The sequence below is a fragment of the Lolium perenne genome, chromosome 1, assembly GCF_019359855.2.
Source record: "Lolium perenne isolate Kyuss_39 chromosome 1, Kyuss_2.0, whole genome shotgun sequence".
Classification (NCBI taxonomy): Eukaryota; Viridiplantae; Streptophyta; class Magnoliopsida; order Poales; family Poaceae; genus Lolium; species Lolium perenne.
The window spans coordinates 119,883,497-119,955,585 of NC_067244.2; the positions used below are offsets into that span (position 1 = coordinate 119,883,497).

The following is a 72,089-nucleotide window of genomic DNA, read 5'->3' on the forward strand; positions in this document are numbered from 1 at the left end:
TGGCTCTCCTCCGACTCTTCTTCGGTGTTCTGGATGCTTCCGGGAAAAATAGGATGTTTGGCGTTGATTTCGTCCAATTCCGAGAATATTGCCCGAACAGCCTTTCTGGAACCAAAAACAGCAAAAAACAGGAACTGGCACTGTGGCATCTTGTTAATAGGTTAGTTCCGGAAAACGCATAAAAACATTATAAAGTGCAAGCAAAACATGTAAGTATTGTCATAAAACAAGCATGGAACATCAGAAATTATGGATACGTTGGAGACGTATCAGGGTCCACAGTTCACTAGAGGTGTCTCTCTATAAAGATAAATAACATGTTGGGTGAACAAATTACAGCTGGGCAATTGACAGAATAAAGATCATACATGACAAGATGATTACTATGATATTCGTTTGAGCATTACAACATAATACATAGGCCGTAATCCAACATCGTCTATGACTAATAATCCACCTTTCGGTTATCATCCAAACCCCTTTCAGTATTAAGTTGCAAGCAATAGATTATCACATTAAGCAATGTGTGTAAAGTAAACAATAGAATTACCCTTAGATAAAGCATTATTGTTTTCTCCCTAGTAGCAACATCACATCTACAATCTTAAAAGTTATTGTCACTCTTCCAGATTACTAGAGGCACGAACCCACTATCGAGCATAAATACTCCCTCTTAGAGTTACAAGCATATACTTGGCCAAAACATCTACTAGCAACGGAGAGCATGCAAAATCAAAAATAACATAGGACAAGTATATAATCGATCTCAACCATAGTATTCAATATTCATCGGATCCCAGCAAACACAACATGTAGCATTACATAAAGATGATGTTGATCATGATAGGCAGCTCACAAGATCAATAGGTTTGTTCCAAAAAATGTATAAAAGTGCAACGAAGTGTAAACAAAACATATAGAAATTGGTGTAAAATAAGCATGGAGCATCAAGATCCCCTAGCTTAACTCATGCTCGTCCTCGAGTAGGTAAGTGATAAAAAAATAATTTTTTATCGAGGTGACATGCAGCTAACAAAATCTTGATCAAGTTATTGTAAAGCATTGGGAGCTGGGATCAAAGTACTCTAAACATAAGCATGACAGATATAATTCTAACAATAGAACATAGCAATTATGTTACAACATGAAAAGTAACTCAAACAAAGGATCATGAATAATTGTGCATTGAAAGAAAATGTTTGTTTTTGAGTATAGAGAAAACATAGCATAGTGGTACTCAGCTTGATCTTTATGAAATAGCAAAACATAAATGCTAGGACACCTTTAAAGTTCAAATGGTGACTAGATACAAGTAATTTGAGAACAAGCAATATCATAATCATGAATCAATCAGTAATAAATTTTGGGACTATGCACATAATACTCAGAATGAAAACTATGCTCTCTTAATTTTTGCATAAAGCAAGAAGATGAATACTCAACATAAAAAGTAAAAGAAAGGCCCTGCAGAGAGGGAAGCAAGATTACTCATGTGCTAGAGCTTTTTATTTTTTGAATGTAATAGAGGTGTTGAAAATATATTTCGAGAGGTATGGATGTCTATGTCAACGAATGGCATCAAATGATCTATCATCCTTTCATGTTTAGTGGCTTCAAGAGTGACTCCCATAGGGAGAACAATAAAGTTGCTCTTCTCCTTTGTTTGAACAAGCAAGTTTCATGATTTCTCAACTACATAGTGTTAGGAGATTTAGATTATTGGTTCAATTTATATTTTGTGGGTGGGCACCCGTGCCTGCGCTTTTGCAAAATCAAGAACTAGCACATGATGCATGCTAGTAAAAGTTTGAAGCCATAATAAACATGAAAAATATGATAAAACATTCAACACTTACTCATGAGATAAAAAAATAAAAAAATGTAATAATCTTTGAAGGTTTAAAGGTAGCACTCAAGCAATTCACTTTGAAGTGGCAGTAAAATACCACATCTAGGTAGATATGGTGGACACAATTGACAAACTTTGGTTTTTGGTGGTTGGATGCATGACTAGAGCTCATACTCAGTACATGCGAAGGCTAACAAAAGAATAGGAGCGAACAACTAAGAGAACAATAATGGCCATAATCATGCATAGCGAATAAACATTATTAATCAAAGCATAAAGTGATATTACAGGTCAAAAAATAAATGATCATAGAGGTTTTAGGTGACTCGTTTGTAGTCATAACATGATGTAAACATGTGCCAAGTCAACCCAATAAAGCATGAAAGGAGAATACCACAATATTATGCTTTTTATGATGGAAACAACACATGATTCTTTCAATGACACATTAAGCACTCTCATCTATTTGAAGCAAGTCATGATATGACAATAACTACTAAGAATATGATAAAAATAACATCCAACATGACATGCCAAAGTCTATGCCACAGTTTAGACATGCTTCCTTTTGCACCACTATAGGCATGAAATATTTTACTCGTCTCCAACACCAATCAACTTATTTGAAACAACTCTCATAGCTAATAATTAATAATTACCAGAGAGCTAATGATACCTTACTAAATAAAACTAACAAGCTCTGAACAAAATTCGAGTGGAAAACCCAGAGCTAAATGCATTACTAGCAAAAGAGAACACTCGTAGAACAATAGGAGTGAAAACTAGAGTGTTCTATGCAGTTAAAATGGAGTGTGTCAATATCCAAAACAAATATGCTGGGATCCAACCATATGCTACAGAAAACAAAATAAAATAAAACTAAAAACAAAAATAAAGACGCTCCAAGAACAACACAAATCATATGAAGCAATAAAAATATATTGTCTAGAAAGATGACATGCTGCTTTGTTGATGAAGAGGGGATGTCTTGGGCATCCCCAAGCTTTCACGCTTGTACCTCTTGGATATTGTTGACGCGTAAAGCACACGCCCGTTGGGAACCCCAAGTGGAAGGTGTGATGCGTACAGCAGCAAGTTTCCCTCAGTAAGAAACCAAGGTTTATCAAACCAGTAGGAGATGAAGGCCACGTGAAGGTTGTTGGCGGAGGAGTGTAGTGTGGCGCAACACCAGGGATTCCAGCCCCAACGTGGAACCTGCACAACACAATCAAAATACTTTGCCCCAACTTAACAGTGAGGTTTTCAATCTCACCGGCTTGCTGTAAACAAAGGATTAAATGTATGGTGTGGAAAATGATGTTTGTTTGCGAGAACAGCAGAGAACAATGATTGCAGTAGATTGTATTCATATGTAAAAGAATGGACCGGGGTCCACAGTTCACTAGTGGTGTCTCTCCAATAAGAAATAGCATGTTGGGTGAACAAATTACAGTTGGGCAATTGACAAATAGAGAGGGCATAACAATGCACATACATATCATGATGACTAATATGAGATTTACTTAGGGCATTACGACAAATTACATAGACCGCTATCCAGCATGCATCTATGCCTAAAAAGTCCACCTTCGGGTTAGCATCCACACCCCTTCCAGTATTAAGTTACAAACAACAGACAATTGCATTAAGTATGGTGCGTAATGTAATCAACACAAATATCCTTAGACAAAGCATTGATGTTTTATCCCTAGTGGCAACAGCACATCCACAACCTTAGAACTTTCTCACATCGTCCCAGATTCAATGGAGGCATGAACCCACTATCGAGCATAAATACTCCCTCTTGGAGTCACAAGTATCAACTTGGCCAGAGCCTCTACTAGCAACGGAGAGCATGCAAGATCATAAACAACACATATATGATAGATCAATAATCAACTTGACATAGTATTCCATATTCATCGGATCCCAACAAACACAACATGTAGCATTACAAATAGATGATCTTGATCATGATAGGCAGCTCACAAGATCTAAACATGATAGCACAATGAGGAGAAGACAACCATCTAGCTACTGCTATGGACCCATAGTCCAGGGATGAACTACTCACACATCAGTCCGGAGGCGATCATGGTGATGTAGAGTCCTCCGGGAGATGATTCCCCTCTCCGGCAGGGTGCCGGAGGCGATCTCCTGAATCCCCCGAGATGGGATTGGCGGCAGCGGCGTCTCTGGAACTTTTTCCGTATCGTGGCTCTCGGTAATAGGGTTTTCGCGACGGAGAGTATAAGTAGGCGGAAGGGCAGAGTCGGAGGAGGCACGGGGGCCCCACACCATAGGCCGGCACGGGCCCCTCCTTGGCCGCGCCGCCCTATGGTCTGGGCGCCTCGTGGCCCCACTTCGTATCCTCTTCGGTCTTCTGGAAGCTCCGTGGAAAAATAAGACCTTGGGCGTTTGTTTCGTCCGATTCCGAGAATATTTCCTGTGTAGGATTTCTGAAACCAAAAACAGCACAAAACAGGAACTGGTGCTTCGGCATCTCGTTAATAGGTTAGTGCCGGAAAATGCATATAAATGATGTGAAGTGTATATAAAACATGTGAGTATTGTCATAAAACTAGTATGGAACATAAGAAATTATAGATACGTTTGAGACGTATCAAGCATCCCCAAGCTTAGTTCCTACTCGCCCTCGAGTAGCTAAACGATAACAAGGATAATTTCTGAAGTGACATGCTACCATAATCTTGATCAATACTATTGTAAAGCATATGAGGTGAATGAAGTGATTCGAAGCAATGGTAAAGACAATGATTAAACAACTGAATCATATAGCAAATACTTTTCATGAATAGTACTTTCAAGACAAGCATCAATAAGACTTGCATAGGAGTTAACTCATAAAGCAATAAATTCTTAGTAGAAAGTTTTGAAGCAACACAAAGGAAGATATAAGTTTCAGCAGTTGCTTTCAACTTCAACATGTATATCTCATGGATAATTGTCAACACAAAGTAATATGATGAATGCAAATAAGAAAGTATGTAGGAATCAATGCACATAGTTGACACAAGTGTTTGCTTCTAAGATAGAAAGAAGTAGGTAAACTGACTCAACATAAAATAAAAGAAAGGCCCTTCGCAGAGGGAAGCATGGATTGCTATATTTGTGCTAGAGCTTTTATTTTGAAAACATAGAAACAATTTTGTCAACGGTAGTAATAATTCATATGTGTTATGCATAAAACATCCTATAAGTTGCAAGCCTCATGCATAGAATACCAATAGTGCTCGCACCTTGTCCTAATTAGCTTGGATTTCCATGGATTATCATTGCATAACATATGTTTCAACCAAGTGTCACAAAGGGGTACCTCTATGCCGCCTGTACAAAGGTTCAAGGAGATAGATTGCATTTGATTTCATTTTTGATAGATCTCAACTAAGGACATCCATACCGGGACAACATAGAAAATACATAATGGACTCCTCTTTAATGCATAAGCATTCAACAACAGATAATATTCTCATAAGAGATTGAGGATTGATGTCCAAACTGAAACTTCCACCATGATTCATGGCTTTAGTTGGCGGCCCAATGTTCTTCTCTAACAATATGCATACTCAAACCATTTGATCATGATAAATCACCCTTACTTCAGACAAGACGAACATGCATAGCAACTCACATGATATTCAACAAAGGTGTAATAGTTGATGGCGTCCCCAGAAACATGGTTACCGCTCAACAAGTAACTTATAAGAAATAAGATACATAAGCTACATATTCTTTACCACAATAGTTTTTAAGGCTATTTTCCCATGAGCTATATATTGCAAAGACAAAGAATGGAATTTTAAAGGTAGCACTCAAGCAATTTACTTTGTAATGGCAGAGAAATACCACATAGTAGGTAGGTATGGTGGACACAAATGGCATAGGTTTTGGCTCAAGGTTTTGGATGCACGAGAAGAATTCCCTCTCAGTACAAGGCTTTGGCTAGCAAGGTTGTTTGAAGAAAACACAAGTATGAACCGGTACAGCAAAACTTACATAAGAACATATTGCAAGCATTATAAGACTCTACACTGTCTTCCTTGTTGTTCAAACACTTCACCAGAAAATATCTAGACTTTAGAGAGACCAATCATGCAAACCAAATTTCAACAAGCTCTATGGTAGTTCTTCATTAATAGGTGCAAAGTACATGATGCAAGAGCTTAAACATGATCTATTTGAGCAAAACAATTGCCAAGTATCAAATTATTCAAGACAATATACAAATTACCACATGAAGCATTTTCTGTTTCCAACCAAATAACAATGAACGAAGCAGTTTCAACCTTCGCCATGAACATTAAAAGTAAAGCTAAGAACACCAGTGTTCATATGCAACAGCGGAGCGTGTCTCTCTCCCACACAAAGAATGCTAGGATCCGATTTTATTCAAACAAAAACAAAAACTAAAACGTACAGACGCTCCAAGTAAAGCACATAAGATGTGACGGAATAAAAATATAGTTTCACTAGAGGTGACCTGATAAGTTGTCGATGAAGAAGGGGATGCCTTGGGCATCCCCAAGCTTAGATGCTTGAGTCTTCTTGAAATATGCAGGGATGAACCACGGGGGCATCCCCAAGCTTAGACTTTTCACTCTTCTTGATCATATCGTATCATCCTCCTCTCTTGACCCTTGAAAACTTCCTCCACACCAAACTCAAAACAAACTCATTAGAGGGTTAGTGCATAATCAAAAAATCACATATTCAGAGGTGACACAATCATTCTTAACACTTCTGGACATTGCACAAAGCTACTGAAAGTTAATGGAACAAAGAAATCCATCCAACATAGCAAAAGAGGCAATGCGAAATAAAAGGCAAAATCTGTCAAAACAGAACAGTCCGTAAAGACGATTTTTTTAGAGGCACTTAACTTGCTCAGATGAAAATGCTCAAATTGAATGAAAGTTGCGTACATATCTGAGGATCACTCACGTAAATTTGCAGATTTTTCTGAGTTACCTACAGAGAGGCCTACTCAAATTCGTGACAGCAAGAAATCTGTTTCTGCGCAGTAATCCAAATCCAGTATCAACCTTACTATCAAAGACTTTACTTGGCATAACAATGCAATAAAATAAAGATAAGGAGAGGTTGCTACAGTAGTAACAACTTCCAAGACTCAAATATAAAACAAAAGTGCAGAATTAAAATAATGGGTTGTCTCCCATAAGCGCTTTTCTTTAACGCCTTTCAGCTAGGCGCAGAAAGTGTGTATCAAGTATTATCAAGAGATGAAGCATTAACATTCTTACCAGGGGCTTTGCGCCTACCCTTCTTACTCTTATTCTTACTCTTTGGTTTAGGGAATATATGACCGCATCCAGGTGTAGAGGTAAAATTTAGAGTGCCTTTCCCCACATCTATGAGTGCTCCCACGAGTTTCAGCAGGGATCTTCCAAGTGTGATTTGTCCTGTCCCTACACATTCAACAACGAGATAATCAGTGGATACCGTTCTTCCAAGAAAGGTTGTGAACATGCCTTCAGCTATTCCCTTAGGAATTATAACAGAGTTATCGGTAAGAGTTATTCCTTCTCCTCCTTCAATAAGTTCCCAAAATGTCAAAGATTCATAAATACTTTTAGGCATAAGGCAGAACTCAGACATAATATCACAACGGGCATAAGAAATTTCACCACAAATAGCAACTTTAATAGTAGGCACCCACATTGAAGGTTCAAAGCTTACTGGAACATAATCATAATATTCGCGAATCTGGTTGTACCCTTCTTTTAAACAAGATATGTTTGTTTCGAGAGTGTTTAATCTATTATGAATGCTAGCAAGAGATGAATCAAAATTATTAGCGGAGCTAGATGATGTAACCAATTTTTTTATGGCACTAAAAGCTTGATCCCATCACAGTGAAGGAAATCTTCTCCCACTACAGCATCTAAGGCATATCTATAGCGAAGAATAAGCCCAAAATAAAAGTTACTAAGAAGCAAACTTAGAGTCATTTTAGGTCCAGTTTTACTATAAGAATCAAAAATTCTAGACCAAGCTTCTTTAAAACTCTCCTCACCCCCTTGTTTAAAAGTAAAGATCGATTCCTCAGGTGATAGAGTAGCAGCTACGGGACTAGTCATGATAATAAAATAAAGTAAATGCAAGTAACTAATTTTTTATGTTTTTAATATAGAGGACGCAAACAAGACAGTAAATAAAATAAATCAAGTAACTAATTTTTTTGTATTTTTGATATAGAGAAAGCAAACAAAACAGAAAATAAAGTAAAGTAAAGCAAGACAATAACAAAGTAAAGAGATTGGATGTGAGAGACTCCCCTTGCAGCGTGTCTTGATCTCCCCGGCAACGGCGCCAGAAATTTAGCTTGTTGACGCGTAAAGCACACGCCCGTTGGGAATCCCAAGTGGAAGGTGTGATGCGTACAGCAGCAAGTTTTCCATAGTAAGAAACCAAGGTTTATCGAACCAGTAGGAGATGAAGGCCACGTGAAGGTTGTTGGCGGAGGAGTGTAGTGCGGCGCAACACCAGGGATTCTGGCGCCAACGTGGAACCTGCACAACACAATCAAAACACTTTGTCCCAACTTAACAGTGAGGTTGTCAATCTCACCGGCTTGCTGTAAACAAATGATTAAATGTATGGTGTGGAAATTGATGTTTGTTTGCGAGAACAGCAGAGAACAAGGATTGTAGTAGATTGTATTCAGATGTAAAAGAATGGACCGGGGTCCACAGTTCACTAGTGGTGTCTCTCCAATAAGAAATAGCATGTTGGGTGAACAAATTACAGTTGGGAAATTGACAAATAGAGAGGGCATAACAATGCACATACATATCATGATGACTAATATGAGATTTACTTAGGGCATTACGACAAATTACATAGACCGCTATCCAGCATGCATCTATGCCTAAAAAGTCCACCTTCGGGTTAGCATCCGCACCACTTCCAGTATTAAGTTGCAAACAACAGACAATTGCATTAAGTATGGTGCATAATGTAATCAACACAAATATCCTTAGACAATGCATTGATGTTTTATCCCTAGTGGCAACAACACATCCACAACCTTAGAACTTTCTGTGAGTGTCCCAGATTCAATGGAGGCATGAACCCACTACGAGCATAAATACTCCCTCTTGGTGTCACAAGTATCAACTTGGCCAGAGCCTCTACTAGCAACGGAGAGCATGCAAGATCATAAACAACACATATATGATAGATCAATAATCAACTTGACATAGTATTCCATATTCATCGGATCCCAACAAACACAACATGTAGCATTACAAATAGATGATCTTGATCATGATAGGCAGCTCACAAGATCTAAACATGATAGCACAATGAGGAGAAGACAACCATCTAGCTACTGCTATGGACCCATAGTCCAGGGATGAACTACTCACACATCAGTCCGGAGGCGATCATGGTGATGTAGATTCCTCCGGGAGATGATTCCCCTCTCCGGCAGGGTGCCGGAGGCGATCTCCTGAATCCCCCGAGATGGGATTGGCGGCGGCGGCGTCTCTGGAACTTTTTCCGTATCGTGGCTCTCAGTAATAGGGTTTTCGCGACGGAGAGTATAAGTAGGCGGAAGGGCAGAGTCGGAGGAGGCACGGGGGCCCCACACCATAGGCCGGCGCGGGCCCCTCCTTGGCCGCGCCGCCCTATGGTCTGGGCGCCTCGTGGCCCCACTTCGTATCCTCTTCGGTCTTCTGGAAGCTCCGTGGAAAAATAAGACCCTGGGTGTTTGTTTCGTCCAATTCCGAGAATATTTCCTGTGTAGGATTTCTGAAACCAAAAACAGCACAAAACAGGAACTGGCGCTTCGGCATCTCGTTAATAGGTTAGTGCCGGAAAATGCATATAAACGATGTGAAGTGTATATAAAACATGTGAGTATTGTCATAAAACTAGCATGGAACATAAGAAATTATAGATTCGTTTGAGACGTATCAGATATTTCTTGGGGTGACATGGGCATCCCCAAGCTTGAGCTTTTGCCCATACTTCATCTCATTACATTACTCTTCTCTCCCTACACTTGAAAACTTCCATCAAACAAAACTTCACACAATTCTCATTAGCAGCATTAGTGCAATTAAAATAAAAAAATACACTTGGATTCAGTTCCAACATATATCAAACATCCATTAAAACATTAGCTACTGTAGTAACTTCTTCAAAAATCCCGTCCCTCAAAAGAACTAAAAAAGAAAGAAATTAAGAGGCAAATGCAAATAGTGGTAGAAATCTGTCAAAACAGAAGAGCAAGTAAAGATCGTTTTTTTCGAAAATCTTCTGTTGCTCAGATCAAAAAGTGCTCAACCAACGAAAGTTAGATAATAACCTGGGTCATATGCACAAAAACTGGCAGCTCAAAATTACGTTCTAGCTGGGAATACGAATTGTTTTGGTGACAACACGGAATCTGTTTCAGGACAACAATTTCTCCAAATCTTTCTTTCTTCTTATTAAAGGCTATTAATGGCACACAAAAAATGATAAGAAGAGGTTATTACAGAGTTAATAACTTCCAAGATTCAACAAAATAAAAAATTACAGAAATAAAACATGGTTTATCTTCCAAGAGTGCTTTTCTTTAGCGCCTTTCAGCTAGGAGCTGAAAAAGAGCTAGCATCAAGTATTTTCAAGTAGAGAAAAATCAAGATCAATACCAGACGTCTTTTCAACAAGGAATTGTATTTTATCCATATAAGTTTTAGAGGACCCTCTCTCAACACTCTTAGGTTCACTACTTTCATCAAATGGGTTTTCAGGGACAATCCAATCAAAATTATTTTCCAAAGCTTCATGCATTCCTATGAGTTTAACATGTATTGGTATTTTGATTTCCTCCCTATTTTTAGATTTTGTTTTGTCTATCTTTTTAAGTGTACCAATAACATCTACGCATGAGCCTAGCATCTTAAACTGAACAAAGACTTCCCTAGCTTCTATAACAACTTCCCTAAATTCTTTAAGCAAAGTTTCTAGGATAAAATCTCTCTTTCATCATCCTCAACTTCATGAAGTTCAAGAATATTTGCTTCATTATGGGGTTAAGGTTAACAAACCTAGCCTCTAACATTTGAACTAAATTAGCTGCATCAGTTTCATAATTAGGAGCAAGTTCTACTAAGGATCTATCCTCAACATCTTTATGCTTACTAAAATGATTAAATAATTTTTTAATGTTATCTCTCCCAATTATAGAACCACTACCTATTGATAGGTCTTTCAAAACGTACTTCAGGATTAACATGATGAGCTAAAAATAAGGCAACAGAAATAAAAGCTATAATAGAAACTACTTTTTTGTGTTTTTGATATAATGAAGCAAACAAGAAAAAGTAAAATAAACTAAGCAAAACAATAACAAAGTAAAGAGATTGGAGATGAGAGCCCTTGCAGAAATCCTCTTTCTCCCCGGGCTTGATGACGCAGATTGCGCACCATTGGGGAACCTCAAGAGGAAGGTATGATGAGCACAGTAGCAAGTTTTCCCTCAGTAAGAAACCAAGGTTTAATTGACTAGTAGGAGAAAGGAGACACTTCTGAAGCTGCTGTTAGCTGACTTGTGGAAGGGCTCACTACCGGCGTCAGCAATAACGTGGAATCTGCGCACAACACAACCAAAATACTTTGCCCCAACTTACAGTGAGGTTGTCAATCTCACCGATTTTGCTGAAAACAAAGGATTAACTGTATAGTGTGTAAAAAGATGTTTGTTTTAAGTGGAATTAAAGAGACCATTTGATGTCTACGTTCCCCCTCCTTTCCTGTAGACAGTGTTGGGCCTCCAAGAGCAGAGGTTTGTAGAACAGCAGCAAGTTTTCCCTTAAGTGGATCACCCAAGGTTTATCGAACTCAGGGAGGAAGAGGTCAAAGATATCCCTCTCATGCAACCCTGCAACCACAAAGCAAGAAGTCTCTTGTGTCCCCAACACACCAAATAGGTGCACTAGTTCGGCGAAGAGATAGTGAAATACAGGTGGTATGAATAAGTATGAGCAGTAGTAACGGTGCCAGAAAATAGCTTGCTGGCGTGTAGTTGATGGTGGTAGTATTGCAGCAGTAGTAACGCAAGAAACAAGAAACAAGCAGCGATAGCAGTATTTAGGAGCAAGGCCTAGGGATTACACTTTCACTAGTGGACACTCTCAACATTGATCACATAACAGAATAGATAAATGCATACTCTACACTTTTGTTGGATGATGAACACATTGCGTAGGATTACACGAACCCTCAATGCCGGAGTTAACAAGCTCCACAATAATGCTCATGTTTAAGTAACCTTTAGTGTAAGATAGATCAACGCTACTAAACCAAGTACTAGCATAGCATGCACACTGTCACCTTCATGCATATGTAGGAGGAATAGATCACATCAATATTATCATAGCAATAGTTAACTCCATAATCTACAAGAGATCATGATCATAGCACAAACCAAGTACTAACACGGTGCACACACTGTCACCATTACACACGTGCAGGAGGAATAGAACTACTTTAATAACACATCACTAGAGTAGCACATAGATGAATTGTGATACAAAACTCAGATGAATCTCAATCATGTAAAGCAGCTCATGAGATCATTGTATTGAAGTACATAGTAGAGAGATTAACCACATAGCTACCGGTACAGCCCCGAGCCTCGATGGAGAACTACTCCTCCTCATGGGAGCAGCAGCGGTGATGAAGATGGCGGTGGAGATGGCAGCGGTGTCGATGGAGAAGCCTTCCGGGGCACTTCCCCGCTCCGGCAGGTGCCGGAACAGAGATCCCGTCCCCGCATCTTGGCTTCGCGATGGCGGCGGCTCCGGAAGGTTTTCGTGGGTTTCGTCAATTGATGTAGGGTTTTACGATCCAGGGGCTTTTTATAGGCGGAGAGGCGGCGCAGAAGGTCGAAGGGGGCCCACACCCTAGGGGCGCGCCCCCTAGGCCGCGCCGGGTGTGGTGTGGTGGCCCCGCCTCCCTTCTCCGGCGGTTCTCGTGTGTTACGGATGCTTCCGGGTAAAATAGGAACCCGGGCGTTGATTTCGTCCGATTCCGAGAATATTTCGTTACTAGGATTTCTGAAACCAAAAACAGCAGAAAACAGAACCGGCACTTCGGCATCTTGTTAATAGGTTAGTTCCAAAATGCACGAATATGACATAAAGTGTGCATAAAACATGTAGATAACATCAATAATGTGGCATGGAACATAAGAAATTATCGATACGTCGAGACGTATCAGCATCCCCAAGCTTAGTTCTGCTCGTCCCGAGCGGTAAAACGATAACACGTATAATTTACGGAGTGACATGCCATCATAATCTTGATCATACTATTTGTAAAGCATATGTAATGAATGCAGCGATCAAAACAATGTATATGACATGAGTAAACAAGTGAATCATATAGCAAAGACTTTTCATGAATAGCACTTCAATACAAGCATCAATAAGTCTTGCATAAGAGTTAACTCATAAAGCAATAATTCAAAGTAAAAGTATTGAAGCAACACAAAGGAAGATTAAGTTTCAGCGGTTACTTTCAACTTGTAACATGTATATCTCATGGATATTGTCAACATAGAGTAATATAATAAGTGCAATATGCAAGTATGTAGGAATCAATGCACAGTTCACACAAGTGTTTGCTTCTTGAGGTGGAGAGAAATAGGTGAACTGACTCAATAATGAAAGTAAAAGAATGGTCCTCCATAGAGGAAAAGCATCGATTGCTATATTTGTGCTAGAGCTTTGATTTTGAAAACATAAAGAGAGCATAAAAATAAAGTTTTGAGAGGTGTATGTTGTTGTCAACGAATGGTAGCGGGTACTCTAACCCCCTTGCCAGACAAACCTTCAAAGAGCGGCTCCCATTTTATTTTATTTTGGGTGGCACTCCTTCCAACCTTTCTTTCACAAACCATGGCTAACCGAATCCTCGGGTGCCTGCCAACAATCTCATACCATGAAGGAGTGCCTTTTTATTTTAGTTTTATTATGATGATGACACTCCTCCCAACCTTTGCTTACACAAGCCATGGCTAACCGAATCCTTCGGGTGCCGTCCAACAATCACATACCATGGAGGAGTGTCTATTTTTGTTAATTAATTTGGGACTGGGAATCCCATTGCCAGCTCTTTTTGCAAAATTATTGGATAAGCGGATGAAGCCACTAGTCCATTGGTGAAAGTTGCCCAACAAGATTGAAAGATAAACACCACATACTTCCTCATGAGCTATAAAACATTGACACAAATCAGAGGTGATAAATTTTGAATTGTTTAAAGGTAGCACTCAAGCAATTTACTTTGGAATGGCAGGAAATACCATGTAGTAGGTAGGTATGGTGGACACAAATGGCATAGTGGTTGGCTCAAGTATTTTGGATGCATGAGAAGTATTCCCTCTCGATACAAGGTTTAGGCTAGCAAGGCTTATTTGAAACAAACACAAGGATGAACCGGTGCAGCAAAATTCACATAAAAGACATATTGAAAACATTATAAGACTCTACACCGTCTTCCTTGTTGTTCAAACTCAATACTAGAAATTATCTAGACCTTAGAGAAACCAATTATGCAAACCAAATTTTAGCATGCTCTATATATTTCTTCATTAATGGGTGCAAAGTATATGATGCAAGAGCTTAAACATGAGCACAACAATTGCCAAGTATCACATTACCCAAGACATTAGCAAATTACTACATGTATCATTTTCCAATTCCAACCATATAACAATTTAACGAAGAAGAAAACTTCGCCATGAATATTATGAGCTAAGAACATATGTGTTCATACGAACCAGCGGAGCGTGTCTCTCTCCCACACAAGCATGATGTAATCTAATTTTTTCAAACACAAACAAAAATAAAAGCATACAGACGCTCCAAGTAAAGCACATAAGATGTGACCGAATAAAAATATAGTTTCAAGAGAAGGAACCTGATAATTTGTCGATGAAGAAGGGGATGCCTTGGGCATCCCCAAGCTTAGACGCTTGAGTCTTCTTAATATATGCAGGGGTGAACCACCGGGGCATCCCCAAGCTTAGAGCTTTCACTCTTCTTGATCATAGTGTATCATCCTCCTCTCTTGACCCTTGAAAACTTCCTTCACACCAAACTCGAAACAACTCATTAGAGGGTTAGTGCACAATAAAAATTAACATATTCAGAGGTGACACAATCATTCTTAAAACTTCTGGACATTGCATAATGCTACTGGACATTAGTGGATCAAAGAAATTCATCCAACATAGCAAAAGAGGCAATGCGAAATAAAAGGCAGAATCTGTCAAAGCAGAACAGTTCGTATTGACGAATTTTAAAATGGCACCAGACTTGCTCAAATGAAAATGCTCAAATTGAATGAAAGTTGCGTACATATCTGAGGATCATGCACGTAAATTGGCTTAATTTTCTGAGCTACCTACAGGGAGGTGGACTCAGATTCGTGACAGCAAAGAAATCTGGAACTGTGCAGTAATCCAAATCTAGTACTTACTTTACTATCAAAGACTTTACTTGGCACAACAAAACACAAAACTAAGATAAGGAGAGGTTGCTACAGTAGTAAACAACTTCCAAGACACAAATAAAAACAAATTACTGTAGCAAAATAACACATGGGTTATCTCCCAAGAAGTTCTTTTCTTTATAGCCATTAAGATGGGCTCAGCAGTTTTAATGATGCACTCGCAAGAAATAGTATTTGAAGCAAAAGAGAGCATCCAGAGGCAAATACAAAACACATTTAAGTCTAACATGCTTCCTATGCATAGGAATCTTGTAAATAAACAAGTTCATGAAGAGCAAAGTAACAAGCATAGGAAGATAAAACAAGTGTAGCTTCAAAAATTTCAGCACATAGAGAGGTGTTTTAGTAACATGAAAATTTCTACAACCATATTTTCCTCTCTCATAATAACTTTCAGTAGCAACATTAGCAAACTCAACAATATAACTATCACATAAAGCATTCTTATCATGAGTCTCATGCATAAAATTATTACTCTCCACATAAGCATAATCAATTTTATTAGTAATAGTGGGAGCAAATTCAACAAAGTAGCTATCATTATTATTCTCATCAAGTGTAGGAGGCATAGTATAATCACAACAAAATTTACTCTCCATAGTAGGTGGCATCAAAAGACCACTATCATTATCATCATAAATGGAAGGCAAAGTATCATCAAAGAAAATTTTCTCCTCAATGCTTGGGGGACTAAAAATATCATGAAAACCAGCTTCCCCAAGCTTAGAACTTTCTATATTATTGTCAACAATGGTGTTCAAAGCGTTCATACTAATATTACTACCAGCATGCAAAGAAGATTTCATAGGTTTTTTAATTTTCGCATCAAACAATCCATGTTTTAAATCAGGAAATAGAACAAGAAGCTCATTGTTGTCCATTATGCCAAACTAGTGTAAACAAGAAACAAAAAGATGCAATTGCAGGATCTAAAGGAAATAGCTTCGAGCACACACACGACGGCGCCAGAAAAATACTTTACCTGGGACCGTAGTATGAGAGCCTTTTACCTTTCCTCCCCGGCAACGGCGCCGAGAAAAGTGCTTGATGTCTACGTTCCCCCTCCTTTCTCAGGCAGTGTTGGGCCTCCAAGAGCAGAGGTTTGTAGAACAGCAGCAAGTTTTCCCTTAAGTGGATCACCCAAGGTTTATCGAACTCAGGGAGGAAGAGGTCAAAGATATCCCTCTCATGCAACCCTGCAACCACAAAGCAAGAAGTCTCTTGTGTCCCCAACACACCAAATAGGTGCACTAGTTCGGCGAAGAGATAGTGAAATACAGGTGGTATGAATAAGTATGAGCAGTAGTAACGGTGCCAGAAAATAGCTTGCTGGCGTGTAGTTGATGGTGGTAGTATTGCAGCAGTAGTAACGCAGTAAAACAGTAAACAAGCAGCGATAGCAGTATTTAGGAGCAAGGCCTAGGGATTACACTTTCACTAGTGGACACTCTCAACATTGATCACATAACAGAATAGATAAATGCATACTCTACACTTTTGTTGGATGATGAACACATTGCGTAGGATTACACGAACCCTCAATGCCGGAGTTAACAAGCTCCACAATAATGCTCATGTTTAAGTAACCTTTAGTGTAAGATAGATCAACGCTACTAAACCAAGTACTAGCATAGCATGCACACTGTCACCTTCATGCATATGTAGGAGGAATAGATCACATCAATATTATCATAGCAATAGTTAACTCCATAATCTACAAGAGATCATGATCATAGCACAAACCAAGTACTAACACGGTGCACACACTGTCACCATTACACACGTGCAGGAGGAATAGAACTACTTTAATAACACATCACTAGAGTAGCACATAGATGAATTGTGATACAAAACTCAGATGAATCTCAATCATGTAAAGCAGCTCATGAGATCATTGTATTGAAGTACATAGTAGAGAGATTAACCACATAGCTACCGGTACAGCCCCGAGCCTCGATGGAGAACTACTCCCTCCTCATGGGAGCAGCAGCGGTGATGAAGATGGCGGTGGAGATGGCAGCGGTGTCGATGGAGAAGCCTTCCGGGGGCACTTCCCCGCTCCGGCAGGGTGCCGGAACAGAGATCCTGTCCCCGGATCTTGGCTTCGCGATGGCGGCGGCTCTGGAAGGTTTTCGTGGGTTTCGTCAATTGATGTAGGGTTTTCTCGATCCAGGGGCTTTTATAGGCGGAGAGGCGGCGCAGGAAGGTCGAAGGGGGCCCACACCCTAGGGCGCGCCCCCCTAGGCCGCGCCGGGGTGTGGTGTGGTGGCCCTGCCTCCCTTCTCTGGCGGTTCTCGTGTGTTCTGGATGCTTCCGGGTAAAATAGGAACCTGGGCGTTGATTTCGTCCGATTCCGAGAATATTTCGTTACTAGGATTTCTGAAACCAAAAACAGCAGAAAACAGGAACTGGCACTTCGGCATCTTGTTAATAGGTTAGTTCCAGAAAATGCACGAATATGACATAAAGTGTGCATAAAACATGTAGATAACATCAATAATGTGGCATGGAACATAAGAAATTATCGATACGTCGGAGACGTATCACCATTGCTTGCAGTAAGTAACCAGAACATGATGATTTTATCAATGTAAAAGAAAGAACCGGGGTCCATAGTTCACTAGAGGTGTCTCTCCATAAAGATAAATAACATGTTGGGTGAACAAATTACAGCTGGGCAATTGACAAAATAAAGACCATACATGACAAGATGATTACTATGAGATTCGTTTGGACATTACAACATAATACATAGACCGTAATACAACTGCGTCTATGACTAATAATGCACCTTCCGGTTATCATCCGAACCCCTTCCAGTATTAAGTTGTAGGCAACAGATTATCGCATTAAACAATGTGTGTAAAGTAAATGATAGAATTATCCTTAGATAAAGCATTGTTTTTTTCTCCCTAGTAGCAACAACACATCTACAACCTTAGAAGTTATTGTCACTCTTCCAGATTACTAGAGGCATGAACCCACTATCGAGCATAAATACTCCCTCTTGGAGTTACAAACATATACTTGGCCAAAGCATCTACTAGCAACAGAGAGCATGCAAGATCATGAATAACACATGACAAGTATATAATCAATTTCAACCATAGTATTCAATATTCATTGGATCCCAGCAAACACAACATGTAGCATTACATAAAGATGATGTTGATCATGATAGGCAACTCACAAGATCTAAACATGAAGCATAAATTGGAGAAGACAATCATCTAGCTACTGCTATGGACCCGTAGTCCAGAGATGAAATACTCACGCATCACTTCGGAGGTGGGCATGGCGATGTAGAGGCCTGCAGTGATGATCTGCCTCTCCGGTAGGGTGCCGGGAAGAGCTTCAGAACCCTCCCAAGCTAGGGTCGGCGATGGCGGCCGCGACGGAACTTTTCGTGGATGGAGGCTCGAGTATTTTGGTTTTTCCCGAGATCGTGAATAAATAGGCGAAAGGGCGAGGTCGCTGGGTGCCTGGGGGGCCCACACCACACCATGGCGTGGCCAGGGCCAGGGCCGCGCCATGACCTAGTGTGGCCGCCTCGAGGCACCACTTCGTCTCTCCTCTGGACTCCGTCTTCGTTATAGTAAAATAGGAACTTCGGCTTTTGTTTCGTCCAATTCCGATAATATTTCCTGTACAACTTTTCTGGAATACAAAACAGCAGAAAACATGGAACTTGCACTGTGGCATCTTGTCAATAGGTTAGTTTCGGAAAATGTATAAAAGTTCAATGAAGTGTAAACAAAACATATAGAAATTGGTGTAAAACAAGCATGGAGCAGCAAAAATTATAGATACGTTTGCAAGGTATCACTGCTCCCGGGCGCATGTAACTCCCCCTTTCTCTTCCTCTCTCTCTGTCTCTCTGCACTCTCCTTATCCATGTTGCTATTTGTACTACCATGTTCATCTATTTACTCTGCTAGGGTTCCTGTTTTGGGATTCCTTGCTTGATCTACTAGGGCTAGTAGTGTTGCTTCTTATTCTGGCTTCTTGGGTGCTCTAACTGGTCATGTTATGCTGGTTCATGTTAATGTTCACTAATTCAAATACTATACTACCACTGGGATGCTCATCTCCTACTATCTTGGGCTTGCTCTAGTTCAATTAGCTTGCGATGCTCATGTGCAGTAATTGAATCATTACTTTGATAACTGCAGATGAACTAAATTGGTTTAAAACTATGGTGGTACTCTCTTTAACTATTCCATATGGTGTGCTCCACTAAATGATACATCTATTTTGGGAAACTATTGCCTAGTATTTAAACCAAGGCCATATGCCTCTACTGGTGTTGTGCTTTTGGAGTGATTAGATGATTCATTTAGATGTTGATGATCCAAAGCTTGGTATGTGGAATTTTGCTTCCTAAATCTAAGCTCTATTGAGTAATGATGCATTGGTTATTGATTTTACTGAAATGGATAGAGTGGCACCATCAGCTTGAATTTTTTTAATTCAATAAAAATGTCATATCATGATATTTGAGCCTATGATCGACTACAACCACCCGAACATAGCCTCAGGGGCTACTCCCATCGGGACCGCTGGACGCGCACCCGATTGGAAGGAAAATTTCATCTAAAAGGTAATTAATTTATATCAAGAGTACTGATGAGTGCATTTTTAGCATGTTTTTGCATTGTTATTTTATCAAGATATCGTCGAGTAGTGGTAGGATTTTTGTATTTCACCGCGCTATCGCGCCCTTTTATGCTTGTCTACACAGGATCTCAAAATAATAAGTCAATAATGAAATATCAATGAAAACTGTCATTTCTAGCATTTTGATGTGATAGAAATAATTTTTGCACTTAATAATGCACCTGGGCGAAAGGTCAACACGAGGACAGCTTCCTGCAGCTTTAACGGGCATCGGTACGGGCAAAGCCCGCCTGTACCGTTCGCTCGTACCACCCTCCAGGAGCACCGCCTCATCAAATACTTCCACCTCCTGCGGACGGATTAGAGATCAGACACACACAACTCCGCGAAACCGAGAAACACCGCTCCAAATCAGATCTTAAGAAGGAACTTGGAGAAGACAAGATCCAGGCTGCTACGTGGATCCTTGGAGGACAAGGCATCACCCCTTCATCATCATCAACCGCTGCACCTCCACCACCATCATCGTCAAACCATAGTTGTAATCTTGATTGCTATTGTGGATTTGTATTCGAATTCGTTCCATTCCTTTAATTCCTTCCACAAGATTATGATGATGTTCTTGATTGTTTACATGTGTGAGTAGTCCTATTAGTTCTTGGGGAGATGGAGAAACCCTAGCATGAATATGAGATGAATCTAAGATGATCTATGGTTATAAGTATTAATGTGTGTTAGTTTTCTCTCTTGATATTACGTGTTGTACACCATGTAATATATGCCTATTGGTCTTGAGAGGGAACTACTCTTTGAAGTGTGGTAAAGTGAACGGCGGGAAGTGACATTAGCGTATCGGTGCTTTGATACATGAATAAGCGGGATAAGAGGGATTCACAAAGCTCATATCGATAACCGCGGGGTACACCCCTTAATAGCAATAGTCCATATGTGGCTTGCAGAAGGCTAGATGTTGTGGTTATTTAGAGATGCGATGAACGATGGCTTTCTGGGCGCATATTATTACAGAGCTCTCCCACACACAACATGCTTGAAAGCATATTTTTTTATCTTAATTAACATGAATCCTAGTGCTAGAGGTGGATCCAATAATCCCTGAGAACACTTTGTTTATGTTTCAACCATTTTCTTACAATGATTTTACTGCTTTATATACTTTATTTGCAACCATTTACAAAGCCCCTCTTTAAGCATTTTGAGATTAGAAAACAATTATTAAGTAATATTTAGTAGAAAGTAGCAAGGACTATTAAGACCCTAACCAGTAGCTCCTCGTGGTTCGATACTCTTATTTCCAAACTAGCTACAACTGATATGCGTTCTTGCAGTTATCAAGTACCAAAGTCAAATAAATACTCGGGTGCATAAATTATTTTGAACCGATGTTCGACTACAAGTACCAAAACATAACCTCGGGGTCTACTCCCATAGGAAGTGTTGCTCGCGCACCCGGCGAAAAGAAATTTAGAGAAGCATTCGACAAAAATAGAAGAACAAAAATCTTCGAGTCCATTATACATGGCAAAGATTAGAAATATAGACTCATCAATTACTCCCATCGGGAGCGCCGATTGCACACCCTGCGAAAGTGTCAAATTTCGAGTAAACAAGAACCCAACAACTTCAGCCATTGCATCAACCAAACAAGGCAGTCAATGTAAAGTTCATATTCTCATACCGCGTCCCACAATAAAATTCCTGAATGACATGTTCATAAACATGAAGATAAGACCTCAGGATCCATCATGTGTGGCCTCGCACTCGCACATGATGTGCTCTGCTAGAAAATTTCCATATCCACGATATGATGCAGAATCCCAATGGACGCGTTCGGTACCCAAAGTAAGAAAAATTGGAATTCATAAATCGATAATACCTCCGCGGCCCGAGCTGAATTACACCACCATATCCCGATTTTGAGTCCGGAGACTCGAGTTTCAAGTAGGTTTACGATGTTTTTTTGTCCAAGAACAATTAACCGGTTCCTGATCCATCAAAATCACTAATCTCGTTTATAATATCCCCATGAAAAAAAATATATCGAAGTTAATAAATGAGTCACGCAAAACTTCGGGTTCACCTTTGCAAATGAATGAGTCATGATTTGGAGATTCAACCCAAGTGTGCGACTTGAATAGAATCTCGGGGGCTGCTGACATGGGTATACCTAATTGGACATGTTACTTCGGTACATATTCGGGAAGAAGCCCATGAAGCTAGAAGACTGGAAGCATCCGAAGCCCAGGAACTAAGCACGTCGAATAAAGAAATGCTCATCCAGGAGCCGACTTAAACATAGCCTTGTATGATTACTTCTATACCGACCCGAACCGATCTCTCAGACCTAGCCTCCTATATAAAGGTTAAGAGGATCTAGCAGGAGGGAGATATGGAAACCATTGTTGTAACCCTAGATCGATTACTTTGCCTCATAATCAATTTACTGTAGGACCATCTTGTCGGACAGACTAGCCGACTGAATCGCCAACGCACCTCTTTCCCTGAAACCCTAAGTCCATATATTCATGGACATTGCCGAGGTTAACCCTCGTTAGGGCCTTTTCTAAATCGATCAACATAGCAGTGCGTTAACCTGAGTTCAAAATTTTTGAGTACATCTAAACCATTAGATAGTTAGATAGCCCGATCGAACGGTTGAGATTCATAAATGGCTGTGAAGCCTCCTAGGTAGGCAAGTTATATTGTTAACTAATTCCAACATATGAAATGTGTGCCCTTATTAGCATATCCTAAAGTTAAAATGCACACCTTTCTCTTTTACCTACTTAACTTAAAATGCCAGAGCCCAAAATGTTCGGATGCAGCACACATATGAGGCCTAATGCACGTCCTGTGAAACACCCAATTTTTTTTAAAAAAAAACCAACTTCTTATCTATACCTAATAATAAAGGAGTTAAGGTTTCTGCCAAAAAGTTTCGTCAACGCTTTTTTTGGACCGTTTTGCCCTCCCACCAAATCGCATATTACCCACTCTGCCACCGTACCGGTTCGGCCTCTGCATTTACGCCGTTGTCCTCAACTGCGCCACCATCAGAACTGCGCCCTGCCCTGCGTACGAAACCGGATCTCCTCTTCCTCAACACCCCTCCTCTATTTATGCGTGCCCAATCGATCGATCAACTCCGATCGATTTCTCCCTACCTTCCTGTCGATTTTGAGTGAATTCGATCGGAGTTTGTTCTGCGTGAATTTGATTGGAGTTTGTTCGCCGCTTCCTGTCCGCCGCGAGAACGACGTCCGCCTAATCTATAATATCTAAATAGGAGCAACCCACTAAGTTGAATTCTCTCAACATGCAAGCTATCCACCTCACCAACTGCCACATCATCAGGTCTCCACGTCACTTTTTAATACATATTTGGTTTTACTTTGGTGCCATACATGAAGCTCCGGAAAAAAAAGCAGCACATTTATTCCTATTTTTTTGCTGCTATAGACGTGTGTCTTCCTCCTCAGAGTAATCACACCACGGCTCCTCTTATTCCACTACGTATTTCCCATTTTAATTCTGGCATTGAGTACCATTGCTACACCTTGCAGTCCCAATACCGCTAAAAATTCCCTCTCCACAAGCATCAACGCCCCACATGCGCGCAAGCTAGCTGATACGGCGCAATCACAATTAACTTCAGCAGCTTCACATGTTCACATAACGCTGAATAATAGCCAGCCCAATCTTCTGCCTTCCCTGCCACAAATGTTCGTTTAACCCTCCGCAAGGGTGCAGCCTCTGCTGCTTCATCTCCAGTAACAGAAGATGGACCAGCAACGCCATCTAAACAGGCATGAGCTTAAATTCTCCTCCATAAGCCCAACCGCCTGGTTTCTTTATATAAGACCAACGTATTTGACAGCCGTCCAGTATGACAAACTCGATGATCCCCGCGCCCGGGTCAATTTGTGGCCATCGCATGATGCTGCTCTTTTAGCGCCACTGTTTGTTCCAATAGCTTCTTTCCGTTGGATTCAATCCTTTATCATATGGAGTTTGGACGACTGGATGAATACTACTGCCACTGTATGTCTCCTTTTTTCTCTCATCCTAATGAAAGTTTTTTGCTTTCTACAGTCACACAGGGAGTTCAACGAGCTCAACAAGTAATTTTTTCACCAGATCATTTCTTTTTTTTTCTCCAATTAAGTTGTGCCGTTTGACAATAGCATTTTCACAAAAACAAAAACAAATACCTGCTTCAACACTGCAGCATGGCCATCGGGCTGCTCGAGCATGTATATCAAGTTGAACATTTCCACACGCTCACATGTCATTACTCTACCAGGTGGCTTCCCGCTCCATCCACATACCAAGCCTTTTATGTTCCTTGCATATTCCGTTGTGTTCTTCTTTTTGACATTTATCTTTCTCTTTTTGGACCATGATATGTGCAAAATGCATCACAATTTTAAACCTATTTATGTTGCTTGCAGGTAGCCCAAGTTTCTAAACATAGACGACAGTACAACAAAACATTTCATATTGAGATGCTATTCTGCTAGATGAGTTCTCATATTTATTGTTACAATGTTGGAATTGTCCTGATTGGATTCCGATAGAAATGATCAGATCTATTGGCATTTCATTCCCAGTTGGTACCATCAAACATCGATTCATTCTAAATAAGATTACTTATTCTAGGTTCTGCTTCACCATAGATTCTGTCATTGCTCATTAGTCCAGCGTCCAGGTAATTGAAGTCCTTGGTGTTATTACATTTTTGTTTTCATTTCATTACTTAGAGTGATTTACTTGAAGGGGACAAAATAATCCACCTAGATAATTTGTCCTGAGAAGTGTTTCAGTTGAAAGGAAGAAATAATTTACCTTGCTCTAAGAAATATGCGGACAATGTGTTAATTACATAGTTTCTCGCTGCAAGTTTAAATGCTATTCGGCATGCTCAACATGTGTCATTTCCAATATATCCCCTTCCTGTTTTTTTTTTTGTTCTCTTAATTGATCTCACTTGAAGCCTTATACTATATTCTCAATAACATGGAAAGTTTGATGATGAATCCAATGCGTTCACTTAATGCACCTATATACTAAATGTTTTTCCTTTGAACCAAGTAATTTCATAATTGTAGCTTCCCAATATTCTAATTTAAATTTAGCCACAACAAAATATGATGCCCTGAATTTCCGCAGCAATCGCGCGGGGTATCATCTAGTTCAGTCTGCGACGAGGCCAACACACGGCTGTCAAGCCGCTCCGTGGCTGCAGTGGGTCTGCGTTCTGGCCTTCTGGGCTGACGAGGATCGGGAGCTACGATTATCCCACACACGGTGCCACGCCGTTGTCCCTCAACGACGACAACGCGATGTGCTTCGTGGGGTCCGTCACGGAGATGGCCGATGGTGAGGAGCTCCGTAGGGTGACAGATCCTACTCCTCTCCCTACTTCGCCACTGCCGTCCTCTAGGCGAGATCGAGCGCCGCCAGCCTCTCTGCTAAGCGCGCTGCGCCGCCAGCATCCACCGCAACTGAGCGACATCTCTTGACCATGAGTAGGGCCGACGACTTTTTCTCATCCCTGTCGCTGCAGAGCCCAACACCACCAGATATCGGGCGACCAACTGCCAGCGCGAGCCGCTGCAAGCTGCTCCACACAGAGGCATCGGTGCCATGGAACAGACGAGATTGTCTCCTACATCAGCCGACTGCCTCTGTAATTTTTAGAGAGAAAACTGAGGATAAATAACCTCGTGGTTTGCTGGTTCAGTTTTGGGGATGAATTTATGACAATGAAGAGTACAATGGAGTTGACTAGCCATTGTTAACTACTATTACAGCATGGAGGTTAGTTGTCTAGCTGCCAGGTGCGGTGAATTATTGTTGGGTATTCACAGACCTTAAAATCTTACTTACTCAGCTTATGGAGGTCAGGAGTACTGTTGTTCAGCTTATGCAGTTGTGCATTATATTCTACTACTACCACTGGTTGCTTCCTTGGCATAGTGCTGCTCATGGATGCATCCTCAAACTGGTAGTCTGCCATGGGAGGCCGTACAAACGTAGCTCAATTTTGTTAAAGCGGATGGGGTGTGCTTAGGCCACAACAACAAAGACCAAATGTAAATCGACAATGCCGCGGATCTCATATATGGACACGGGTATTAGGAATGCTAAACTGAAAAAATAAAGGTGTATTTTTAATAGAGGATCCCACTAATGCAAAAGAGATTAAAGTTTCAAACACCTAGAGTGAGCACACGGTAACGATGATTGAGATTAATGGGTCATCCCAAGTTTGTAAATTTGCAGGCCGGTTTGATGATTTGGGATTTTTTTTGTCCAGACCAGACATCTTAAAATGGTTAACCCGTAAAACTTTTTGGAGGCTAACCTGGATATGAGCCCGCGACCTCAATAATTGCAGTTTCGAAGGCGTTCTTGCAGGTCAACCTGGGTATGGTCAACACACTGTCGATTGAAAAAATCACCTCGCGCGAACACATTTCGCCGGTAGACTCGCTGGAGTACGGCGAAATTTTGGTGAACTACTACATAATTCGACAAAAGATTCGCAAAAATTAAACTACGCTCGTCGGAATTGACCACCGGTTGGGTTGGATTTCGCCGCGACCGAGAAGCGGGGCGGGCGAGCGGCGCATGGGGCAGGTGGCGGGCTCAGCATGGATGGACCGGCGGCGTGCACGAGCGTCGCGCGTGGGGGCGGGGCATGTCGGCGCCGAGGCGACCAGCGCGCATGGGGACAGGGCATGCTGCGGACCATTTTGCCCTCCCACTAAATCGCATAATACAACATCTACCATTACCGGTTCGTTTGTTTATTTTTCTTCTCCCCTTTCCTGCCGACCCCTATCCCACCCTTCCTGGCCAGCTGCTCAATCCCTTGCGGCTGCGGCCACTCTCCTAGATTGCTTAGCACCGCCAATCACAGATCCCGTCGCACATCATCTCTATATTCAATTCAGCTACCACAACATGGTCGGCGGCGGCAATAGTAGCAGCGAGGATGACGAGGACACCTCGCGCAAGCTGGCCATTAGGCATCCACCATCCAACCGCGCGGTGAAGGCGACGGCGGTAGCCCCCGTCCCGACCTACAAGAGGTGAAGGAACCAGTGGAGGAGCCTCGTACACACGCCTCCGTTCGATTTATCCTCCAGTCTGCTTAATTGAGCCTCACTTCCTTCGTCTCGATTTAGAAGTGTCAACACGGATGGTTTAGAGTAGCGATTGAGTATATTTCTCCCGGTGCAACGCACGGGCACTTTTGCTAGTATCCCTAAAAATCCCAAGAACACCCTTAAAATGACCCTGATCTTTTAATTTTAATCAAAATAGTCGATGGTTTTAGCGTGAGGACTGCGATTTATTAAAATTTCAGTGTTCCGAACCATAGCAAATTCGAATCAGCAAAAAGGACCTATATTTATGGACTCAAGGAGTAACAAGCAGAATCTAGTACTACTACGATTGACGAATCATATGTACAGTGGAGCAGTTTAAGAGATAAGTACACCTGAGCAACTGACACGCAGAGCTGCCGTCTAGCCTAACTAGTGTTTCTTGGCGTGCGCCAAGGACTGGGCGATTTCCTTGGAGAGGCAGTAAGCGAGGGACTGTATGGTGATCATGGGGTTGACGCCAACGGCGGTGGGGAGGAGGCTGCCGTCACAAACGTACAGGCCCTCTGCCTCCCAGCTCTGGCCACTGCCGTCCACGGCGCTGTCCTTGGAGCTCGAGCCCATCCGGCAGCTGCCCATCTGATGCGCGGAGGAGAAGACCCCCCACTTGTCCGTCGTGGAGTGCATGGGGCCCTTCTCGATGCTCACCTCGTCCAGGAACGCCTCCAGGTCCTCGTCGCGCACGCCCTTGCACCGCAGCCGGAGCCCGTCGCTACGGTGCGTGCCCACCTCCGCCGCGCCGGCGGCCACCAGGATGCGCAGGACGCGCCGTAGGCCATTGCGCAGCTCGCGGGTGTCCTCGCGGCTTGGTGTGAAGCGCAGGCGGCCCTCGCAGTCCACCGTCCCCGCGCCGCGGTCGCGGACTAGCGCGAACGCGTGCGCCGTGCGCGCGAACCGGCGCATGCGCTCCTTCATGTCGCGGCCCGACTCCCAGGGCACCATCGCCGCGAAGCCTCCAGGGCTCAGCGCCGGCGTCTCGATGATGGTGCGCTCGGTGACGCGGTGCATGCTCGTGATGATGCCGCCCTCGTAGGACTTGCCGGTGATCGGCGGTCCCTGCTTGTTCTCCGGAAAGTAACCCCACGCCATGGACACTGGGTGGAGGTGCAGGTTCTGGCCGATGTGCCGGTTCCTGAGCCCGCTTCTGTGCAGAAGAGGCGGCGTCATGAGCGCCCCGCAAGCCGAGATCGACACCTTGGCCTCGATGCGCAGCTTCTTGGTGATGCCTTTGCTCAGGCACGTCGCCATCAGGCCGGCGCACTTCTTGCTCCGGCCGTTCTTGCCGCTGATCCTCTCGAGGATGAAGCGGTCTGCCTTGCACCCTGTCAGGACCACCGCGCCGTTCTTGACAGCGTCGACGAGCCACGTCGTGTCGGTGCCGCGTTTGTCGCCGGTGGGGCAGCCGAAATTGCAGCTCCCGCAGTAGTGTCCCTTGGACGAGTTGCGCGGCACGGCATCAACGGGCAGCCCGAGCGCCTCGCACCCGCGGCGCACCACCTTGTTCTGGAACCCTTCCTCCAGGCACCCGTCGGTGACGCCGAGACGGGCGCACACCGCGTCCATGGCCTGCTGGTACCCGGGGCTGGCGAACAACGGGAGCCCGTGCTCTCGGGACCACTCCTGCAAGACCTCCCCCGGGGTGCGGATGCTTGCCGACCAGTTCACCGCCGAGCCGCCGCCCACGGTCGTGCCCGTGAATAACATCGTCGTCACGTTCGACGTGCAGAAGATGCCGCCGTTCTCGAAGAGGCGTTCCATGGACGGGCCCTCGATAGAGCTGTAGTCATCCGCGGTGTAGTAGTCGCCCTTCTCAACGACGACCACCTTGTAACCCGCGGACGCGAGCATCGCCGCAGCGACGCCACCGCCGCAGCCGGACCCGACGATGACGACGTCGCACTCCACCGTGTGATGCGTGTCCGATGAGCCCAGCTTTGCGGCGAGCCCCTTGTCCGCGAGTGACCTGAGCAGGGTGGTATCGTTCAGTGCTCTGGTTTCCACGACGCCATTGTCCAGTGGCCGCGACCGTGCTGGCGCTGGCGCCACTGGTTCTTCTGGCTCTTCCCGCCACTCTTCCACTCTGTACCCAATGGCATTCCAGTGTGGATTCTTTGATTTCTCGTTCACCTGCACGCCGGGCAAACGGGTTTAAAGAGCTTGCTAGTACAGTACAGTCTTCTGCAGAGTGAAGATACAGAGGTTTCGTTCAACCATTTTCAGATATAAATTGCAATTGTGTTGGACTTTCTGTACTTCAGATCAACAATCTTAATTCCACCATTTCATGTGATGGTTTAGACAAACTGCAGTGCTTTGGTGAATAACTGATCACTAAGTTGTTTCCTATGGAAAATTGCAGGAAAGTATTACTACCATATTATAGAATCTATCAAAATTACAAAACCTAAAAAATATACATATTATAACGTATTCTTTAATAACCATCTAACCATAGGATTTTCACACATCCTAGCAAAAATATTCAAAAAATTAATTGATTGGCAAATGGATGAAACTTCAACTATGTCCAAATCAGTGTCGTTTTAAAGACTGAACGGAGTATAAGGCATAACATTGCCATTTCACCAATCGATTGTAATCTTGACAAGTGTATCATCTGTGTGTCTCATCTTCTTATCCAAACAGTGACACAGCCACATCGGTGTTCCCTTCAGTTATTTATACAAGATCGGTAGATCATTATATCTATACCTAATAATAAAGGGAGAAGCGTTTCCGCGGTTTGGTCCGTCACTTTACGTTTTCGTCAATCACCAAAGACGCTTTTGTAAGTCGCACCAATGCAGCAGGTATGCCCGGATCGATCGTACTCCTAGACGTATCTCGTGCGGTCACCGGGCCTCGCACCAATAGTCCTGGTCGATGTGCACCTATGTAAACCCTCATGTATATAGACCGGTCAATCGAGGCGAAGAGTCAATCAACTTTTTGTTTTTTGATGGTTATTATTACCGCTTCATCCAGGATCCGATACAGACGTGGCGATTCGATCTGTACCCAATCGATATTGTCGCCGTCGCTTGCTCCGTCGGCGCCATAACCGGCCTATGCTCGCTGTGCTCGGCACGGTTTTCTCGGCTGGCCGGAGATCCGGAGGAGCACGCAGGTTCGTGCCGTGTCATAAGCACCACGCCGGAGCAGGCTATGCACGCATGGTGCGGGGAGTCTACGAGGAGATTATCAGAAAGCTTTCCACCTGATGAAGGTACTGGTCAGGGAGATGCCATCGACTTGGTTCTGAATCAACTTGACTGGTTTGGTATTCAGCCAACCACAGTGTTGTTTGATCAGCTTCTCAATGTTCTTGCTCGGGTGAGTAAGGTAAATCTCCACGAATCAGTGTAATAGAGATGAGCAATTGGAATCAGGCTATCAAACCTGACGTTCTCGCATACAACATCCTGATCAATGCATTGTGTCCATAGTGGAGGGATTTACTGACAAGCAACTTGGTAAATTGCATGCATTCATATGTAAACATGTTCAGTTAATGAGCAATCGACCCTTCTAAGCAGCGTTTGGCCGGCGAAGTTTTAAAACAAAGTATAGTTTGAGTTGGTCACCACGGTCCACAGGTATGGTTCAGACGGAGGCTGCAGGTGAAACTCCGGGACTAGCCGATTAGCTTACCCAGTTAATTTTTTCCGATCCAATTTCACTCTTTTGTATCCGGCTTTGGATGGTCCTCGATGGCGAGCTAGCAGCAACAACAGTCACCAGGGACGATCATCTAGGAAGAAAAAGCTGGTCCACCTTTCGCTGAATACAGAGTAAGCTAGAGCACGAAAACTACATAGCAAAGCTTCAGCTAGCGCACAATTCTTTAATGATACAAATCCTGATTCCTGGACACACCGTTGCTAAACTGAATTAACGACCTGGGAGCTTTCAGGTAATTAGTATAGCGTTTTATGGCCAGCAACATCGATCGTGGTTGGAGGGTGATTCCGGCAAAACTTGCAGGCGTCAGTACGTGTAGAGGAACATCGCTCACGGTCGACAGCGGCAACAGTGACCATAACGACAGCTACCGGTGGTGCCCTTGTGTCTTTCTTTTTGAACAGGGGCCGGTCCCAAAGGACGGAGAGCTTCCAATATATTCCACCGGTGGACATACAACTTACAGAAAGGGACATCAGGAAAAAGAAAATAACAAGTAGGCCCCTGCATTTTGCACCAAGATCCTCTACAGATTTCCTAGAAACACGTCGAGGACAGCTCCTTCTCCACCGCAAAGGACCTCATCGCAGTCACCCTCGCCGTCACCGGGGACGCCATCACTTGGGACGGTGAGGACGGAGCCAACTGCGCTGAAGCCAAAGTGCCTCCGTGTCGGCATCAAGGCCTGGAGGTTGAAGATGACCCACAAGCACGGCCGGGCCGATGCCAGAGGAGGGAGTGGCCGCCATTTGACCATGAAGGATGCCTGCGAGCCTGTCGCTGGCGTGGAGATACTCCCAAGAGAAGCAAAGCTTCTCCCCTGTTGCAAAATCGATAAGCCACCGCCGCATCCACCTTCGGCGGCAGACGAATAGTCGATTCCACTTTTCCGACGCCGAGCCGCAACGCTCTGTGCCTCCCCCCCCCCCCCCCCCCCCCCGCCAGCACGGCCGACAAGAGAACGGTGAGATCCGCCGTTGCACCATCCCTTCTCCTCCCGCCGCCACGACCGACCAGAGAAAAGAGGAGTGCCCGCTACGGAAGGTTGAGCTCGACAGAGAACACGACTTTATTAACGGAGACTGTGGATCTCTCCGTCACCTTCACCTCTAGCCACCAGAGCTGAAGAAACAGGAAGAAGAACCCTAAACTTCCCAAGATCTGGCTGGACAGATCGGAGACCCTACTCCAAACTACGTGCACAAGCCCCACTACCGGCATATAGCCTTCCCTATGTAATCCGAGGGCGCGTGGATGACTCTCAAGAGGTGGGACGCGAGAGGGGAGAGGGGAAATAGTGATTTGTTGGCTATATCGGTGCCCTTGTGCCTAGGAATATGTAAGCAGTTATAACGAGTGGGCACTTTTTCTGTTTGATGGAAACTGTTGTCAATGATGTTTTTCTATTTTATGATGGTTGAAAAGCCAGATGTAGTCGATGATCGATTTTGGGTGATTTTTATACCGGTGCAACGCACGGGCAATTGTCCTAGTAATATATAATACCCAACACTTTTTCTCTGTAGGCGAGCCAGTTAGTAAGTAGAGTAGTAGCAAATCAAACGATTTCTGGCCAGGAATTCAGAGCTCTATGCAGGCAGGCCCCTCTCGCCAATCTGTCCTATTAATTCCAAGTAGTAGGCACGGCAAATTTAGCACCAAGTAGTGGACGCAACCAAGTTGTACTACGTAACTGGAGTACTTTCACTTTCAACCTTAAGGTGGTGTTTGGTACAATTCTGCACGTCGTGTACTGCAAGGTTTTTGGCTCCCAGTTTTGCTATTTCTGTGCTCTTCTTGAATGCAAAGGCTACAAGTTTATGCCTTTTCTTGAAAAAATGAAAGCAATTGTAAGTTGATTTCTATACTCAATCTCAGCCCTTTTTTGCTTCAGTTTTTAGAGCAAATGGTGTATTCTTCTACACGTTCCCCGACAAAATAGAGTACTACTCCCTCCATTCGATGTTTTAGGTTTTAGTATGTAGCGGCATCTAATTTTATATGTATCTAGTCTGCTTTTAATTAATATGTAGATTCTATAGTGTGTATCTAGTTTACTTTGCTGTGTTTAAAACATCTTATATTTGCAAACAGGGGGAGTATAAGAAACCATGGCCCTGTTGTATATTTTTTACGTTAAAAGAAAACATGGCCAGGTGTTTGATTTAATCCCCTGAAGCCTGGCTACAAAGGCTCCAGAATCACACGACACTGGTCGGAATGGCCGATTTATTGTGAGTCAGTGACCATGATGGCATGTCAGCATGTCAGACCCTTGGCAAACTATAGTAAAATACCAAGAAGCTGTAGAAACACAAGTACCATACCAAGAACAGATAACAAGCACAGGCTTACCATGGCGTAGAAGACGTAGTGGGAGAGGATCTTGACGAGGGCGAAGACGATCCTGAGCGGGAAGAACCAGCGCGTCCTGTTCCACCGTTGCAGCGCCGCCTCCCGCCGCTCCAGCGGCATGTCGGCGAAGCGGCGCACGGAGGGGAGCTCGCCGGCGGCGCCGGAGAGGCTGAGGGTGCCGCACAGCAGCAGCGTGCCCACCCTCGTGCCCAGCATCCACAGCACCACCCACCCCAGCAGCACCGCCTCCCGGATGCAGCGCGTCACCATCAGTTCGGCAACCTTTTTCGTCGGGAAAAGAAAAAAAAGACAAAACAGACGAACGGACTAGACGTCGTCAGCCACCTCGATTCCACGTGAAGGTGAGTACAGAAATCTAGCTGCTGATGCAACGAAAACAAAATGGCAGTGTTTTTTTCCTTCTCGATGATTGATGGATGGTTTGTTAGAAGTGGTCCGTTCGTGAGGTGAGTGAGAGTGAGAGCACAGTGCTGGCATGGCCGGCAGATCAATCATCGAGGAGAAGCGGACGGACGGACGGACGAATCTAGTGGTGATTAATTGTGTGAACACCAGAGAGAAGTACTACTGAGTACATGGTTAAACCAAGGCTAATTGGCCCAGGAATTGAACGAGCACGTGATGTGCGGCGGAGCAGGAGGATAGAAGAGAGATTGGATCACCTCGTCGGGGATGGCGGCGTCGGCGGCGGAGGCGAGGTAGAAGCGCTCGAGGTCCTTGCCGCCGGGCGGGTCGGCGCGTCCGCCGGCGCCGGCGGCCTCCTCGGCCGGCAGCGAGGGGATGAAGGCGCCGCACATGGCACGGAGCGCCTCCATCTGCGCCGGGTGCAGCCCGTGCGTGTACTTGCGGCCGTCCCGCCTCCACCCACACAGCTGCGGGTGCGGCCCCGGGCGGCTCCCCTTCTCCTCCTCCTTCCGCTGACCATCGCCGCCCTGCACCGCCATTGCCGCGCGCGCCTCACGCAAGATCACTTCTCTGCTGCGTGTACTATGGAGTACTTGTATTCTCTTGGTCTTTGGTTAATTCGTCTGTGGCGACGTGTGGGTTTGTGCGCCAAGGGCGCGCGTGTTTATATAGAACTCTGGGTCCGGCTGGGGCTGGCCTCTGGCTCGACCAGCTGATGATCTGGTGCACCCGTCCGGTTTGCAACTTGGCGCGCGGGAGACGACGACGAGAAGCAGTAAATAGGGATCGATATATGTCGATCGACGAGATGATGTTCATCTTCATCCTCTTTCGTGTGTCTATATCTCCTCATTTAACACGGCACAACAACTGGAGAGAGATAGAGGGATCATGGCAAAGCATGGCCCATGGACTCCCCCTGTGTCATGCTAATTTTGACGTCCAGCCTTTGCTACTATTGCGTCGCCACTATCTTCGTCTACGGATATAAATCCAAGGTTTTTTACCTTCGGAAAAATTCCTCCTACTGTTTCAAAAGAGATTTTTGTTGTAAGAGTATCTTTAGCATACCTCGCATATGGATCAAATCCTTATAATAATCGCTTATATGCGGTTTTGGCCAAAAAAAAAAAAAAGAAGGGCAGACCAGACTTCGCAAATTTGCTAAGCCTGCAAAATTGTATATGGGTGTCGACATACGCGGCCTCGCAACTCGGAGAAGAGCGGATTCTGGGGCCAAACAGGATGCATCCTCTATCCCATACGAGGCGTTGGCGCGAAGGCACTTTCAGTCCCGTCAAGATATTCCAGCCCGCGCTCGCTCCAAACTTCTCCGCCGCCACTGCGCGCCGCCGCAGATCCCGGCCGCATTCTTGCTCCCCCTCCCGATTCTAGCTAGTAGAAACGCCTTCGATCCGCCGCATCAATTCCCCAATCGCGAGAGGCCGTTCATCGCCGCATTGACGCGGTCAGAGCCTCCATAGATCCCGCTCAGAGCTTGAGCACAGCGGCATGGTAGGCACCCTACCCCATCGCCGGTGTACATGAAGCTCCTAGCGCTCACCCCAATCAAAGTGCCGCACTGAATCGACTGCTGCCGTGAAGGTATGTCAATTTTCGTTCTTTCCATGGATTTAGCTGGTCATCCTGCCATATATAGCTAGTGATTTTTCCGATTCGTTTTTAGATGTCGCTGAGACTGTGAACCCTGTTTTTGATGGAGGATTCGTCGTCGTCGAATGACTCGGATTTGGACGAACTGCTCGATGATGACATCGAGCAAATGGTGATATTGCTCGCTGTTGTGAATGAGCTTGAGGATAGGATGAAGACGCGGAGACTAGGATCCAAAGTCGTTCGGCTTTTTATTCCTCAGAACCGCGATCTTGGCCACAACATGCTAGTGCGAGATCACCTCGGCGAAGTACCGACCTATCAGGCTCGTATCTTTCGTTATTGATACCGAATGCATCAATCTCTTTTCAATGAGATCATCAAAACTTGCGAGGTGAAAACAAATTATGTTAAGCGTAAGAGAAATGCAGCCGGTTTCTTTGGATTTAGCGCACATCAAAGGATATCCTCGGTGATAAGAGTCCTCGCTTATGGCATTCTGGCCGACTAGGCTGATGAGTATCTTCACGTTGGCAAAGACACGACCATGGTGTCCATTTGTGAAGGAGATATGCCCTAGAGGTAATAATAAATTGGTTATTATATATCTTTATGTTTATGATAAATGTTTATATACCATGCTATAATTGTATTAACCGAAACATTAGTACATGTGTGATATGTAAACAACAAAGAGTCCCTAGTATGCCTCTTAACTAGCTTGTTGATTAATGGATGATTAGTTTCATAATCATGAACATTGGATGTTATTAATAACAAGGTTACATCATTGTACGAATGATGTAATGGACACACCCAATTAAGCGTAGCATAAGATCACGTCATTAAGTTATTTGCTATAAGCTTTCAATACATAGTTACCTAGTCCTTATGACCATGAGATCATGTAAATCACTTATACCGGAAAGGTACTTTGATTACATCAAACACCACTGCGTAAATGGGTGGTTATAAAAGTGGGATTAAGTATCCGGAAAGTATGAGTTGAGGCATATGGATCAACAGTGGGATTTGTCCATCCTGATGACGGATAGATATACTCTGGGCCCTCTCGGTGGAATGTCGTCTAATGTCTTGCAAGCATATGAATAATTTCATAAGAGACCACATACCACGGTACGAGTAAAGAGTACTTGTCAGGAGACGAGGTTGAACAAGGTATAGAGTGATACCGATGATCAAACCTCGGACAAGTAAAATATCGCGTGACAAAGGGAATTGGTATCGTATGTGAATGGTTCATTCGATCACTAAAGTCATCGTTGAATATGTGGGAGCCATTATGGATCTCCAGATCCCGCTATTGGTTATTGGTCGGAGTGAGTACTCAACCATGTCCGCATAGTTCGCGAACCGTAGGGTGACACACTTAAAGTTGGATGTTGAAATGGTAGAAATTGAATATGGAATGGAGTTCGAATATTTGTTCGGAGTCCCGGATGAGATCCCGGACATCACGAGGAGTTCCGGAATGGTCCGGAGAATAAGATTCATAAATAGGAAGTCATTTTATGAGATTTAAAATGATCCGGAAGGTTCTATGGAAGATTCTAGAAGGTTCTAGAAAAGTCCGGAAGAAACCACTTTGGAAGGCGGAGTCCCAAAGGGACTCCACCTCCATGGCCGGCCAACCCTAGAGGGGGAGGAGTCCCAAGTGGACTCCCCTAAGGGGGCCGGCCACCCCCCCACATGGAAGGGGGGAATCCCACCCAAGTGGGATTCCCACCTTGGGTAGGTTTCCCTATCACATGGAAGGTTTTGGGTTCGGGTCTTATTCGGAGACTTGTAGTCCAACACTTGGGGCTTCCACCTATATAATGAGGACCAAGGGGAGGGGGCCGGCCACCCCAACAAGCACAAGGTGGCCGCACCACCTCAAGTGGCCGGCGCCCCCCTCTCCCCAAACCCTAGCCGCCCCACTCCTCCACATCCCGCACGCTTAGCGAAGCTCCGCCGGATTTCTCCACCACCACCGACACCACGCCGTCGTGCTGTCGAATTCAAGAGGAGCTACTACTTCCGCTGCCCACTGGAACGGGGAGGTGGACGTCGTCTTCATCAACAACCGAACGTGTGACCGAGTACGGAGGTGATGCCCGTTCGTGGCGCCGTGATCAAGATCTTCTACGCGCTTTTGCAAGCGGCAAGTGAACGTCTACCGCAGCAACAAGAGCCTCATCTTGTAGGCTTTGGAATCTCTTCAAGGGTGAGACTCGATAATCCCCTCGTTGCTACCGTCTTCTAGATTGCATCTTGGCTTGGATTGCGTGTTCGCGGTAGGAAATTTTTTGTTTTCTATGCAACGAATCCCTACAGTGGTATCAGAGCCGTGTCTATGCATAGATGGTTGCACGAGTAGAACACAATGGTTTTGTTGGCGTTGATGCTCTCGTTGTCTTTAGTTTGAGTACTTTGCATCTTTGTGGCATAGTGGGATGAAGCGGCTCGGACTAACTTTACATGACCGCGTTCATGAGACTTGTTCCTTGTTCGACATGCAACTTGTATTGCATAAGAGGCTTTGCGGGTGTCTGTCTCTCCTACTATAGTGAAGATTCAATTTACTCTTCTATTGGCAACATTAGTATCAACGTTGTGGTTCATGTTCGTAGGTAGATTAGATCTCTCTCGAAAACCCTAAACCACGTAAAATATGCAAACCAAATTAGAGACGTCTAACTTGTTTTTGCAGGGTTTGGTGATGTGATATGGCCATAATGTGATGATGAATATGTATGAGATGATCATTATTGTATTGTGGCAACCGGCAGGAGCCTTATGTTTATCTTTAAATTTCATGTTGAGTAGTTTTTCAAAGTAGTTGTAATAGTTGCTACATGGAGGACAATCATGAAGACGGCGCCATTGACCTTGATGCTACGCCGATGATGATGGAGATCATGCCCGAAGATGATGGAGATCATGTCCGTGCTTTGGAGATAAAGATCAAAGGCGCAAAGACAAAAGGGCCATATCATATCACATATGAACTGCATGTGATGTTAATCCTTTTATGCATCTTATTTTGCTTAGATCGCGACGGTAGCATTATAAGATGATCCCTCACTAAAATCTCAAGATAGTAAAGTGTTCATCCTTAGTAGCACTGTTGCCAAGACTTGTCGTTTCGAAGCATCTCGTGATGATCGGGTGTGATAGAATCAACAAGTGCATACAACGGGTGCAAGCCAGTTTTGCACATGCGGATACTAAGGTGGCCTTGACGAGCCTAGCATGTACAGACATGGTCTCGGAACACGTGATACCGAAAGGTAGAGCATGAATCATATGGTTGATATGATGAACACTTTGAGTGTTCGCCATTGAAACCACACCTTATCTCGTGATGATCGGACTTAGGTGCGGTGGATTTGGTTCGTGTGATCACTAAGACAATGCGAGGGATATTGTTTTGAGTGGGAGTTCACCTAGATTTTTAATTATGTTGAATTAAAATTTGAACTCAATTTGTCATAAACTTAGTCTAAACTTTTGCAAATATATGTTGTAGAGATGGCGTCCCCAATCAATTTTAACCAATTCCTAGAGAAAGAAAAACTTAAGAGCAACGGTAGCAACTTCACCGACTGGTTCCGTCATGTGAGGATCTTCCTCTCTGGCGGAAATCTGCAATTTGTGCTTGATGCACCGCTAGGTGACCCTCCTGCAGAAACTGAAACCAATGAAGTAAAAGCTGTTTACGCGACTCGGAAAACTCGGTACCCTCAAGTTCAGTGTGCCATCCTGTGCAGTCTGGAATCTGATCTTCAAAAACGTTTTGAGCACCACGATCCTCATGAGTTGATGAATGAGCTGAAAGCTATATTTGAGACTCATGCGGCCGTGGAATGCTATGAAGCATCGAAACATTTCTTCAGCTGTATGATGGAAGAAGGCAGCTCCGTTAGTGAGCACATGCTCGCCATGATCGGGCATGCGAAGAAACTCAGTGACTTTGGAATAGTGATTCCTAACAGACTGGGGATTAATCGTGTCCTTCAATCACTGCCACCAAGTTACAAGAACTTTGTGATGAACTACAATATGCAGAACATGAACAAGGAGTTACCTGAACTCTTTGGCATGCTAAAAGCTGCTGAGATTGAGATCAAGAAAGAGCACCAAGTGTTGATGGTCAACAAGACCACCAGTTTCAAGAAACAGGGCAAGTCTAAGGGAAAATTCAAGAAGGGTGGCAAGAAAGCTGCCACGCCTCCTATGAAACCTAAGAACGGCCCTAAGTCTGATGCTGAGTGCTATTACTGCAAGGAGAAGGGACACTGGAAGCGTAATTTCTCCAAGTATCTGGCTGATCTAAAGAGCGGCCTTGTCAAGAAGAAGAAAGAAGGTATATCCGATATACATGTTATAAATGTTTATCTCACTGGTTCTCGTTCTAGTACCTGGGTATTTGATACTGGTTCGATTGCTCATATTTGTAACTCGAAACAGGAACTAAAGAATAAACGAAGACTACCGAAAGATGAAGTGACGATGCGCGTTGGAAACGGATCCAAAGTCGATGTGATCGCTGTCGGCACACTTCCTCTACATCTACCTTCGGGATTAGTTTTAAGCCTAAATAATTGTTATTTTGTACCCGCGTTGAGCATGAACATTATATCTGGATATTGTTTAATGCAAGACGGTTATTCATTCAAGTCTGAGAATAATGGTTGTTCTATTTTTATGAATAATATCTTTTATGGTCGAGCACCTGAAAAGAATGACTTATTTCTGTTAGATCTCGATAGTAGTGATACGCATATACATAACATTGATGCTAAGCGAATTAAATTGAATGATAATTCTACTTATATGTGGCACTGTCGTCTTGGTCATATTGGAGTGAAACGCATGAAGAAACTCCATACCGATGGATTACTTGAATCACTTGACTTTGAGTCACTTGATAAATGCGAAGCATGTCTAATGGGAAAAATGACTAAGACTCCATTTTCTGGTATAATGGAGCGAGCTACTGACTTATTGGAAATCATACATACCGATGTGTGCGGACCAATGAGTGTAGCATCGCGCGGTGGTTATCGTTATGTTCTAACCTTCACAGATGATCTGAGTAGATATGGGTATATCTATTTCATGAAACATAAATCCGAAACTTTCGAGAAGTTTAAGGAATTCCAAAGTGAAGTAGAAAATCAACGTAACAAGAAGATTAAATTTCTACGATCTGATCGTGGAGGTGAATATCTGAGTTATGAGTTTGGCATGCATTTAAAGAAATGCGGAATACTTTCACAATTGACACCGCCGGGAACACCACAACGAAACGGTGTGTCCGAACGTCGTAATCGAACTCTCTTAGATATGGTTCGTTCTATGATGTCTCTTACTGATTTGCCGTTATCATTTTGGAGTTATGCATTAGAGACAGCCGCATTCACTTTAAATAGAGCACCATCAAAATCCGTAGAAACGACACCGTATGAATTATGGTTTAATAAGAAACCTAAGCTGTCGTTCCTTAAAGTTTGGGGTTGCGAAGCCTATGTAAAGAAGTTACAACTAGACAAGCTAGAACCCAAAGCAGAGAAATGCGTCTTCATAGGATACCCTAAGGAAACTATAGGGTACACTTTCTATCACAGATCCGAAGGCAAAATCTTTGTTGCTAAGAACGAAACCTTTCTTGAGAAAGAATTTCTCACTAAAGAAGTGACTGGAAGAAAAGTAGAACTCGATGAGATTGATGAATCTATACTCGTTGATCAGAGTAGCGCAAAGATCGAAGTTGTACCTGTACCGCCTACACCGGCAACAGAGGAAGCTAATGATAATGATCATGAAACTTCGAACGAGGAAACTACTGAACCTCGCAGATCGACAAGGAAACGTGCCACTCCTGATTGGTATGATCCTTGTCTAAATGTCATGATTGTGGATAACAATGATGAGGACCTTGCGACGTATGAAGAAGCGATGATTAGCCCAGATTCCAACAAATGGCAAGAAGCCATGAAATCCGAAATGGGATCCATGTATGGTAACAAAGTGTGGACTTTGGTAGACTTACCTGATAGCCGCAAGGCTGTCGAGAATAAATGGATCTTCAAGAGAAAAACAGATGCTGATGGTAATATTACTGTCTATAAAGCTCGACTTGTCGCAAAGGGTTTCCGACAAATTCAAGGAGTTGACTATGATGAGACTTTCTCACCTGTAGCGAAGCTAAAATCTGTGAGGATTTTGTTAGCAATAGCTGCATTTTTCGATTATGAGATTTGGCAGATGGATGTCAAAACGGCGTTCCTTAATGGAGACATTGAGGAAGAGTTGTATATGGTACAACCCAAAGGTTTTGTCGATCCTAAAAATGCTGACAAAGTATGCAAACTTTAGCGTTCAATCTATGGACTAAAGCAAGCATCAAGAAGTTGGAATCGACGCTTTGATAAGGTGATCAAAGACTTCGGGTTTATACAGTGTCATGGAGAGGCATGTATTTACAAGAAAGTGAGTGAGAGCTCTGTAGCATTCCTGATATTATATGTAGATGACATATTATTGATTAGGAATGATATAGAACTATTAAGCAGTGTAAAAGGTTATTTGAATAATAGTTTTTCAATGAAAGACCTTGGTGAAGCATCGTATATATTAGGCATCAAGATTTATAGAGATAGATCAAGACGCCTAATAGGGCTATCACAGAGTACATACCTGGACAAGATTCTAAAGAAGTTTAGAATGGACGAAAGTAAGAAAGGTTTCTTACCTATGTTACCAGGCAAGGTCTTGAGTAAGACTCAAGGACCGGCTACGGCAGAAGAAAGAGAAAGGATGAGTAATATCCCCTATGCCTTGGCAGTATGATCTATCATGTATGCCATGCTATGTACTAGACCGGATATAGCACATGTTGTTAGTTTGACTAGCAGATATCAAAGTGATCCAGGAATGGAACACTGGACAGCGGTCAAGAATATCCTGAAGTACTTGAAAAGAACTAAGGATATGTTTCTTTGTTATGGAGGTGACCAAGAGCTCGTTGTAAACGGTTACACCGATGCAAGTTGGAACACTGATCCTGATGACTCTAAGTCACAATCTGGGTACGTGTTTATATTGAATGGTGCTGCAGTAAGCTGGGCAAGCTCGAAGCAGTGCACGGTGGTGAAGTCTTCAACAGAATCAGAGTACATAGCGGCTTCAGAGGCTTCATCAGAAGCGGTATGGATGAAGAGGTTCATTGTAGAGCTCGGTGTGGTTCCTAGTGCATTGGACCCATTAGTCATCTACTGTGACAACATGGGTGCCATCGCCAATGCACAAGAACCAAGGTCACACAAGAGGCTGAAGCATATCAAGCTGCGTTACCACTCGATTCGCGAGTACATCAAAGATGGAGAAGTAAAGATTTGCAAAGTACACACTGGTCTGAATGTAGCAGATCTGTTGACTAAAGCTCTCCCTAGGGCAAAGCATGACCAACACCAGAATGCCATGGGTGTTAGGTATATTACAATGTAATCTAGATTATTGACTCTAGTGCAAGTGGGAGACTGAAGGAGATATGCCCTAGAGGCAATAATAAAGTGGTTATTATATATCTTTATGTTTATGATAAATGTTTATATACCATGCTATAATTGTATTAACTGAAACATTAGTACATGTGTGATATGTAAACAACAAAGAGTCCCTAGTATGCCTCTTAACTAGCTTGTTGATTAATGGATGATTAGTTTCATAATCATGAACATTGGATGTTATTAATAATAAGGTTATATCATTGTATGAATGATGTAATGGACACACCCAATTAAGCGTAGCATAAGATCACGTCATTAAGTTATTTGCTATAAGCTTTCAATACATAGTTACCTAGTCCTTATGACCATGAGATCATGTAAATCACTTATACTGGAAAGGTACTTTGATTACATCAAACACCACTGCGTAAATGGGTGGTTATAAAGGTGGAATTAAGTATCTGGAAAGTATGAGTTGAGGCATATGGATCAACAGTGGGATTTGTCCATCCTGATGACGGATAGATATACTCTGGGCCCTCTCGGTGGAATGTCGTCTAATGTCTTGCAAGCATATGAATAAGTTCATAAGAGACCACATACCACGGTACGAGTAAAGAGTACTTGTCAGGAGACGAGGTTGAACAAGGTATAGAGTGATACCGATGATCAAACCTCGGACAAGTAAAATATCGCGTGACAAAGGGAATTGGTATCGTATGTGAATGGTACATTCGATCACTAAAGTCATCGCTGAATATGTGGGAGCCACTATGGATCTCCAGATCCCGCTATTGGTTATTGGTCGGAGTGAGTACTCAACCATGTCCGCATAGTTCGCGAACCGTAGGGTGACACACTTAAAGTTGGATGTTGAAATGGTAGAACTTGAATATGGAATGGAGTTCGAATATTTGTTCGGAGTCCCGGATGAGATCCCGGACATCACGAGGAGTTCCGGAATGGTCCGGAGAATAATATTCATATATAGGAAGTCATTTTATGAGATTTAAAATGATCCGGAAGGTTCTATGGAAGGTTCTAGAAGGTTCTAGAAAAGTCCGGAAGAAACCACTTTGGAAGGCGGAGTCCCAAAGGGACTCCACCTCCATGGCCGGCCAACCCTAGAGGGGGAGGAGTCCCAAGTGGACTCCCCTAAGGGGGCCGGCCACCCCCCCCCCCCCACATGGAAGGGGGGAATCCCACCCCAAGTGGGATTCCCACCTTGGGTAGGTTTCCCTATCACATGGAAGGTTTTGAGTTCGGGTCTTATTCGGAGACTTGTAGTCCAACACTTGGGGCTTCCACCTATATAATGAGGACCAAGGGGAGGGGGCCGGCCACCCCAACAAGCACAAGGTGGCCGCACCACCTCAAGTGGCCGACGCCCCCCTCTCCCCAAACCCTAGCCGCCCCACTCCTCCACATCCCGCACGCTTAGCGAAGCTCCGCCGGATTTCTCCACCACCACCGACACCACGCCGTCGTGCTGTCGAATTCAAGAGGAGCTACTACTTCTGCTGCCCGCTGGAACGGGGAGGTGGACGTCGTCTTCATCAACAACCGAATGTGTGACCGAGTACGGAGGTGCTGCCCGTTCGTGGCGCCGTGATCAAGATCATCTACGCGCTTTTGCAAGCGGCAAGTGAACGTCTACCGCAGCAACAAGAGCCTCATCTTGTAGGCTTTGGAATCTCTTCAAGGGTGAGACTCGATAATCCCCTCGTTGCTACCGTCTTCTAGATTGCATCTTGGCTTGGATTGCGTGTTCGCGGTTGTAGGATTCACAAGGTTATGATCTGTATCTACGGCCTGAAGTATCTTTGAGCCCCCACAGGAGAATATACGGTGAGGTCGACGGCGGAAAATGAGGCTCGAGGACGGACTAGATTGCTCGACAGCATTGACAACTGCCACAAGGCTTGTCAGGGGATGTATTGCGGCAAGAGTCATGATCCAACAATCGTGCTTGAGCCAGTTGCTTTCGAGGATCTATTTATTTGGCATTGCTTTTTTTTTGTTGGGTTCTTCCAATAATATCAATGTGGTGCATATGTCTCATTTTCTTGCCTGTCTAGCTAGTGGTGATGCTCCGGCCTCCAACTACACCGTCAATGGCCATGACTACATAATGGGATACTATCTTGACGATGGTATATATCTGATTGGGCAACATTTACGAATACCGTCAAGCTACCTGAAACTGAATTTGCAAAGGCATCCTGAAAAGACATCGAGAGAGCTTTTGGTGTTTTGCAAGCTAGATTTACAGTAGTTCGACGTCCTAGTTGGTGTTGGGACAAAGAAACCCTCAACGACATCATGACCACTTGTGTGATTTTTCACAATATGATCATCGAGGATGAGAGGGATTTGAACATGAAGTTCTTCTTTGACAATGTTGCTACTCGGTGATGCCATCAAGAAACCTGGATAAAATACAAGCATTTTTTGAGACATACCGAAACTATGAAAACGTGGGGATACACAAGGAGCTTCAGCCTGATCTCATTCAGCACTACTAGCAGGGGCACGACGGTCGATAGTGACACTTCTATTTATTTTATCTCATGTGCGATTTGAACGATTATTTATAATCCAAACCATTTGTTATTTGTTTCATTATTTGGATTTGAACTATTGTTGTAATATGGATTGTCCTTGTATTGCGTGATTTTCCAAATTATCAATTTCTAGTTTACATTGCAGTCATATTTACATTTTTACAAACACTATCACACATATGTGCTGAAATGATGCAAAACACTGTTGGCATTTACATTAAGGTTTGGGGAGGGTTGCGCAAACCAGATCCCGCAATAGCAGTATCTTGTTATGTTGTCTGCTTTTGAGAGATCAGGTCTACGCGAGCCGTTTTCATCTGAAAAAAACATATTTCTCGTGGCCTACATTCGCTCATACGCGGAATACCGGATCTGCTAGAGATGCTCTTTTAACACTAGATAAGATATTCGTGTGCTATATCCACATGTGGAACCAATCATATCTAAGCCCGGGCACGCGTCCGGGCTTTCAATCGCCGATGCAGCTTATTTTGATTAAAATTTAATAAAAAAAATTAGATAATTTTTTTAACAGGGTTTACAATATGGCATAGGCTTGATTAAAATCTTGGATCCACCACTGCCTATATCGACTTGTTCAGTCTTCCGCGTATAGGATACACCGGATTGGTTATGATCCATATCTCTTATCTTGTCGTTAAAAGAAATCAGTGCTACACTCATGTCGTACTTAAAAATCATATCAGCCGATTTGCAAATAGAGGCCTATATATTTTTTATAATACATATATATTATGCTGCTGGCCGATTTTTTAAGAGGCTGACCTCATGGATCCCACAAGAACCCATATTTGGAGACAGTGGAGTACTTTCCGGAGTGATTATTAGTTAGCAAATCCTTGTATTCAAATGTGTGAGCGGGCCATGTTACAATAAGTCATCATCTGTGACTCTAAACAAAAAAACCTCAAAAAAAAGTCATCATATGTGACTCCGCATTAATTTAGAAGCTAGAATATAAGTTACGAAATCTGAAGGTGATATTTTGGACTAGTTTTATTGGAGGGACAGCTTACAGCTCCAACCTGAAAATAGGTGGCGAGCGCTGCTAATTGAATGGTAGATAGATGGGTCTTGGTCCACTTGTCGTTGTGATGAGCTGCGCATTAGGTGTTGCGTTTCCGTGTACGGAAGGGCTCTTTCAAAAACATTTTATACGCATTTTAAACGACAGAATGCCACGGAACAAGGTTCATTCCAGCTTTGCTGCTCTTTTTCTTTTGATTCTTTCTGTTTCTTTTTACTTGAGCTAATACTTTACTTGCTTTCGAGCTAACTTGGCTTGGTGCCGGGAATGGAATCACAGCAAGAGACAGGGCTAATGGTTGGTTCTGTCTACTATATTTAGTATTATTTTTTATATCTTCGACCTTAAGAGGCGGTTTACGAAAGAGAGAGAGCTCGTGGAAGACTTGAGAAATGGAAATATCTGTCCATTTTTGTTTCCATTTCTTCCTAACAAGAAACTAAAATGTCACTGTGCATAACACATCTAATTGGACTACAACGCCACATTATCCACACAACGTTTTTTATCTTACACCAACGCACTTCCACTACAATCACGAGGCAAGACTCCTCCGCAGCCCGGGGCGACTCTGGCGGTGATTCCCCTCCAATCTTTGGTTGATCCGTTTAGGTTCCATGGTTTCTCTGTTTGTCACCTTCGCAAATTTGCGAACTCCTAGACTTATATATAGATGATTTTCGCTCAAAATGAAGACACATGCATTGGACTCGGGACATCATACGGTCAAGATCCCTATATGGAACGGTCAGGCCTTGTGATCACGCCATGGGGTCCATCTGGGCCTCCTCGTAGCTTCAAAGTCTCTCGGTCTTCCTTTCAGATAAAAACTTCGCTAGAAAAAAATTCAAGTTTCTTTTGAGTTCGGGGAGCTTTCTAAAAGTAAAGAAAATATACGCAAATATATGAAATCCTCCAGCGCAGAGTTGCAACCCAAATTATGAAATTTCATGAGAAATCACATGAAACATTAAAATACATGGTGGAAACTCTAATTATGGTGTAAATAAGTTGGAATATTATACACTCCAACATAAGGCGCATAATTTTAGTCAAAAGTAAAACCCTACTAAGTTTGACCAAATATTTACGGAAAAATATCAACATCAACATCTATAATATTGAATGGCCATATTGAGAAAATATATTTTACGGTGAGTCTATTGATATTGATTTAGTATTCTAGTGTCCATATTTTTTGTATAAAATTGATTAAACTTAGAAGATGTTGATTTTGAACTAAACCTATATGCTTTATATGTTGGGACAAAGGGAGTAATAAATTACAAAGTTCATGGATACGTCATCCATGTATCAGATCTCCTCTTTCTATTCCCACAAATAGATGCAAGATTTATGTGAGGGATGGATTGATAGCCCAACTCAATAGGGTTAAAAATTGCACATAAAAGATGTTTCGCCCCTCCCACCAAAACTTCTGGTCTATCCAGATGAGCCGGGACGCTGGGCGCCAATTGTACAACTCTCTGACACCCACCGAAAGTTTCCCCAGAAGGTCAGGCCATAACTTCTGGCCACCGAAATTTTCCGGTCCTTGAAAATTAGACAGAAACACAAATACTAAAAGGGGACACAACTTTAGTAACCATACTCTGAATTTAATGAACTTGGGCTCGTCTTGAAGATAAAAACTAAATATAGAAGATCATGCATAGAAACATCATATTCCATCCGACGTTTGACCTCTCTATAAAACATGAAGCGGTGAAATCTCTCATATCAACAACACACAAGTGCACAACTATTTTTTCATACCAAATCCATTTGGAACATTAACCACTTTCGGTCTACGAGGGTACATCACCGAAACCTTTACCGTTACTGCATTACTCCTATATAGATTTGTCCAACTAGGTTGCGTTAGTTAGAATTTTTGTTGTCTGCTACAAATCCCCAACAATCCAGGCCCCCGTCCCCGCTGCCGATGAAGTCCAGGCCCCCGTCCCCGCTAGCGATGAAAAAGAAGGTAGCGGGAAGCGGCTCTTGGATTAGGACCTATACGAGGAGGAGCCCTACATCGCGTCATCGAACCCCTACGACACGACCATCATCGACGATCGGCCGGAGATAACTAGAGGTTGGTCTCTTCATTTTCTATTGATCCCGGTTGACTGTGTTCGCATCTAGTACCTAGGGTTAGGCCATGTGGTGTCTAGGGTTATTTCTAGCGCGGATCTGTAATTTCCCCGCATCTGCTCCAATTTTTAGATTTGGGGACTTAAACATGCTCGGTTAATTTATGCAATTAATTAAACTCACTTGGTTTATATATGCAAGTAACTAAACTCACTCAGTTAATTTATGCAAGTTAGACATGCAAATAATTAAACTCACGCTGTTATTTTTTTAAGATTTGGGGATTGTGGTCGTTCCTTTGATGGTTTTTCGCCGATGATGAATTGTTGGGCAATCAAATGATTCATATGTTCAGGGTCGTGTTAGTTAACCATTGGTGTGTAAAAATTCTTTGTATATGATCTTTGGTTGCAACTTTTAACATCCAAATGGTTAAAAACATTGTACTTTATTTAGAAACCAGAGAGTAAACAAAAAAGAAAACTAGCATGCTACAACAAGCATGCATATGAAAAACCAAAATCAAAGAAAGATAAATAAAAACATGGTCCCCGCAAATATTCAAAGTGATCATGAAGATAAAACTAGAACATGAGTTTAAAATGATTTACTCGAGATATTTGAAAGAAGATGGGATGCATGGGAATCCCCAAGCTTATGATCTTACTACTTGTGGTCCTCTACTTCTTCTTCGTCATATCATGTTACTCATCTCAAACAAAGAAATATTTTTATCTCCATGATACTCCAATACCTACAAAATTGTTAGTTCTCCAAATAAATGATATGGTAATTTCTACCAAGATGGGAACTATAGGAATCATTGGGAAACCATTTTATTCAAGAATCAAACATATATAAAGAAAGGAAACACTCTTTTTATTATGTTTTACTGTAGAAAGAGTTGTAATGACATAGACTTTGCAATGGTTCCATTGGCATGAACAACACATGCTCATGGTCGACCCCAATTTCTTCATTGCTCATCCTTCTCATTTACTCTTCCATACTTTATTTTTCATTTTATTAAAACTTATAAACTCATTAATATGTAATAAGAAGTAAAGATATTTAATAAGGACATAAAGGTGTGCTCAAATTAAAAGTTACTTGAAAGCATATGGAGCACACCACAAGATTTGAAAGCATTAACTTTTAAATCTCCCTCTCTTCCTATGCATTAGTATTTTATATAAGAATAAATAAAAGCAACTAAATGGTAGCCAATGAATATAATGACCAGTAGCTTGCATCTTAAATAACATGGAAACATAAAGCGGGCGCTTATCTCTTCCTCTTTCATAATATTTGCAAGCATCAAGAGTAAACTCAACAACATAATTGTGAATAGAATCACCACATAAAGACAAATCATCTAATGAACTTATGGTATCATCTATTTCTTTTAAATAATCATGATCCTCCCATAAATTAGACAAACTTATATCACATTGAGGATCATCATCAATATTATAAGAAGGGTGTTCATAGGAGTTTGTGTGTTACCATTGTTGGGAGTTAGAGATGGGTAGCTACTCCATTCTTCCTCCTCTTGTTCTTCTTCATGCTCTTCTTGGGGTTGCATGGGCATCGCCAAGCTTATGCTTTCATCATCCTCTTCCTCCTTCTTCCGTTCATCTTTGTATTCCTCTTGGGGTTGCATGGACATTCACAATCTTATGTTTTCCTCTTCTTCTTACTGCAAAAAATAGTGCTCTCTTGGGCAGCCATGCCCCTTTTTTAAAAGTCAACAACATTGATATTTTCATGGTAGTTTGTTATACAACAATTAAGGATACCTATGAGCGCTTTTTGAGAATTAGAAGATATAGAGCCCGTTTCATGTTCACAAATGAAGGTGTATAATTCACATGCTACCATATAAGTAACACATTGCTCAACTTGTTCCATCCCTAAATGATCATAATCGCAACTATGATGAGATGCAATAACATATTATTTATGGGATCTACATTGAAAGTTAAAGTGTCTAAAATTTTGTTCAGAGCAACAATTTTTATAATCATAGTAGTCAAGCAATTCAATAGCAATAGAATTTAGACCTTCCAAGCACAATTCTAATCTCATGCCTTCTTTTGATTCTCTATGTTTCTTAGCAATCTCAGCACATTCAAGTACATAAGCAAAGTGTCATTAGTATTCATATTTGTGCTCATAACATGAGTATTTTTTGGTATTTTCCATTTTCTAAAATAAAGTTACTAAAAGTACACTAGCAATGCAAGCAAGAATAGAAGCCTAGGGCTACGCTCCCCTGCAACGATGCTAGAAAAGTGTCTTGATAACCCCAAGTGCAAGGATCACCGTAGTACAATTCGATAAGTATTTGAGTGTCGAACAAATTGAAAGGAGACTTTATGCAGTAGCACCATGTGTATATCTAGTGAAATCCCACGCTGGCCAATCAGCAATACGTGGGACTACGGTTTCACGGACAGTTGCCGGTATAGCGGATTCCAAGGACAATGTATATCCTCTCGTGTCAGCCGAAATAATTTGGATGAATTACCCACATTCGTTTGCATGCAGGACGCGTAGGTATAGTTTTCACTGCTTACATGTAGTAAACACCTGACAATATCAGTTTGTAAGACTATTCATAGTGGGGAGTAACATAAGTAGAAACATCAACAACATGCAATGCCAACTAAGCATTTGATAACATGACATGTCATTAATTGAGGAAAAAGAGAGAGTAGTGGGTCATTCAAGAAAGAATGGGTCTACCAAATAATTAATACGTAGTATGACATTATATGTTACTACACCCATGATACTACCCACTATAGAGGTAATAACATATGCATGTTACTACCACTATTACTTTTCACTATGAGGGGCCTAAGTAAGTAAAGTCAAAGAGGTAGATCAGTCAGCTTTGCATATATCCTTTCGTGTGGCAGGACATGTGAGTTGAACAATCTACTCTAGCTTGCATGTAGGACATGTAGACAGAGCGGTACTTCTGTTTGCATGCAAGAAAGGGGGAGGTTTGAGTTTTTCTTTTTGGTATTTGCAATATTATTATGATGGTGAGGCTATGGCTACATTTCAAAATAAGTATACGATTCTACTTGCTCTATCTTGCTCCCAGATCAGTCTTTTCCAATCTACTGTTATCATTGATGACGATGGTTGTTGTTCTGGTGTGCTGGTTCTTTGTGACCTTAGCTCGGCGACTTCCCATTTATCTATTACAAATCTGTTACAACAAGCTCTACTACGACAAACTTTATCCGACCCCAGTGATGGAGGGGCGAGGATGGCGGCGCGTCTTCGGCTCGTGCTAGTGATTGTAGTCGTCGTTAGGTGGTCCAAAGATTTGTTTGTAATTTCTATTACTTTTAAACTTCTCTGTACTACCGTTGATAATTTTTAATAGATCGGTGAAATTTCGCAAAAAAATAATAATCCTAATTATATAGATATATGAAGAAGAAAAGTTAGGGTACTATAGGTTACCTGACATTGCTCCTTCAAGTTAGAGGATCTGGTTCCGAGCTGCACACGCTACATAAACTGTCACGACTGTCGAAACCGCCGAGCAAAATCTTCAAGACTTGTACGGCGATTTTAGCAGCGAATCGCATGGTTGCCCCTGGCAGGTCTCGTTGCCTGAACGTTTCTGGCCAAAACCCAGGCACGTTCGTCGCCCGCGCAATGCTGCCGACGTAGGCGCGCCACACCCTGCATGCGTGCGTGTGCGTTGCCGGCGAGAGCCGAGCACCGGCCGGGGCTTGACGGAAGGAAACGGCTAGCGTGCCGAGATCGCGTGGAGATCCTGGGCGTTGCCAAGCGCCTCCTGCGTGGTCGCGCCATTTGCTCGATCTAGGCCACAAATCGTTGGTTTCCCTACATCAACTGATCAACTACTTGTGCGAGCTGGCTTTATTATTTTTCCTGCTACAAATCGTTGACGCCCCGCCTCAGTGTTCTCACATCACCGGATTAATTCAGGCTCAAGAACTAGCGCTGTCGACAGGAATTTCTTTCATAATGCTAGTCAAATAAGTGTCCTTTAAGCACGAAAGTCGTCAGCATGCTCCCAGCGGCTACCTCCATGAAAGGTGTGGATGTGGCCTTGAGTTGAGCAGAGAAATCAATCAAAGAAGCACTTGGCGAAACGAAATGATGCTGCACTAGTTGAGACGTTGATATGGCTGACGGAGTCCTAGTTAGTTCAGGTTTAGGCGGACTGAACTGGTGGTGGTATTGCCAACGGATGTACTTCGTACATGACTACGATCGGACACAACTGTAGATGAATATGTGCTCCCAATTTAAAGACGATAGCTCTGACAGATCACGGAGTCGACGATGAACACTGTGGCTATAGCTCCTGATATTTTTTCTTAGTCCAGAGACCAAGTGGCAGGTGCGGCTCTACCACAATGCTTGCAATTCCCTGGACAAATCCAGCCTTTAGATCGATCAGAACCCCTCACAGTCACAGGTTTATGTATGCATCTATAAATAACCCCACGTCCCGACCTGTGTATAGTTGCAGCAGGACTTCAAATCGTACCTACATCGGTCTTCAATTTCACCAAACAGCTGCTAGTAGCTAGACCATGTGTCCCACGAGCTAACTATGATCGCGAGATGCACGCACCGATTTCTGCATAGCCAAAAACCTTGTTCTGCAGCCACAAATGGCGATGCACCCAAACGGCCCGGAGTAAATGTGGGTTTGATGTTCGTCGCCACTTGCGATAGGGTTTTTGGTGCGTGGGTTAATTCTTGCCGTGGTCCAGCAAGGGGGAGAGAGCGACAAAGCGTCAGCTGACCATTAGGTCGCAACGGCCAAACCACGACGCCACGGCGTCCGCCTCACTCCTTCCCGATCCCGACGAACGCACATGGCATCCTAGCTACTAGTGATGCAACACGACGATCGCCGACGAACGTTGATGTGGCCGCTAGCTCTGTTTGGTCGATCATGAACGCTGCACGGCTGCGCTGCCGGGGCAGACCAGACGAGGTTACGTGCACTGACCCTTGTCTCGGCCGGCCCCCCATCTTTTTCATACTTCCATCTCCTCCTCCTCGTCATAGTATAAGGTTTGCTTGCTTGGTTTCACCCCCGTGTGGCTACTTCAATGTTCATTCCTTCACCCAAAAACGCAACCTCACATGCTCCCTCAGGTCTACTTAAACTGGGTTCAGTTTTTTATTTCTAAACTATATTTGTCAGGCCTTGAACTCAAGACTAGTTGGCTCAAATAAGAACTATTTTCTGAATTGGGAAGGGGCCAAAAGACCTCGAAACTGCATTAATCATCCGTAGTGAACATACATTTTATAAAAGGACCTCCAAAGAGAAAGAAATTATAACAATATTCTCAATTCTTGAAAGAAAAACCCTACACTACGGGAAAAAAGGGCATTGCCGTGAGGCGCCGCACGGCAAAGACATCTTTGCCGTACGCCGCAAGAGGAACGCACGGCAAAGACGAAGAACATGGCAAAGTCTCAGGGTGGCGCATGGCAAAGTTTCAACGCACGACAAAGTTAGCAGTGCCGCACGGCAACGTCTTAACGCACGGCAAAGCTCCTCAAAAGTGCACGACAAAGAAGCCAGCACGGCAAAGACCATAAACACCGCACGACAAAGAAAAGATGCTCGGCAAAGGACTGGGACGTTGCCATGGGTATGCACACGGCAAAGGACTTTTGGTCACTTTGCCGTGTGCACACACACGGCAAAGGAGCCACGTGGCGGCAGCCTGACCTGGGAGCTCCTGGGGGCGTGCCTGTAGGGGCCTTTGCCGTGCGGGCTGGCATGCTGGCGCACGGCAAAGCGAGTGGCACGGCACAGACCGCACGCACGGCAAAGAGTGCACGCACGGCAATGGCTGCACGCACGGCAAACCTTAGCCCGCACGGCAAAGGCGGCTTGCACGACAAAGGAGCTGCCGCACGGCAAAGGCCATTGCCGTGCAAATAGTCGACGCGCACGGCAATGTTGCCGTTGCCGTCGGAATCTTTGCCGGGCGGTCTTTGCCGTGCGTCCACGCACGGCAACGCCTTTGCCGTGCAAATAAGGTCCTTTGCCGTGCAAAGTGGCGCACGACAATGGCCGTTTTTTTCCGTAGTGCTACAAATGTTTCAGAAAAGCCATTGAGACCACTTCTTCATCACTGCATGCGCTTATTGATGTGCAAACACGACGATCCATCCGACACCGGGGACGAAACCACTTAGCTTTAAGTGAGCTTGATCCACCACCTTCCATTAGAAGGCCGAGAACGCAATTGCGCATAAACTGCACCGACGTGCGGAGTGGCCACCTATGACACCCTGATAAAAGTGATGGAGACATCTCACATTCACGCCCCAGACGAGCAATGTAACATGTTTATCCAACATTATCGTTTCTAACAAAATATGGCAGCGGAGATGTAGATGACTACTTAGGTGCGGACGGCTCTACACCATAGGGTTCTGGATCTTTTTCCCTAGATCACAACAGCGGGTACACATCAACGGGGTCTGCCATGTTAAAAGCATGGATGTGTATTTTTGAATGTACTTGCAAGACATCGACAAGAATAACAAACAAGTTTTAACTATATGGCATGGCATAATTATGGAATTAACTGCGAGTTCAAACTTAACCGTTGGATTTAAGTTACTCTCTTACCTTTGTAGGGAAGATCACGATGTTGTCGAAACGAGTAATCTTGTTTCCCATTTTACATTCAGAACCACAACTAGGCTGACAACCTCAACGGCATTTTCCTTATTTCAGAGGTAATCTATCTTGTTAGTTTATGCGGCTCCTCGCATGTTGAATTTCAGCATTAACTTGTAACTGCAGAGCCGTGACTTTTTTCATTGCTACAAATGAGACGGTTCTTTCTGACCAGTAATGCTACACCTACGGATCAATTATTAGGGAACGGAGGCTACGGATCAATAATTTCTGACCAGTAGGGAAAGCACAGCGGAGTCACGTTCCTATATTCACGGGAGCCAACAAATCTGCACCAGTCCGGTGGTTCCAACTCAGTCCGTAGAAGATTTCCGTAACAAATTTTTGTAAGTCTAGCATTTTCGCTTTCTGATATCCCCTCCCATCATCAAAGCCATGCATGCTAGGCTAGCAACGGATTGGCGTGGAAGAAAACTAAAAGGCCATAAAATTTGGAAAATATTAGGATTTATGTTTTGGGAGATAGTGTCCGCTATGATTAATTTTTATTCGGTAGAGAAAACCTCCAAGAAAACTAGAAAATGCAAACGCATACATCCAAGAGACTGTGCGACCATATGTACATGTCGATACCATTAGTATGTACGTCCTCCTTCCACGACATTGTTGTGTTGTTGCTTTCATGGAGAGACACATCACGAACAGTAGAGATTCTTTTTCATAATCAAGAACGGCACAAGCTGATAGGTCCTCACATTGTTTCTGCAAACATAAAGTTGCGCCATTGATAAATTGGTAAGCATCACTTGATTGGAGCACACATACAGAAAATAAATAGTAATAACAGTACTACTATTATTGTTCTGAACCAGGAAGAATGCTGATTTGATAGCGATTCATTAAATTGTTCTGGGAACATGAGTTGTGCCGATGGAAAGCCACCCAGTGTACTCTTGACTATCAAGTGATTGTTCATCGACGCTGTTGGTACCTCATCCTTCTATTATTTTGTGGCATAGAACTGATAGAGAAAAATTCCAAGAAGAACCTGTCTATGTGGCCGGAAACACCAAATGGAGGTCAAGCTCAAGGGGGCTGTTTGTTTTTACAAATTTAAAAATCATATTTCAAAATTTCAAAAAAAAAAACTTCTAGCTTTAGTCAGTGATGTATTTTACAAGGATGCAAAATACTTTATATTATATAGACTACACAAAAATAACAAAAGTGTAATTAAGAGTAAAGTGAAACGTGCATATCTTAAAGCTATATCAGATTTGGTGTAGCCCAAAATCCGAATGCTTTTGTATTGAGATTTTGCACATATGTAGGATACATCATTGATTACATCCTGGCTTTTTCCAGTTTTTTTAAATTGTAAATATGATTTTTGAAATTTTAAAAATAAAAGGCTCCCTGAAGCTTGGCTACCATTTGCCCGCTCTCAATATATAACAGACTTTTTTCTCTTGCACAGGTGTGGGGCAGAAGAGCACATACTTGTAAAACATATGTTTTAAAAAATAAAAATAAAAATACTAGGTTTGGTCCAATTTTTATTCGGGTTTCGTGACTACACGTGCCCATCTGTGTACTTTCCGCATACTTATAATTTACGTTTCCCGTGTAGGTGCAGTGATGCTATCTGTACGTCGTCCCTTCCCTGGCCTTGCTGTGTTGTTGCTCCCATTGAGAAAACGACCGAAAACACTGTGTAGCAGCTCTGCATCGAAAAAGAAGCGAAGAGGAGTACCGATATCCAAGTATTTGCATCCGAGAACAGTAGTAGATTTCTTCCTGTAGAAGTGTAAACAGCACTACTCGATATGGTTTATTGAATGTCTTACCGAGGCAAGAGTTCACACCTAAGAGCATCTCCAACAGGACGACGCATTTTAGACGCTCAAACGGACGTGTTGCGTGTCGTTTGCATCGTCTTAAATGGTCGAAATCTACCGCGCGTCCGTTTGCGTCGGGGTGGCTCCAGTGACACGACGTATAATTTTTTTCCATTCATAATTTACATTAATAAAAAACATAAAAAGGATATAAAGGCGTGGTAAAACTAGGTACTGTCTACTGGTCGTCGTCGTCGCTGACGAGGTCGATGAACTCTAGCGTCGGTCATGGAAGCTGGTACGCCGACGGTGGAGGAGGTAGGACAGGCTGCGGCAACTGCGGCCAGGCCGTCGCCTGCGCAGGAGGCTGTGGTGAAGGTGGCCACGGATCCCATGCCGGAGCAGCAGACGGAGCGCGGTCGTTGGAACGCGTCGGCGTGGCCGGAGGAGTCACCGGCCTCCCCTGCGCGAGCGCGGACTCGCGGAGCTGGATTTCGAACCCGTCCCACAAAGCGAGCTCGTTGAGCTCGTCGAGCTCGCTGTTGGCCAGTGCCATGGCAATGGCCTCCTCCTCGGTAATGCCCGGCGGTTGGGTCTCCGGATCCCACGCCGGCCCGTCGTCATCGTGGTCGTAGTCTGCGCACCCCACGTGCTCGTCCTCGTCCTCGTCCTCGTCCGCGTCCTCCTGGTCGTTTTCCTCTTCTTCCGTGGCGATCTCGCGGTCGAAGTACTTGACGTCGCCGAGGTAGCTAGTGCGGCGGCGCGCGTCGAACTCTCACATCCCGAACGAGATCCAGTTGTAGGAGTTAAGCGTGTACGCCGGATCTTCCCGGAGATCCGGTGGCAAGATCGCTCGGCGGCGGTGCACCTTGTCCCGGCGCTCTCGGCCCTCGCACGGCACGGGGGACCGACACGCGCCTGGAGTTGAGGTACCGGTCCCTCTAGGCAGGTTTGCGTCTGGCCATGGCACCGGCCGGTTTTCCTCCGAAAGGAGGCGCGCAAGCTCGACGCGGACGTACCGCCCCAGTGGCTTCTTGCCGGACAGTGAGCTGCTAGCTGCGTGGTCGTTCTTGGTCTTACGGAACGGCCAGCATTTCTTCCTCATGGCGTCGGTCGGGTGGATAGTGTGGGCTCTGACAATGGTGTGGTCGGGGAAATGGGCACCGGCAGCGTTCCTTTAAGAGGTTCGGACGCCATCTCGCCTTCAATGTCCTGCCACTGCGACGGCGCCCAGCAGCGCACACTCGCGGAAGCCGAGGCGTGCCATTAACGCGGTCCTGGAAAAGCTGCAGCGCGCCGCCCGTAAGTAATACCGCGGAAGACGAAACATCTATGCCCCTACCAAGCGGGCCCGTGCGAGGACCGGACGGACGACCGCAGCGTCCGTGCAGCGTCTGCAGAGATGCAAACCTGGCACATATTTGGGCCACGTTTGCATCGCTACGGATGACCCGATCACTATGCGCCGCCCCGCTAAAAGTGGTACCAAACGCATTTTCAGCCACCCGTTGGAGATGCCCTTACAAACTGTTTGTGTGATTGATCTGCGCGTCAAACTATTGCTGTAGATGCACGTAGACGATAAGGTTTTCTTTGGCACGAAGCTACAAAAACATTTTCAGCTTCTGATTTTCCATCTTAGCACAACAAGTACAGTAGCACATCATGTATAGGAGGGTTCGGCGGGGAGCTTACCGGCCGGCCCTATCCTATCTCCATCTCCACGGTACAGTATTCACTTGAAGGTGACCAGGAAGCAATGTATGATATAAGTTGTGCCAAGTGCCAGGATGGCCCTGTCCTCTTGCAGCATTACTTTGAACACGTATGGGAGTTCCACAGTGATGAGTTGAGCCTTGTCAGCTGGACTCTCGATGTTCATCTTGGCGCGAGTTGAAACTGTAGGATCGCTACTTTTATTCAAGTTGAGCTAGTAGTCTTCACGCTACCTGCCGGCACACTGTTTGATCTGCCACTCCCAGCCTCATCGAAAGAGAAATGAAGTACCGATACCTAAGGCTGGTGCCAACGCGGGCGGCAGCGCGGGCGGTACCGCCCGCCGGGAGGCGATAGGGAGGCGGTAGGGAGGCGAGACGGCAGCGCGGGGCGGTGGATCCACCGCCCGGCGGTAGCGCCCGCTGCCGCCCGCGCTGGCGCCGAGAGGGGGGCGAGAGCGAGGCGGTGGCGGTGGCGGGTCGGGGCGAGAGCGGGGGCGAGAGGGAGTGTAATAACCCAGAACATAGGAACAACGAAGGGTAGATTTAGAAATGGGATATTCATTTCATCGCAAAATGGGGGAAATTTTCGCGCCTTATTGCAACTAAACCTAAGAGGGATCGAGGTTCTCTCTCATTTTGCAATTAGGGTTAGGCAATGTGAGTAAGAAAAATTTCGACATGATCTCTTTTGTATCTTGTTAAATTGGGGAATTGATTTCATTTGACAAGTAAGATGCATTTGGAATATCAAACATTAAGTATAAATGAATATGGAAATTGAATTCACATTCAAAAACAAATTATGAATTCAAATGACTTTGAATTTCAAAGTGAATAATAAATACAACATTTATTCCAGAATATAAACAATACACAAATCAAAAGCTCATAAGTAAAATTTGAGCTTTATTGATAAACAACACAGATTACATTGTCTTTATTCTTGATACAAGAATTGATGAACAAGAAACAGAAATGAAAAAGGAAGATTACAATATTGTCCTAAACTAAAACCTAGACTAAATGACTTGGAGAATATCTTCATGGTCATATTCATCTTCAAAACCTGCAAAAACAGAACAACAAGTACTAGCCAGAATGTTAGTGTTAGCCAAAGAATTCAGTTTGGACAGAGTAAGTGTTGACAGAATTCAGTTTGGACAGTAACACTGTCCTGCACACTTGTGCTTGTCCAAAGCCCTGGACAGCACAAGATAAGAGCAAGCAGACCAAACCTGATCACCACCAGGGGCTCAAGTTTCAGCATATGAGAACTGGTGCTGATCAAGCAACAGCAAGGCAATGCAAGAGCTGAGTCACAAAGCAAACCAGGCCTGTGTGTCATGGCCAGAGTAGAAGTAGGGATCATATAAAAGGAACACAAACCCTAGAACCATGACAGTCGACCAGATAGGATAATTCACCAGGTAAGGGTGAAGCTAGAGCAACACAAGTTCATCCAGTTTTTGCTCAAGAACAGAACCAACACATACAACCACTCATCCACCAGACATCATGGTGACCTAGAAGATCAACCAGAATCTGGAGGTGAAGGGCTGTGCACAAACCAAAAGTCTGCAACAACAAAACATTTCATACTAGGAGCTGGAACAAGGTATACCAAGTTCCTGGATAGATCCAATGGATCTAATCCATAAATCATGCATAACACAGCCATGGGATTGAGAAGATGCTCAAAGGGGTAAATCATCACTTGGTTTTCACCAAGGATCACTGCCAGTCTAGAAGCCACTAAAATAGAAATCATCCAGATACACATCTTGTGCACAGAAGCCAGCAATCATGCACAGATGCACACACTAGCAAGATCTTATGCACAGATAGCACCAGTAGATGTATTGCAATGATTAGCAGCTAATAAAGACTACACAGAAAATCCTAAGCATATAACCATCAGTAAACCCTAGATTTCATCACAGGCAAGCATATTGGCATTCATATCTAGTATGACCCCCAAATATGCAAGCAAATTTGAGTAGCCCACAAGATCCAATCAAATAGGTGAGCAACCAATCAGTAGCAAGGCTACTGAGGTCACATCACACTTAGCACCATTTAAAGTAAAGCCAACTGAAGAACATCATCATCCAGAATTGGATTCAGATTCATTTGCTTGTTAAATAATCATGAACAGCAAATTCATATACAAGCAAGTCATTTAAATCATCACTGCATAAGCAGTTCATCATGAATCAATTTATTCAAGCATGAATATATCACAGATCCATGCTAAGTACAGACAGTAGCATACTGTAAGGCAACACAGCACCAATCACTGCATCATAGCCACTGGATCAAGTCCAGTGAGCTAGCATAAGCAACAGCACAAGTAACCAGTAGCATAGTGATGCTTGAGCATCAGCATCAACAAGCAAATTGCTTCACTTAGTCACTGAACTAAACATCAACCAAGCACTGACATTTAATTGATCAAGTGGATCAATTGAATCAAGTCAAGCCACACAGATAAGCTAGCCAGCAAGAAATGGTTGATCCAATGGATCAATGGCTTACACAGAAGGCACAGAGCACCTCACCCACATCACTGACACTCACAAGTGTCACTGATGCACAGCAGTACACCTAAACACACAAGTGTAGATTGCCAGTAAGCATAGCAAGCCCATAAGCATAAACAGCATGGCATAGTAAGCTCATAAGCAAGCACAGCAGAGCATAGCAAGATCAGAGCATGCTAGGAGCAATAGATAAGCAACACAGAGCATGTACAACAAGCAAGGCAACACTGGCCAGTACCAGAAACTGGTGATTTGGCCATAAACTTGCAGCAAATGAAAGCATAGGAAGATTAGGCAGTCATGGCAAGGCTCTGTGTGATCACAGGATCACCAGAGAGCAGTAGAACAGAAGGGAGAAGAAGCACAGTAGCTTGGGAGGCGCACAGACATGGAGAAGAGAAGGAGGAAGGGAAGATCACTTACATGCGCCTGGTGGCAGAGGCTATGGCATGGCGAGGCAGTGCTCGCGCGGCCATAGCAGCTGCAAAACCCAGGGTAGGCGCCAGCGTTACACCGACGAACATCACCACCGTAGCCAAGCACCGGAGACGACGGCACAGGTACTGCGAGCAGCACCCGCGCCAGGTCGGTCTCGGAGGCGCACACGTCGACGGCAAGGACGAGAACTCGTCGGAGATCGCCAATCGCCAGAGGCGATTCTCCACGAGATCCAGAGAGGAGGCGATTCGCCAGTAGAGGAAGAGATGGGAGAAACCACGCGGACAGATCGATAGATCGTCTCGCGGCGGTCCAGATCTGGTAGGTGGCTAAGGCAGGGGAGCACGGAGATGGCCGGAGCGCGGCGGCGGCCATGGCGGCGACGCCATCGCCACGGGCGTCGCGAGAGAAGTTAGGGTTAGGGCGAGCGAGTGAGTGAGCGAGGTGGGCCGCTTCGGCGCCACCGACCCGTTATGGGACATGCCTTAGTGGGCTGTCCCATGGGCCTTAGTTAAGTGGGCTGGCCCAATAGGGGCCAGGGGTATTATGGTCTTTTCACTATTTAGAAAAAGGCCAGAATTTCACCAATTTTTAGTAAATAAAATACACTCTAAAAATCCATTAAAAATTGGATTGGTGAATGAAAAATAAATCTTAACCTAAATAAAATATAAAATAGAATTTAAGAAACAAATTCAAAATTATGAATTTGATGAATTTAAAATAATAACTTGAAATTTCAAACTATTATTTCCTTGAATTTAAAATTCAAGGAAAAATCTCAAATAAGTTCAAATACTTATTTTTAAACATTTCAAAAGGAAATTCTCTTATTCCAAGTCATTTCTTTTGAGAAAGGTATTTTTCCAAGAAAAATACTCTATTCCTTTTTATTCCAAAAACTATAGAGGTAACTCTATGATTTCAAATCATTTTTGGAATGAGTAAATGAATCACCAAGTAAAGTAGTTTTACTTTGAAGTATTTTACTTTATGTGAGTTAAAATGGTTTACGCTTTTAAATCAATTGCAAGTTACTGCCAAAGGCATAAATCTTAAACTCAACTCTAAATTGCTATAACTCAGCGGGGTAAAGGGATTCAACATACAATAATACATCCATGATTGCATTATTTGGAATTTATAACATTGTCCTTACCGGACAATGATGCTTCTTACAGAACCCGAGGTCCAGGTTCCATCAACTGCATTGAACTGCACTATCTCGCAGTCCACAGGCAAGTTCACCCTTGCTCATGTCAACTTGATTATTTTCTACTACTTTAATGCAAAGCTATATACTTATCATTCCTGCATCGCAAATAAAATGTTACTTTCCAACTATGAATATGACTATGTGGCTGGCAATGGAACCATGGTATGTGTTGATATGGTGGAGGTTCCATTGCATGGGTTATATCACCCTAGGATTAATTACCAATGTCGTCCAGTGATTCTAGCGCCGTACAAACCGCGTTGACCATGAGATCTATAATGGCTCTGGGGAAGCCAGCCGTATCTTTTCCCTTCTGCACGCCAACGGATTGGTAGAGTCGGCGGGGTGTTGGAGGCACTGCCGTAGGTTGGGATAGCCTTTTAAATCCCCATCCATTAGTGATGATGGCTCTACGATCTATGATGGATTGTCCGGAGTACACCGTGAGTAAAGCCGTATTATCGGAAGAAGTCTACTGGGGGTGTAGGGTCGGACAAAAGGGTGGGTTTGCAGTCGCGGAGAAGGCGGTGTGGGCTTGGATTTTCATACCTGGCCTCACACCCAAGGAAGTGTGAACGGGGGCAAGTCCCTGCGGATGGAAAAAAAGGGTGGAATCTCTTATGGGAAAAGTAACGCACCTCTGCAGAGTGTATCAAATTGTGGCTGTCACTCCCTGTTCCGGGAAGGGAACTGCGAACGCTGCAGGAAAGGAACTCCACGAAGTTCTGGTCAACCTGTGAAGACTGACGGGCATAGTTTTCATAATAAAAGCAACCTTTTGAAGAAATGATTTCAAAACATGCATTGACCTGCGATTTCCTGATCAATGGTCGTAGCTAGTGCATCAAACACCTTTTTACTCTTTTAGAACTTGCTGAGTACCTCTGTACTCACTTTCTTTCGACACCCTTGCTAGACTGTGATCCGAAAGTGGAGGCCATCAACGATGGATCACCAGAAGGAAGTTACGAGCTGGTCTACGAGGAACCTGATCTTACCGGCGGAGTGGAAGGAGTAGACTATGGGATAGTCTACGGACCCGATGACACCGAGGTGGAGGAGTAGTGATATACCCTAGCATCATAGAGCCGAGCAACGTAGAACTTACCTAAATAAGTTGTTGAGCTCTCTTTATATTTGGTTATGAGTTGTAATCGTACTTAAGTAGTATCTTAGGGTGTTCTCATAGGACCTGTGAGAATACCAACTTGTTAAGACAATGTTTGTAATAATGTATGGAGTGTTATGACCTGCAATGTTTCTGTTGTACCACTCTGAGGGATATGGCAAATTGTGAAGAAGTCCCTTCACAAAGATCATATCAACGACGTGTATACTACAACATGCAGTGGTATGCTGGGTCACCGCAGCTGGTATCAGAGCAAATGTTGTGACCTTAGGTTGGAAAAACCTAGTATAGGGAAAAAACCTGTAGGAGTCTAGTAGAAATAGTAAAGGATTCTCTAGAAATATGGTGATTATTCACATGAGAATAGCAAAACCATATATTTTAGTGCGATAATTCTTTATTATAGCTATTATGATGCATTATCACTACTAATATTCTGCTTTTGTATACAGCCATAATGGCGAACACTTTTCCTAAGAGGACTTTGAGGAAGGTTGAGGGATGGCTCGGTGATTATGATGGACCAATCACAGCTCTCCTGTGTGGGATGCTGAAGGAACTTCATTGTGACCCCCGGATACCTGTTATCAAGTATACCTACTATGATGGGGAAATCCTAGCCAAGTGCAGAGTATCGGTCCAACTACCGACAAAACTGCTGATGAGTCGTGTAATGCCATACGGAAAAGCCAAAACCATCACCACAGCCTATCACATGGCCCTATTCAAGGCAATCCTTGAGATAAGACAGCACAAGTCAGTAGAGCTGTTATGTTCAGAGTTTTCTCATATACCTCATGCCGAGGAAGATGAGGATCCCACTCTGAATCATGTGGTGTTAGCACACAGAAGTCCTGAAGTCGCAAAGACAAAGACATGGATAGCTGTAAGTCTTTATTGACCACGATGTACCTTTTACACATAAAGATGAGGGGTGAGATTGACCACATGCTAGCTGAGTTCACGGACCCTGATAAAGTCCAAACTCGGATGCGTGATCTGAGGGCACAACCACAACATACTACACCTTTCTTTAGCCTAGACAGCTATGTAGATTTGAGTGACCAGTTGTCCCATAAAGATGCACTCACACCCAACTTTGTCCCACACTATCCGCATGTGTCAGCATCATATGAGTCTGGATATGGGGGAGATGATTCTAGGAACCTAGACTGCTCGGAGTCACCAATCGAGAATTCGACTGGTTGGCGTTTCGGGGAACCATTTGGAGATGAAGGAGAACCCATCACTTGTGATACCGAGGATGAAGGAGGCGCGGTTAACCAGAACGTTAACCAAAGCTTTGCGCAGGAAGAGAAAGACACCAACTCCATTTCTTTAGATCTGGAGATGGGATTACCCAAAACATCCCAGTACGTCGTAGGTGAGAGTTCTGGAACCAAGAAAAAGAAGAAGAAGAAGATGAGAGGTCAAGTGAGTAGGAATCCTCCATGGATGGCAGAAGAAGGTGAGCTGTATCCCACTGGGGATACATATGAGTCTTTATCCAGCTACTTTGGCATGACAGATCTCTGTCTCGGCACTTCGTCCGATTCAGACTACATACCTACTGGAAGGACCTTCATTCCGGACGGTGTTCGGAAGACAAACCTCTGTACCGGATGGACCCTAGGGATGTACGCGGAGGCGAGTTATGATGACGAGGAGTAGAGCTCCAAGGAACAATAAAGTAATCTAGGTGGCATTGTAATAGAACGTATTTTAAAATTTCCGTTGGCTTGGGCTTTGAGCCAAATAAGTGGTTTATATATACCACATGTAATATAAGTGTGTGTGTGTTATGTAATATACAAAGTATATGCATAATAAATGTTTGTTTTGTATTTGCTTCTTGATTTCATTGCGTGACTAGTTCTGGGCATTGAGTTGAGCTCAGAAAACATTTGCATGGTGTAATTATGAGTAATCGCTCTTTGTTACAGGACTAGGGGGAACATGGCGTTAGTAGAAACCGAAAAGGCTCGCAGAGAGCGGGAGGCAAGAGAAAAAGAGGAGGCAGATGCAGCAGCTAGAGCAGAGAATGCACCACCACCACCACACCCAATGATGCACCCAGACTTCCAACAGTATATGAGAGCAATGGAGGAAGATAGGAGGCGTTACCAGGAAAGTCAAAGCAAGAACATGCAAGACTTCTTTACCCATGTCATCAATGATAGGGGTAATGAAGGCAAGGGAGTAACCTTATCAGACTTCCAAAATGCAAGACCACTACCTTTTACATCAGCTCCAGAACCAATGGACGCTGAAGATTGGCTCATGGATACGGAACGGAAGCTGAAGACCGTTGGTTGCAACGATGAGGAGAAGATTAGATATACTACTTATCTGTTGTCAGGACCAGCAGCGTCATGGTGGGAGAATCTTGTAGCAGTACACCCTCCAGATAAGGTGTTCACCTGGGAGGAGTTCAAGAAGAAGTTCCGGGATGCCCATGTTCCGGAGAGCGTGGTGGAGCTGAAGAAGAGGGAGTTTGACGAACTACGTCAGAACACTGCACCCATTATGCAGTATGTTCGGGATTTCAACAGGCTATCCAGGTATGCACCTGAGGATGTGGATACGGAGGAGAAGAGAAAGAAGCGGTTCATGAAAGGCATGAATCCATACATGAAGATGCAACTGAGGTTAGCACGGACTACCGAATTCCAGGAACTGATTGACTCGGCAATCACTTTCGAGGATGATTACCGGCAAGTCCAGGAGGATAGGAGGAAGAGGGCTCGTATCGAGCCAAGGAAGTACCCAATTAGTAAACCAACACCTGATCGGAGTTTCAAACCCCGATACCGACCTACTACTGGTAATCAATACAACCGGGGAGGTCAGAGTCAGAATCCAATAAACCAGATCATCTGCAACAATTGTGGCCTAAGGGGTCATAAGCAAAAGGATTGTCAGAAACCCAGAATCATTTGCTATGGTTGTGGGAAGGATGGACACATCAAGCCGGATTGTCCAAACAAGGCGTCTTGGAGCGGACAGAGCTTAGGAGGACAAGGTGGAAACAACAACAACCGCAACAACAACAACAACAACAACAACAACAACAACAACCGCAACTACAACAACAAGAGGGGAAAGCCTTATGGAAAGCTGAATTGCACATCTTTGGAGCAAGCGGAAGAGTCGGATCAAACAGTCTTAGGTACGCTAAGCATTCTTACTCATCCTGGCAAAGTCTTATTTGATACTGGAGCAACCACATCATTTCTTGCATTGGAGTTTGTGGAAAAATTTGGGCTTAGATGTTCAGAGTTAGAAACCCCTATAACTGTTCTATCCGCGGGGGGAACGATCTTAGTAACCCACGTGAAAGAAGCACAAGTCCTAACCATATGTGACTGTGTGTATTTTGCAGACCTATTCATCATACCCATGAAGGACATATCTGTCATCCTAGGGATGGACTGGTTGATAGAGAATGGAGCGGTGATTAACTGTGGAGACAAAACAGTATCACTTCGCAACTCCATTGGAGGTCGAATAGTTTTCCAAGGAGACAAATACAGTGAGTTGGAGATAGAATTGGAACTCAATAGTCTGAAGGAGGTGAGAATTGAAGATATTCCTGTAGTGAATGAGTTTCAAGATGTATTTCCTAAGGAACTACCGGGTATGCCACCCGATAGGGAGATAGAATTCACAATCGATCTGATTCTAGGCACAGCACCAATAGCTCAACCACCATATAAGATGGGGCCAAAGGAATTAGTGGAACTGAAAGCTCAGATTTATGAGTTAGAACAGAAGAGATTCATTCAAGAAAGTGTGTCACCATGGGGTACACCAGTTATTTTTGTGGATAAAAGAGATGGAGGAAAGAGAATGTGTGGAGATTACAGAAATCTGAACAATGTAACTATCAAGAACAAGTATCCTTTACCTAGAATACAAGACCTTTTTGATCAAGTTCAAGGAGCTGGATTCTTCTCGAAGATAGATTTAAGGTCAGGATACCATCAAATCAAGATCAAGAAGGAGGATGTGCCAAAAAAAGCGTTCGTATCAAGGTAGGGACACCATTAATACTTGGTTGTACCATTTGGACTAACAAATGCACCAGCAATTTTCATGAATTTGATGAACAAGATATTCATAAAGTACTTGGACAAGTTTGTGATAGTGTTCATAGATGATATTCTAATCTATTCCAAAGATAAAGAAGAACATGCCAATCATTTGAAGATAGTTCTGCAAATTTTGAGAGAACATCAGCTTTATGCAAAGTTCAGCAAGTGCAAATTTTGGTTAGATAGTGTTGAATTTCTTGGACATGTCATAACCAAAGAAGGCATAGCGGTGAATCCAAGTAAGGTTCAGTCAGTATTGGAATGGAAATCACCTAAAAATGCTAAGGAGATACGAGGATTTCTTGGTATGGCAGGCTATTATTGGAGATTCATAGAAGGATTCTCGAAGATTGCAGGACCAATGACCAAGTTACTCAAGAAAAATACTCCATTTGTGTGGACTGATGAGTGTGAAGCCAGCTTCCAAACACTCAAAGATAAGTTAACCACAGCACCGGTTTTAGCAGTTCCTGAACCTGGAAAGGATTATACGGTGTATTGTGATGCTTCCAAGAATGAACTTGGATGTGTTCTTATGCAAGACCGGAAAGTAATAGCTTATGGCTCAAGACAGTTGAAACCACATGAACACAACTACCCTGTACATGATCTAGAGTTAGCGGCAGTTGTGTATGCTTTAAAGAGTTGGAGACAATTTTTATATGGATCCAAGTGTGAGTTATACACCGATCATAAAAGTCTGAAATATTTCTTCACTCAGAAGGAATTAAACATGAGACAGAAGAGATGGTTAGAGTTGATTAAGGATTATGACCTTACAATCAACTATACACCAGGCAAGGCTAATGTAGTAGCAGATGCTTTAAGCAGGAAGAGTACGGAAAATGAACCTACGGAATGGGAGATTCCAAAGGAACTTCAGAAAGAGCTAGAGGATGCTCAGATTTTGTTTATTCAAGGTGATATTAAGGGAATTGTAGCAACCATGAGGATTATGGATGAGATGTACTCCGATTTGAAGTATGAGATTATCCGGAAACAAGCGGATGATTTGTTCATCCAAGAAGAAATCAAAAGGATTGGAGAGGGAAGACCATTGGAATTCCATCTAGGGGAGTTTGATTCACTATACTTCCAGAAAAGGATATGTGTACCAGATAATCCAGAAGTGAAGTCAATCATATTAAAAGAAGCACATGAAACCCCTTATTCAATACATCCGGGAAGTACTAAGATGTATATGGATTTGAAAGAGATGTTCTGGTGGAACAACATGAAAAGAGAAATAGCACAATATGTCTCGGAATGCCATACATGTCAGCGAGTGAAGGCAGAACATCAAAGTCCTGCGGGATTACTCAAACCACTAGAGATACCAGAGTGGAAATGGGATGAAATCGGAATGGATTTTGTTACTGATCTACCAATGACTAGTAAGAGGAAGGATATGATATGGGTAATAGTGGATCGACTTACCAAGAGTGCTCATTTCATAGCAATAAATACAAAGGATACTGCAGAGAAGCTTGTGGATATATATGTGAAGGAGATTGTTAGTAAGCATGGAGTACCCAAGAAAATAGTCTCAGATAGAGGTTCAATTTTCACATCAGCGTTTTGGAAACAACTACAAGAAGCTTTGGGATCCAAGTTGGATTTCAGTACAACATATCATCCACAAACCGGAGGACAAACCGAAAGAACCAATCAGATACTTGAAGACATGCTTAGAGCTTGTGCTCTGAACTTTGGAGGCTCATGGGAGGACCATTTACCGTTGGCGGAATTCTCATATAACAATAGTTATCAGAGTAGCATCCAGATGGCACCGTACGAAGCATTGTACGGAAGGAAGTGTCGATCACCAATTTGTTGGTTTGAAACCGGAGAAAACAAGGAGTTTACACCGGACTACATCAAGGAGAGACAAGGAGTCATCAAAGTGATCCGGGATAGACTCAAAATAGCTCAGAGTCATCAAAAGAGTTATGCCGACCAAAGAAGAAGAGCTTGGGAATCGAAAGTGGGAGACATGGTATATTTAAAGGTTAGCCCAATGAAAGGACTTAAGAGGTTCGGAGTGAAAGGAAAATTAAGTCCTCGATATATAGGACCATTTAAGATACTCAATCAGAATCGAGGAACAGCTTTTGAGTTGGAATTACCAATGCAACTAAGTCAAGTTCACAATGTATTTCATGTTTCACAACTCAGAAAGTGTTTGAAGGCACCGGATGATCCTATCACATATGAAGAAATAGAACTGCAATCTGACCTAACTTATGTGGAAATGCCTGAAAAGATCTTAGAAGTACATGGAAGAAGTTGAGGAACAGAGCAATCAAATACTGCAAAGTTCAATGGCAACATCATCCCGAGCGGGAAGCAACTTGGGAGACGAAAGAAGAACTCCGGAAGTCTTACCCCGAGATGTTCATGTACCAATCTTAACTTCGGGACGAAGTTTCTGTTAAGGGGAAGAGGCTGTAATAACCCAGAACATAGGAACAACGAAGGGTAGATTTAGAAATGGGATATGCATTTCATCGCAAAACAGGGGAAATTTTCGCGCCTTATTGCAACTAAACCTAAGAGGGATCGAGGTTCTCTCTCATTTTGCAATTAGGGTTAGGCAATATGAGTAAGGGAATTTTCGACATGATCTCTTTTGTATCTTGTTAAATTGGGGAATTGATTTCATTTGACAAGTAAGATGCATTTGGAATATCAAACATTAAGTATAAATGAATATGGAAATTGAATTCACAATTCAAAAACAAATTATGAATTCAAATGATTTTGAATTTCAAAGTGAATAATAAATACAACATTTATTCCAGAATATAAACAATACACAAATCAAAAGCTCATAAGTAAAATTTGAGCTTTATTGATAAACAACACAGATTACATTGTCTTTACATTATTCTTGATACAAGAATTGATGAACAAGAAGCAGAAATGAAAAAGGAAGATTACAATATTGTCCTAAACTAAAACCTAGACTAAATGACTTGGAGAATATCTTCATGGTCATATTCATCTTCAAAACCTGCAAAAACAGAACAGCAAGTACTAGCCAGAATGTCAGTGTTAGCCAAAGAATTTAGTTTGGACAGAGTAAGTGTTGACAGAATTCAGTTTGGACAGTAACACTGTCCTGCACACTTGTGCTTGTCCAAAGCCCTGGACAGCACAAGATAAGAGCAAGCAGACCAAACCTGAGCACCACCAGGGGCTCAAGTTTCAGCATATGAGAACTGGTGCTGATCAAGCAACAGCAAGGCAATGCAAGAGCTGAGTCACAAAGCAAACCAGGCCTGTGTGTCATGGCCAGAGTAGAAGTAGGGATCATATAAAAGGAACACAAACCCTAGAACCATGACAGTCGACCAGATAGGATAATTCACCAGGTAAGGGTGAAGCTAGAGCAACACAAGTTCATCCAGTTCTTGCTCAAGAACAGAACCAACACATACAACCACTCATCCACCAGACATCATGGTGACCTAGAAGATCAACCAGAATCTGGAGGTGAAGGGCTGTGCACAAACCAAAAGTCTGCAACAACAAAACATTTCATACTAGGAGCTGGAACAAGGTATACCAAGTTCCTGGATAGATCCAATGGATCTAATCCATAAATCATGCATAACACAGCCATGGGATTGAGAAGATGCTCAAAGGGGTAAATCATCACTTGGTTTTCACCAAGGATCACTGCCAGTCTAGAAGCCACTAAAATAGAAATCATCCAGATACACATCTTGTGCACAGAAGCCAGCAATCATGCACAGATGCACACACTAGCAAGATCTTATGCACAGATAGCACCAGTAGATGTATTGCAATGATTAGCAGCTAATAAAGACTACACAGAAAATCCTAAGCATATAACCATCAGTAAACCCTAGATTTCATCACAGGCAAGCATATTGGCATTCATATCTAGTATGACCCCCAAATA

At 43.4% G+C, this 72,089-nt stretch overlaps 1 protein-coding gene across 1 annotated transcript; it reads right to left on the reverse strand.

Moving 5' to 3' along the window:
* Positions 1-27,435: 27,435 nt before the first annotated feature.
* On the reverse strand, positions 27,436-34,385 carry LOC127300314 (long-chain-alcohol oxidase FAO2). Its single transcript, XM_051330416.2, has 3 exons — positions 33,930-34,385; positions 33,247-33,528; positions 27,436-29,337 (listed from the first exon to the last, which is right to left on the reverse strand). The coding sequence occupies exons 1-3, from the start codon at positions 34,209-34,211 to the stop codon at positions 27,583-27,585; spliced, it is 2,319 nt and encodes a 772-aa protein (XP_051186376.1). The 5' UTR covers positions 34,212-34,385; the 3' UTR covers positions 27,436-27,582.
* Between the last annotated feature and the right edge of the window lie 37,704 nt (positions 34,386-72,089).

What these genes read in the sequence shown, in the direction of transcription:
- LOC127300314 (XM_051330416.2), bottom strand. Translation starts at nt 34,211, where the DNA reads ATGGCGGTGCAGGGCGGCGATGGTCAGCGGAAGGAGGAGGAGAAGGGG. An exon ending in ACGCCGCCATCCCCGACGAG is followed by an intron (nt 33,529 to 33,929) that starts GTGATCCAATCT and finishes CCGACGAAAAAG; the next exon opens with GTTGCCGAACTGATGGTGAC. An exon ending in ACTACGTCTTCTACGCCATG is followed by an intron (nt 29,338 to 33,246) that starts GTAAGCCTGTGC and finishes CCCGGCGTGCAG; the next exon opens with GTGAACGAGAAATCAAAGAA.